Source organism: Pipistrellus hanaki (assembly GCF_964339955.1).
Source record: "Pipistrellus hanaki genome assembly, chromosome: 6".
Taxonomy (NCBI): Eukaryota; Metazoa; Chordata; class Mammalia; order Chiroptera; family Vespertilionidae; genus Pipistrellus; species Pipistrellus hanaki.
The window spans coordinates 13,892,235-13,963,197 of record NC_140508.1 but is presented as its reverse complement, the minus strand read 5'-3'; the positions used below and the strand labels follow the sequence as shown (position 1 = coordinate 13,963,197).

The window sequence follows — 70,963 nt, the reverse complement described above, 5'->3', positions numbered from 1 at the left end:
ATGTCAGAGGGAATGGCCTCCGTGTTGGGTGGAGGGAAGGAAGGGGTCTCTCAGGAGGGAATGAAGGGAGGGGACCAGGTGAGTTGTCTGGGAAGAGTTTCGGGCAGAGGGAACAGCAAGTGCAAAGGTCCTGAGGCAGGAACGCGGCCGGCCTAACCGAGGAGCAGCGAGGAGGCCAGTGTGGCTGGCTGGAACAGAGTAGGCGAGGTGGGATGGGCTCAGCGAGGGAATGGGGTGCCAAGGGAGGAGCTCACTTTTGCTCCGGGTGGGCTGGGAGCTCCCGTGGCACCCTGAGCAGAGGGGCGGCGGATGTAGTGAGACATCCGATTCCAAGGAGGTGAATTGGCCTGTCTTGGCGATGGAGTGGGTGAGGGCTGAGGAGGGGGAGGCACCAGAATAATGACCAGATTGGAGTCAGGACCTCCCACACCTCCAGCCAGACAGGCAGGAGGGCCCCCTACCTCACACGGCCTTGACGTGAGCCCGGAGCCTCAGATCAGGATCCCAGCCCACAAATTTTACACATTAAGGTCAGGCCTGACTCTGTGCTGGGCAGGGGTGGCTTCTCACTGGTCAGCCGTCCCCCAGGGAGGGCACCCGAAGTCTTTTCTCCTCCTCCTCCTCCATCACCAGAGGCTAGCTGGGGCCGGGGTCAGGCTGGGAGGTGGCTGGTGGGAGGGGCGGGTCCTTTCAGAGCCACGCTGGGGGCTGGGGGGGAGGCGGAAACCACTGTGAGGCGGGAAGCAGCCTGTGGCCAGCCCAGCACCCCGCCTCCCCCATGTGGACTGACTGTCTCATCTCTTTGGCCAAGGTCTGACCTCCCCGCACTCCACTCCCAAATGTGATCAAACTCGTGGGATTCTGTCCAGAGCCATGGCCAGTGAGTCAGCAGGAACCACCACAGACTGGAGCCAGTACCCTGGTGCCCAGACCAGAAACCACCCCTGACCTGTCCGGCCGGCCGGGAACAGGGACTGAGTGGGTGGAAAAGCCCTCAGACCAGGAGAGCTGGGCGGAGGCGGCGGGGGAAGACCCCGGTTCAAACAGCGAGGGGGCCCCCTGCCCCAGTGGTGCCTGCTGGGCTCTCGGTCACACTTTCAGGAGGGGGTTCTCGCTGTCCTGTCAGTTCCGGTGAGGCCTCGAGGGCCGAGCCGGCTTTGCTGGGCTGTGCTGGTTGTCATGGGGCATCATGTCCATTCCAGTGCACTGTTTCTGCTCTGTTGCACGTTCTGGCCTGTTCTAGAGCCTTCCATTCCTTTCTTTCCTACTGTGTATATTTATTTATTGGGCAGTTGTTTATTGAGCACCTACTATGTGCCAGGCAGTGTTCCAGGTGTTGGAGTTACAACTTTGAATAAAGCAAGCTCCCTACCCCCGGAGTTCAGCAGGAGACCAGCAACAAATGAAAACACAGCACCAGCCAAAACTGGTTTGGCTCAGTGGATAGAGCGTCGGCCTGCGGACTGAAAGGTCCCAGGTTCGATTCCGGTCAAGGGCATGTACGTTGGTTGTGGGCACATCCCAGGTGGGGGGTGTGCAGGAGGCTGATCGGTGATTCTCTCTCATCGATGTTTTTAACTCTCTATCTCCCTCTCTGTAAAAAACCAATAAAATATATTATAAAAGAAAAGGAAAGAAAAGAGAACAGCAGCAGCAAAAAGACACACTGCAGCCGGCCGGGGGTGGGGGTGGGGGTGCGGTGGGCACTTTCCGCGCAGAGATGGACAGAGGTCAGGAGTGGCCTCCTGGGCAGGTGACATTTGAGCCGAGGCCTGGAGGAGCGAAGGGAGCGAGCCGCACGCCTATCTGCAGACCAGGAAGAGCATTCCGGGCAGAGGGAATAGCAAGTGCAAAGGCCCTGAGGCTGCCATGTGCCTGGTGTGCCCAGAGACCAGCATGGCTGCCAGCGGAGAGATGGGGTGGCACATACGTCCTCTGCGCATTCTGAGCAATAAAAGGATTTATTTATTTATTCCCCATCAGACTTAGCAGCAGATTCCCTCACCCGAGACGCGTCTGTGCGTTCTGGTCCAAGACAGAACGTCGGGCCTGATCTTGCTGAACGCTCTTCCCGCAGCCGTCTTGCTGAGCTGGACCTAACGGGTCCTGGTACTGGTCCCTTCCTTCCTTCCTCCCTCCCTTCCTTCCTTCCTTCCTTCCTTCCTTCCTTCCTTCCTTCGCGCATTCATTCATTCCACCAGCGTGTACTGCGCTGGTACAGTGAGGGGCCAAACAGACGAGGTCGCTGACCCTGCGCGAGGGGAGCTAGACGGCCCAAAGGGGAAGCCTGGAGGAGGGTCCTCGAAGGCCCGGCCACAGAGCTGGAAGCCAGAGGGCGATGACACCCCCTCCCCCGCAGCAGGAAGTACCGAGGCCCTTCCCTGTCCTCAAGCCACTGTTACCGCTCTCATTGCACAGATGGGGAAATAGAGGTGCGCGGAGGCTCTGTTCCTGGGCGGCTGGTTCCAGTCCCGCTCTCTGGACCTACCGGGCCGGGACTGGCCCTGGGAGCGGAGAGAGGAGCTCAGTGTTCAGTTCAGACTGCTGTTCGGTGCTGAATTCCTTCAGTGATACGTCGTTGCCCCAGGCCAAGGTCTTCCCTCTCGGTGCCGAGGTGTCCTCATCCCTGGGCCAGGAATGAAGGTGTTAGCAGGTGCCAAGCACTTGGCTTTATACCCAAGAGTGCAGCGGTCGGCAAACTGTGGCTCTCGAGCCACATGCAGCTCTTTGGCCCCTTGAGTGTGGCTCTTCCACAAACTACCACGGCCTGGGCGAGTCTCTTTTGAAGAAGTAGCGCTAGAAGAAGTTTAAGTTTAAAAAATTTGTCTCTGGAAAGAAAGTTCAATCGTTGCCCTGTTGGTATTTGGCTCTGCTGACTAATGAGTTTGCCGACCCCTGCAGTAGTGGCAGCCACTCTTCCTCCTGCCTGGCTCACCAAAGAGAACGCTGGGCCCAGAGAGGGCGGGGCCTTTGCCCAAGACCACACAGCCAGGAAATGACAGGTCCAAGATCCGTCCCCAAAAGCACCCTGTGCCCACGAAGACGGACACACACGTCTGCAAAACGTGTGCAGGACCCACACATAGGCTGGGGAGCAGCACGGAGCCCTGCACGCACGCCCCGTAGGGAGAAGGGCCGGGGTCAGCCGAGCCCGGAAGGTCGGCGCTCATGCAAATCCCGGCGCCTCCAGGGCTGCTCGTGGGAGTCCGCATTCTTCCTCCCCTCAGCCCTGCTTGGAATCCACCCTCTGTTTTTCTTTTCCTTGCTGTAGGCAAATGCCAGACACTCCGGGGCCTGCAGGTGCCCGGCAGGAACCAGGTGTATGTCGGGCAATAGGGCTTGGGAGGGACTGTGGTGGGCGGGTTCTCTGTCCTGCAGGAAAGTGGGCCCACTGCCATGAGAGAGCTGGAGGCCTGGATCTTGTTGGAAATCTGTGGGAAGTTGTTCCAAAATGACTCCTCTGTCCCTCGGCGGCTCCGGCTCGGTGTGAGCGCCTCCCGTGTGGTCTCCGCCTGTCGGCTGAGGCCAGGCCGGGAGCCGCAGGGTGGCCTAGAGAAGCCCCAGCCTCTCTGTGTCCTGTTCCACCCCGCCCTTTCCCCCCGCAGGGCCTGGCGGGCACACTCAGGCAGAGCTGGACAGTCCTGGGAGCGCCAGCCGGACAGCAGGGGCGGCGCTGTCCCGCCTGCAGAAGTCATTTCTCACTCCCACCTCCACCCGCCCGTCTCTGCGCCTGCCAGGACCTTAATGGATAAAACATCCTGCCGGTGCCTGAGCCCTTCCCTGCATCCTGAGGTGGGAGCCGGTGCAGAGGAGGGGCGCGGGGCACCCGTGGGTGGAGGGGCCGCGTCAGAGGCGGCCCGTGGAGTCCCGGATGAGCAGGCCGTGGCAGGCCGGGCGTTATGGAAGCCTTCCTGGAGGAGGGGTGGGGCCGGAGCACGCTGTGGCTGCCGGCTGCCGGCCTGGGAGCCAGAACAACTGGGCTCTCAGACATCCCCACCAGGGCCGCGATCCTGTCATTCGGCCCCGCGGTGCCCGGCTCCGCCCTCAGACCCTGGCACACGGCTGGCACTGGCCGCGGTTCTGTGAAGTGGGGGTGCCCCCAGCGCCTCTCACCCCAGCTGCTTTCACGGGTCCAGCTCCCTCCCAGGCCTTTCTCCTCTTCCCACGGCGGCTCCTGCCTCCGTCCCAGCTCCAGCGTCCCTTCTCAGGGCCCAGCAGCCTGACTCACGCTCCGAAGTCCCCTTTCTCACCAGCCTTATCGCCGCTGAGTAATCCCGCTGGCTTCTTCCTTTGCTTGTTTATTCTCTGCCTTCCCCCTGGGAGGCCAGCCCTCCCGGGCGGGCGGCGTCTATCTCGTTCTGCTCGGTGCCCGGACCCGGCACAGGGCCTGGCAGATCCTTCTCTGCGGACGGGCTGTTTTCAATGAATGGGGACCCACTTCCATGCCCGGCGCACAGTAGGTTTTCAGCAGAGGCTCCTGGGGCGTGGATGGCCCCAGGAGAGACGAGCTAGAGGAACTGGAAAAACATGCACACGTGGTCCCCCCTTCTGCTCGCTGCGTGACCTTGGGCAAGTGCCCTGCCCTTTCTGTCTCGGGGCCTGCACGGGGACGGGGTAAGGAAGGGCCACAGGCCGCTCGGGGGATGTTGGGAAGACGGACACATTCTGTGAGAAATGGGACCCAGCCCGCCCCCAGCAGGTGCCCACATGCCCCCTGCCCCTGGGCCCCGAGGCTCCGGGCAGCTGGCGGGGGAGCGGGGAGGCTGGCGCCAACGGTGTCTGTGCCGGGACGGAACGGCTCCCTCCGCGGCAGAGCCGTGCACCTGCCCCAGGTCACAGCGCAGGCGGGGCGCGGGGAGCGGGGCCTGGGGTCTCCGAACAAACCATCCATTGTGCCGCGTGGGTGCTGGGGGCTCGCAGGGCCTGAATGGGGGTGAGGAGGCAGGGGCAGGTGTGGGAGCAGGTGTCCACTGTCATCCCTCGGCTTTGCCCGGGGCGGGGGCGGGGGGAGGCCCCGTACATGCTCCAGAACTGGCCTGGCTGGTCGGACACCTGTTCCCGCTGCTTCTTGTCAGGAGCTGTCACAGGCCTCAGCCCGACCCGGGGAGAGGGGGGTAGAGGGGAGAGGGGGCTGGGAGGGGGGGCGGGGCATGTGGGTTATAAGAGAAGATGAGAAGGCGGGTGGGCGTGGGGGGGAATGACACCGAACAAGTCACATCACTTCTCTGAGCCTCAGTTTCCTCATCCGTGAAACGGAGCTGAAACTCCCGTCGGCAGGCAGCGTCTGTGCCTGTGAATTTTCCAGGGACATCCGAGGATGGGAGCTGAGGACTCTGAGGAATGTTCTGGGGCCTCAGGCTGCTCACAGCTCATTCCCTCCAGAGACTTTATGGCTCCTTCGCTCGAGAAACCTTTATGGGGCACCTATTGTGTGCCAAATCCGTGCGAGGCTCGCTGGGGACACAGCAGTGGCGAGGCAGACGCGGTCCCGGGAAGAAGTCAGAAAACGCGCAGCAGAGAGAATGAGCAAGAAAATCCCCGTGACACGGGCAATGCAGAACTAGGTGGAAGCTGTGCTGGAGGGTGACCGGGAGGTCAGGGCCTCTCCCAGGAGGGGACACGGCGGGGCCGCGCGGCAGGAGCCGGGGCTGGGCTCCAGGGGGTCGGCAAAGGCCCCGAGGTGGGGCCGGCCCGCTCTGCATCCGCAGACAGCAGTGAGGAGGCCCCTCCGGGGGGCTCTGGCCTGGGGGAGCCTCTCCCCCGGCTCCCAGGGGTGGAGGCCAAGGGGCAGGGCAGGGGCCAGGCTGGAGGAAATGGGGCCAGGACCCCGCGGGCAGGCTCCCCGGGGGCTGCCAATATCCCGAGTGCCGCTGACGAGACGCAGCCCCGGTGGCAGGGCGGGGGCCGGGCCTCCATAAACAGCGCGGCTCGTAAAGCTGATCAAAGCGGCGGCCTGCCCAGCGCGGCCACTTCCTGCGGGGCCACAGCCCCCGGCGGGGAGGGGGCCTCGGCCGCGGGCTGGCTCCGGGGTCTCTAGGAGCAGGGCCCGAGGTGCCGGAGCCTGTCCAGACCGGTTCCCCGTGTGTCTGACGGGGCCTCCAGGCGCCCGTGTCAGGCCCGTGGACAGAGCTCAGGCCCTGGAGCCGGGGTCTGGGGGTGTGACTCAGGCAGGGACGCCCCCACTCCGTCCTCAGCCCTCGGAGGAGCTGATGGTGGAAACAAACGGGTTTTTATTTCTAGGCCTCACCGCTAGAGCTTATTACTTATCCGATAAGGACGGTGACCAGCTCCGGCACCCGGGCGGGACGCTGAGTCCCAGGCGGAGGGCGGGCAGTCTGTGGGGGAGGCGGGGCGGCGGGAGGGTCCGGCCGCACCTGCTCCTCCGGGTCTGGGCGCGAGAGGCCCCGCAGGCGAGGTTCCCAGGTCCAGTGGAGGCTTGTCCGGCCACAGCCCAAGGCCCGAGGCTCCAGTCCTCCGAGGCCAAACGGGATAAACATCTCCCTGGAGACGGTGTGAGGATGGATCCAGACCCAGGACCCCACTGCGGCCCCCTCCCTGCCACCATCCCGGGCCCGTCCTCTCCTCTCCCACCCGGACACAGCCCCATTCCCCAGAGCTGCCCGCCTCCCCCTGCGCCCCCTCCCGTCCACACCTGGCCAGAGAACTTACGTCAGACCCCTCCAGGGTTCCCCCTCACCCACCCTGCCCACAGGCCCACACGGCCAGTCCCCCTCCCTCCTCCCACCCCGCTCCCACAGGCCTCACCACCTGGAACTCGCACAGGCTGCGCTCAGGGCCCCTCTCCCCCGCCCTCCCGCCCGGCACGCGGCCAGTCCCCCGACAGTGTCCGCTCCACGAGGGCAGGGCTGCTGGTTCCTTCCGGTTTGGTTCCCAGTGGTTCCCCGGTTCCTCAGTGGCGGGCGCTCGCTAAGCATGTGTGGAATGCACGAATGGGTCTCCCCAGTTCCGGAGGCAGGCAGGCAGGCGCTATGGTTGCTTCGCTTTTACGAAGGGGAGAGTGAAGTGGAGCAGGCGGGAAGCCGGTGAGTTGCCCGAGATCTCAGACAGCCAGGGAGTGGGGAAACGAGGGTAGCGCCAAAACCGGTCTGGCTCAGTGGATAGAGCATTGGCCTGCGGACTGAAAGGTCCCCGGTTCGATTCCGGTCAAGGGCATGTACCTTGGTTGCGGGCACGTCCCCAGTGGGGGGTGTGCAAGAGGCAGCTGATCGATGATTCTCTCTCATCGATGTTTCTAACTCTCTATCCCTCTCTCTTCCTCTCTGTACAAAAATCAATAAAATATTTTTTTAAACAAGTTCTTAAAAAAAAAAAAAAAGAAGGAAAGAAATGAGGGTAGCAGTCTTCGTCATCACCATCATCGTGCGACAGCCAGGACGTACTGAGCTCCTCCCATACGCCAGCCACTGTGCTGGGCATTGGGCCAGACGTGGAAGGAAGAGCGAGGCGCACAGTGAGTGCTTTGTGCGGGATAGCGGAGTCCTCGGTGGGGCTCTGTCACACCTGTTCCACGGAGGAGGAAACCGAGGCCCAGGGGGGTTAAGGAACAGGCCTCGTACAGCCCCAGGCCCTGGTGACCGGCTGTGCTGGGGCACTGGCTGACTCCGGACCTGTCACTCTTACTGCACTTCACGCCTCACAGCACAGAGCCCCGCTTCTGAGGAGCGCAGCACCCCGGGGCCTGTTAGAGGGTGGACGCAGGAGCTTGTGCCCACCTCCAGGTTCTGCCCCGGACGGGCCTGGCACCGGAGGCGGGCAGCCTCAAACGCAGAGCCCATCGCACCTCTGCTGCCTCACAGCCCGAGGCCCCTCCCTGACCGTTAGCTTCCCGGCATCCATTAGGGTCTGAGGCCCGTGTTGTCCCCGCGCGGACCTGGTGGGCGGCCTCCTCCTCACCCACAGTGGGAGCCCTGTCTCTAGCGGGAGCTTGAAGAGGTCGTGGCCGCTCTGCTGTGCGGTGAACGGGTCCTGGCCCGGCTCCGGACCTGGGGCCGTGACGGTGCCTCTCTGAGCTGCCGGCACAACCGGCTCCGTGGAGTCACGGCTGCGGAGAGGCTTCTGGGGGCTGGAGCCGGGTCCGGGGAGGAGCGAGAACCATGCACAGCGGCCTGGCTCTGGGAACACCTGCTTCCTGCCTGGAAGGAACCGGAGGAGAGAGCAGGGCCACTCCAGGCCTGTTTCTCCTCCCACCGTGCCCCCAGGGGCACTCTGCAAGCTCCCAAGAGACAGGTGCAGTCCCATCCACCTGTCCTCCTGTCCACCTGTCCACCGGCCTCGCTCTGGCCAGCCTGTCTCACTCAGGAGGAGAGATGAATAACCAGGAGGCCGCCTTCTCCAGCCCCACTTCACTCCCCGATCCACTTCCTCTCACCTCCTCCTGCTGCCCCCGCCCCTGCCTCCCTCGGTCACTCAGTCCCTGCAGTTCCTCCCGTGTCACAGCTCTGCCTCTTTCACAGACTGGGAAACAGGTACCCAGAGTGGTCCTGCGTCCAAAAAGCAGGACCTCTTTCCCAGAGTGCCCCAGGGCTCTTTCCGAAGGCCAGCCCTCCCCATTACGCCCTGGCTTGGGGTCATGACGGCTCAGCGGATGGAGCACATGCCCTGCCTGCTGTTCCCCGTTTTACAGAAGAGAGGGCTGGGCCTCAGAGGGGGACAGGCACCTGCCTGGAGTCACACAGCCAGGAAGCGGCAGAGCTCTGTCTGACCCAGGCCTGTGACGCAGGGGGCAGTCCGAGGCGCCACGAGGGGAAGGGCTTTGCCCAAGGTCACGTAGGCCTCTTGGGGCCCAGGTCCCCGTGGAGGCCGGGCTGGTGCTGGAATCACTGGAATCCGGGGGGAGCCTTCCCACACTCTGGGCCAGGGGCCGGGGGACTGCCTGGCATTTCCTGTTTGTTCCGGCAGGACCCAGGACCCAGGACCCAGGACCCAGGACGGGACCTGAGCAGGGAGAGGCGGGGACACTTCCCACGGCCCCTTCCGGCTCTTAAGAGATAACCTGGACCGAGGGGGCGGGGCCTGCAGTGAGTGGCAGAAGCCTGGGGAGTCAAGAGTCCTGGGTTCCAGGCCTGCTCGTGTGCCCCCCGTCCCACCCTAAGTCTCTCTCTCCTTGGATGTCTCCATTCTTACCACCTAATGAACAGACTCAACACAAGTTCCGGTCCTCAGGGGCGCCCTTGGCCATGACCTTGAGCAATCACTTCCCCTCTGAGCCTCTGTCTTCTCCTTTGTCAAGTGGAGTCATTTTGAAGGTAAATGAGAAATGCCAGCTTAGCACTTTGGGGCCTTCACTGTCATAAGGGAGCGGGGAGGTAGGGAAAGAGGGAGGGAGGGAGGGAGGGAAAGGGGAGAAAGGGAGGGAGTCATCAAGTTCTGACACTGATCTGATGTTCAGTTCCCAGATGTAGACAGGAGTGAGGCCTAGAGGTCAGAACACGGCCAGCTGAGGTCTCTCCACTGCCGTTTCCTAGGAGACAGCTACCCAGGGCCAGTTAGTGTCCGGCACCCTGACTTCAAACCTCAGCCTGGCTATCCACCAGCTGTTGGCCTGGCTTAGGTCACCCACATCTCTGAGGCTCATTTTTTCTCCTGCAAAATGGGGAGAAAAGCAACCGGAAGTCAGGACCTAACGAGGCAATTAGCATGTAAACCACCGATGGTGGAACCTGGCGCCCAGCAGGCCTTCACGTCATGGTAGGCCCTCTCCCCAGAGGAGACACTGCCCGCCATTTTGGCTCCATGTGGGGGTCGGGGCAGGTTGGGAAGGGTCAGGAGTCCAGCGGGGTTTGCTGGGAGAGTGAGGAGCAGTCGTTGGCTCGTAGGACCTAGATCTCCTGCATCTTGACCTTCCTTGGGCCCTTGGGGCTGGCACCCTGGCCCCAGCCTCTGACCTGTGTGTGCTCCTGGTGTTTCCCACTCCACCCCACTGCCCTGGCACCCTAAAGCTGCTCTCCACACATGCCAGTCCCCTCCGTGTCCCCACTCCCTAAGTTTATGCCAGCCCCACAGGTCTCTCCCCAGATCACCTTTTAAAAATATATGTATTTTATTGATTTTTACAAACAGGAAGGGAGAGGGACAGAGAGTTAGAAACATCGATCAGCTGCCTCTTGCACACCACCCACTGGAGATGTGCCCGCAAGCAAGGTACATGCCCTTGACCAGAATCGAACCTGGGACCCTTGAGTCCACAGGCGGCTCTATCCACTGAGCCAAACTGGTTTTGGCGGCAGGTCACCTTTTTATTCACTTATTTTATTTTTAAATCCTCTCCCAAGGATATTTTTTCCATTGATTTTTAAAAGTATATTTTATTGATTTTTTACAGAGAGGAAGGGAGAGGGATAGAAAGCCAGAAACATCAATGAGAGAGTAACATCGATCAGTTGCCTCTTGCACACCCCCTACTGGGGACATGCCCGCAACTCAGATATATGCCCTTGACTGGAATTGAACCCGGGACCCTGGAGTCCGCAGGCCGATGCTCTATCCATTGAGCCAAACCGGTTTGGGCTCCATTGATTTTTAAAGAGAGGGAGAGAGACAGCAAGAAATATCGATATGAGAGAAACACATCGATTGGTTGCCTCCTGCACACGCCCTGACCAGGGCCAGGCCAGGGAGGAGCCTGCAACCAAGGTATGTGCCCTTGACTGGAATCAAACCTGGGACCCTTGGGTCTCCAGGCCGACAGTCTATCCACTGAGCCACACCGGCTGGGACACCAGATTGCCGTTTTTGAGTCTATCATTAGAATCTAAAGCAGTACTTAGAATATTCTAGACAATTAATAAATATTTGTCCCATGAATAAATGAGTGAGGTTAGATCTAATATGAGTCTTTGTCTTTTAATAGATCCATTTAACTCATTTACATTTATTGTTTACATGAATCTGATTATGTGCCATCCTGTATTCTGTTCCCATTGGCTGAGTGAGTGAGTGAGTGAGTGAATGAATGAATGAAGCAGGGTAAATCCCAGGTGGCCACAATGGGGCTTCTCCCAGCTGCCCTGGGCCTTCCAGGATAGAAAGGACACGAGACTGACCCCTGACCGCTCACTCTAGCAACTTTTTATTCCACAGAACTTGGTCCCCAGACGAGGACTTATCTCCAGTCTCCCCCAGCGTCCTATCCCCCCTGCCCCCAGGGAGGGCCAGATTTAAGATTCTGGGTCTGGAGCCAGGCCTGTGTCCCGCCCCCCAGTACCCTCCATTAGCTGGTGGTGTGGCCTCGACCTAGACTCACCTCCCTTGGCCTTCATTTCCTGACTTGTAAAGTGGGGGCGGTGGTATGAGCGCTCCACGTTGGTGACGGGTGGAGGATTAAGCGAAATAATTTGGGTCAGAGGACTCAGCACCGCGCTGGGCGAGCAGTAAGTGCTCAGTAAGCATTGGGTTTTTGTTGTTGGTGGCGTACCTCAGTTTCCTTCCATTGTACATGAGGCTGCTTGTCATTTCCTTCTCGGCACCTCGGGATCCTGCCTCCAAGTCCGGAGCGGGAGGACGGGCCAGTCTATACTGTCATCCCCTCCCCTCCCCTCCCCTCCCCTCCCCTCCCCTCCCCTCCCCTCCCCTCCCTCCCCAGCCCTACGGAGGGTCGTCTGGAGGACTCAGGAGCCCAGAGCGGTCGGACCCGCCATCAGAAAGTGCATAAGGGACATAGCACCAAAGTGGAAGGAGGGTTTTGTTCTCTTTCCACGGCCACACCAGTGATCTCCCCACTGCACAGATGGGGAAACTGAGGCCCGCTGGCTCGTTAAATCCCTGAGCACCTGACGTGCGCAGCTGTGCTGGGCCCTCTCCCACCGGGCCACAGCCTGGCGGGGAAGACGGGGAGACAAGCCTCCCTGCAGGACATAAACCAAAGGCCCGGCCCCTCCATGCTCGCAGAGACCCTCCCACACCCTGCCTGGCCGGGCTGCAGCTTCCTTCTCACGGAGGAGAAACTGAGGCCAGAGACGGGGCGTCCGGTGCAGAGGCAGCCGCTCCCGGGGGACACGGACGCCTTCCTGCCTCTGCCCTGGCCGTGCCTCTGCCCGGAACATTCCTCCGGCCGCGGGCTCCAGCTCGGCGTCCGGGCACCCGGGCGTCACTTCCTCAGGGTGCTTCCGGCGGGAGGCGAGGTCAGGCCGGTGCCCCCGCTGGGTCACCGGCGTTTCCTCTTCCCTAACGCGTGTCCTCACGGCCGCTGCCCTCGCTTCCCCCGGCACAGCCCGGCCGGCAGGTGGAGGCGCTCCGTGGGTGTGGGGGCCTCTCAGGGCCACCTCCGGGGGGACGCCCCTCCTCCCTGGGGGTCAGCCTCCAGGGCAGGCGGCGAGGCCCGGACACCCCTCCGCCCGTCCTGCTGCGTCTGGTGTGTGGGGTGACCGCTTTGTGGACCAGCGTCCTCTCTACAATGTCTGGGCAGAGATCCTGTTCCATTCACCACTGTGTCCCCGGCGCTGGGCACAATGCCTGGCACATAGTAGGTGCTTCGTAACCATCGCTGGAAAGAAGGAAGGGGCGGAGGGGTTGCGATTCAGGTATCCAGTTTCTCATGTGTTCACTCAAATCCTCACGGAGTGCCTGCCTCCCAGATGCTAGCTCTGGGGAGAGGGAAAACGAACTCAGGCACGACTCCTGCCTTCAAGGTGCTGGCTGTGCGGTCACTGCGGACAGCTGTGACGCCACAGCTGTGACGTCTGCGAGGAAAGGGACCGCGGGAGGGGCTGGGGAGAGGGCACCTGGGCACCTGGGGTCAGCGGGCAGCGGCAGGGGCAGGCCCAGGCCCCTCCCCGCCCCCCTCCAGCTGGCCGATGCAGGTGCTGTCGTAACTGTGGGCAGCCGGGTTGCCAAACCCCACCACAGCCACGTCACTGCGAGCCGGGCTGGCGGGAGGCTGAGGGAGAGCCTGGGGGGCGGGGGTGGGGGGGCTGAGTCGTCAGAGCTGGTCAGAGGCTTGCCCCACGTCCATGTTAGTCACTCCACGAGGCTACGTGCTGTGATGGACTACGTTGGACTCACAGGGAGAGTTGAGAAATGGTGGCTGAGTGTCTGTGCTCCCACCTCCCAGGGAGAAATGGAACGGGTGCAGAGATCCGGTGGGTCCCCCGCCGCCTCCCGGACCTTCTGTAAGTTCCCGGTTACCTTCCCGTCTGCCTGTGTGTCCCTGGCAGCGCACTGGCCCTCCGGGCCTCGGCTTGCTCAGCTGGAGGATGGAGGTGACAGAAGCCCCCACTCCCAGGCGGCAGTGGGGGTTAAACGAGCTCGTCGGTGTGGGGTGCTCAGATGAGGGCCTGCCGCACAGTGAGGTCATTGTTACCGCTCGACACCCAGAACAGGGGCAGGGACGTCCCTGTGTCAGGAAGACAAGCTTCTGGCCGAGCTGTCCTGGTGGCGCCAGGATGCACGGCCGCGGCCGGCTGGGAGCGGAGGCCCTGAGGTGCTGAGGTGGCAGTTCTAGTCCATTCCACTCCACTTCCTGTTCCGTCTGCTTCCCCCGTCAGCTCTGAGAAAGCCAGGGTCCCGCCCGGCCTGTTCTCTGCCGCCACCCCAGCGCCCAGCCCGGGGCCCGGAGACTCGCAGGAGGGGCGTGTGGAGTAAAGGAAGGGGCCTCGGTTTTCTCATCTGCATGATGGGTCTCGCAGTCCATCGGCATGAGAAAGGCCTGATGCACACTAGGTGCTCGATCAACTCTTCTTTGTTTCCTCTCTCTGCTGTATCCCCTTCCCCTACTTTCTCCGCATACCCCAGGCCTAGGCCTGGACCCCACTGCCCTCAGGACAGCCGTTATGCTCACAGACCCGGGTCTGTCCTGAGGGCAGTGGGGTCCAGGATCCCCACTCATGCATTCATTCTTTTCTTTTCTTTTTTCTTCTTTTTTAAAGATATATTTTATTGATTTTTTTTTTTACAGAGAGGAAGGGAGAGGGATAGAGAGTTAGAAACATCGATGAGAGAGAAACATCCATCAGCTGCTTCCTGCACACCTCCTACTGGGGATGTGCCTGCAACCAAGGTACATGCCTTTGACTGGAATCGAACCTGGGATCTTTCAGTCCGCAGGCCGACCCTCTATCCACTGAGCCAAACCGGTTAGGGCTACTCACGCACTCATTCTTGCATGCATGCATTCAACGAAGTTTCTTGAACACCTACTATGTCCCAGACTCCACTGTCCGCTCGAGGGAGCCTGAAGTGCATAAACGAGGCAAATATCTCTGTCTCCCTGGAGCTGACATCCGCTCAAAGGAGACAGACCTCTGACCACGTGTGATCCACGCTGAGGTCCACTGGGGCCTGGAAGCAGGGGGCCCGGAGCCCCTGCCTGACCCTGGGGCTTTGGGGAAGGCTGTGGGCTCAGACGGGAAGGATGAGGAGTTAGATGAAGGCTGGAGAGGGTGATCCTGATGGAGGGGCCGATGAGGGGTGACACGGGCACGGCAGTTTGGGGACCTGCCTGTGGCTTGGCCTAGTCCTCAGGGTGATGGGGTGAGCTGCCCTCATTTAGATTTTCCAGGCTTTGCTCCAGTTGCAAGGTGAGGCCCAAACTGAAGGTGAGGCTGGATGTGGAGAGACCTGAGGGGAGGCTGGAGCCCTGTGCACCCATCGGAGGAGACGGAGGAGGCGCAGCCCCGGGAGCTAAGACGTGCTGGGCTGGCCTGGTTACCCTGGAAACGGGCCCGGCATGTGGCTGCTGAGGAGCTTCCTCCCGCCTCCCGGGGCCTGGCTCAGGCGTCAGCAGCACCTCTGCCGCCCAGGCCAGTCAGGCGGGGGCCCTGGGCCCTCACACTGCGTGTCCTGGGCCTGGCCAGGCCCTTCTGGGAGTGGACACTCCTCTCCCCCAGTGCTGTGCGGCGTGAGGCCCATCGAGGGGCTCACAACGTGGTGGGGCTCAGCACGAGGTGGAAACCGCCCAGTGGTGCCTCTCTGAGGGCTCGCTGGAAACCCGGGATCCATCCAGACCCCAGAATGTCTGGAGCCTGGGAGAGGCCGGAGGTGCAGAGCTTTGGAGCACAGACCTGGGGGCCTGACAGCCGAGGCCCGGATCCCGGCTCTCCCTGGCACTGGCTGCTGCTGGCACTGGGGCAAGGGCCTTGCCACTCCGTGCCTCGGTTTCTCCGTCTGCAGCCTTGTGCTGCCTGAGTTGCATAACGGGGGCATGTTTCCCACAAGGCACTTGTACGTGTATTCACAACCAACCCCGCCAGAAGGCAGTTCTGCAAGAGGCTCCTCGGGGAAGGCCCCAGCTCCCCGCCCCCACCCCACCCCCGCATCCTGGCCTGTGGGTGGCCCAGCCTCGCCGCCACCGCTCGTTCTCAGAGCTCAGGCCTTGGAGCGGGTCCGAGCTGGAGTGCCCTGCGAGAAGGGGGCTCCTCGGAGACCCCCGGAGCGGCCTCGGCTCCGGGCGGGGCGGGGCGGGGGCTGGGGGTGTCCCGACCGACTGATGAGAACTCCAAACGCTCCCGGCCCGGCCGCTAATCGCTTCCAGATTGGCCGGGTCAGGGCCAGGGCCGCCGCCGCCCGGCTCCATAAACAGCCCGTCGCTCCAGATGGCGGCTGGCTCCAGCCTGGCGAGCAGGTTCACGGGGGACGGAGGGGGGGCAGCAGGTGGAGGACCCCAGCCCGCCTCGCTGGGGCAGGGAGGCCCCTGCTGCCGCTCCTCCCTGCCGGCCAGAGCCAGGAGCACGGGGCCAGGGGGGTGGGAGAGGTTGAACCCATTGCCTGGAGGAGAAACACTGAGGCCCAGAAGGGGCCAGGGACCGTTCGAGGTTAATGCCAGCAGAGGTGTGGGCAGGGGGCTCCAGAGGGCGGCGTGGTCTCTGAAACACGATAGAGACCGAGGGAGGGAAGGGAAGGAATGGGGAAGGGTTGCCTCCTGGGTTCAAATTCTGCCTCTGGCTTTTCCTCCCTGAGGGGAACACGTGATCTTCATTCCCCGGCCTCAGCTTCTTTCTTCCTTTAATTTTTATTTATGAGAGAGAGAGAGAGAGAGAGAGAGAGAGAGAGAGAGAGAGAGAGAAGGAGGAGGGGGAAGAGGAGGAGGAGGAGGAGGAGGAGGGGGAGGAGGAGGAGGAGGAGGAGGAGGGGGAGGAAGGGAGAAAGACAGACAGGCAGACTGAGAGAGAGACTGACTTGTTCCATGCATTTCTGCATCCATTAGCTGATTCTTCATGTGCCCTGACTGGAGATCAAACCCACAACCATGACGTATGGGGATCACACTCCAAGCCTGAGTCGGGCCCATGGCGAGGGGCCTCAGCGTGTTGGTCTGCGAAATGGGAAAGGCTGGAGCACAGGCTGGTCCGCCTCCTGGAGGAGTCAGCGGCGCGGCTCCTGGGAACTGCCCGGCGGCCGGCTGCAGGTGCTCAGTCTCCCTCCTCCTGCTGCTCCTCCCACCTCAGAGCACGGGCCCCTCCAGGAAGCTGCCCTGACCGCCGCTCGGCACCGTGCCCTTCCCGTGGCCTCTCCCACGGGGCCGCCCCCGCACGGTGGCACAACCGGTACCCGCGCTCCTGCCCATCCGGCAGAGGAGGAAATGGAGGGTCAGGAGACACTTGTGTGCTGTCCCCACCCGCTTGTCCCTGCAAATGACGGGAAGCAGAGGTCAGGGAAGCGTCAGGGAGGGCCCCACCCCCAGGAAAGGCAGAGCCGCCTGTGTCCTCCTGGTCACACGGCTCCTGGTCTGAAGGCAGCCATGGCTGTTCCTCTGGTCCCACCCACCCACCTGAGGGCCCACATGAGGGCCGGGTCTGCTGCCTCCAGGCTGGCCCTGGGCCGTGACCCCCGGGGGAAGGAGTATGGAGCCCTGGCCTGACCCTGCTCCCCTCCGGGCTGCCCCTGGATGTCCCTGAGTGGCCGGCAGTAGCCTTGGCCAGGGGAGCGGGCTGCAGAACAGGGGGGGCCGTCTGATCTCAGGGGTCCCCCTGCCCAGTCATCTCTTCCCACCCAGCTGGGCAAGGCCGCGTGTCCTCAATGGCTGAGCCCCGTGTTTTACCATCTTCACTCCCCTGCCCGGCACAGGACACCTCAGGACAGCTCTGTGGAACGAGTGAGTGAGTCATCGTAACACAGAGCACTTAGGGACCAGGGACTCTTCTGAACGATTAACTTACGGCAACTTCCTTAATATTTACACAACCTGCCGGGGGGGGGGGGGGGGGGGCTGTTCTAGCCGCCATTTTACAGATGGGGAAACCGAGGCTCGGGGAGGTGGGGTGCTCAAGGCCACACAGCTGGAGCTGGACTTTGAACCCAGGTCTCCTAGCTCCAGGGCACACACACTCTTCCCCACGTGTGCCCACGCCCAGGGCAGCAGGGAGCTCGTAACGAGTTCGGCGCCTGGCACACAGTAGGTGCTTTTCCAGAGCAGCCTCACCTTCGCCTGGCTCCCGGACTCAGACGTGAGCCAGCCTTGAGGTCAGCGCCCGCCCTGCCCCGTGCCAGGAGGAATGTTCGCGGTGGCCTCGGCCGGGGTCCGAGAAGAAAGGCAGCCTTGTGGGCGAAAGGTGAGCCGCTGGGTGGGCGCGGGCGTGTTTACCCAGGGCCGGGCGTGTGGCTCAGGGTGGCGCCGCTGTCAGCCGCGGCGGCTGCCCCGGGCCTGTGCTGGCCTCCAGATGTGCGCTGGCTCCAGCCGGCCGGCCCCCCCACCCCGCGCACAGAGGGGCTTTATCAAAAGCGGCTGTGAGAGGCCCGGGCGGCCGCCTGGCTCCAGCTCACTGGCTCCGAGCCCCAGGCTCGCAGAAGCCAGCGAGCTGCGCTCGGGCTTTTGTGCCCAGGTCTGCACCGACTCCGCGGCCCAGCTCCTCCACGCCCCCCGCGTCCTCCTGGCGTCCTACAAGCCGGAGCCCCGGGGCAGGGTGAGGGGTGGCAATGCAGGGAAACGTCTTTCTAATTTATTGTCCACATCCCCCAGGAGGGAAGGGAAGCCACACAGAAAAAAAAAGTGCAAGACTCTTAAATAAAATCCTGCAGATGCTGAGTAGCAAAGTGAACATGCCCGTGGGAAGGGCGATTGCAGATGCAGAACGGCGGGAGGGGGGTTAACTGCCAGGCGTCCCGGGGGCCGGCCCAGCTCGCTCTGTGATGTTTTCTTTCTTGGCGGAGGGATGTTATTCTTTACATTTTCTTGGTTGGCCTGACTCTTTTGTACCCATAAAGAATAATAACTAGAGAAAAAAGTTTAATTAAAAAACACACACAGCCAAAACCGGTTTGGCTCAGTGGATAAAGTGTCGGTCTGTGGACTGAAGGGTCCCAGGTTCGATTCCGGTCAAGGGCACGTACCTTGGTTGCAGGCACATCCCCAATAGGGGGTGTGCAAGAGGCAGCTGATCGATGTTTCTCTCTCATCGATGTTTCTAACTCTCTGTCCCTCTCTCTTCCTCTCTGTAAAAAATCAATAAAATATATAAAAAAAAAAAAAAAAAAAGAAAGAAAGAAAGAAAGAAAGAAAGGGAGCCGAAACAGGTTTGGCTCAGTGGATAGAGGGTCGGTCTGCAGACTGAAAGGTCCAGGGTTCGATTCCAGTCAAGGGCACGTACCTTGGTTGCGGGCACATCCCCAGTGGGGGGTGTGCAAGAGGCAGCTGATCGATGTTTCTCTCTCATCGATGTTTCTAACTCTCTATCTCTCTCAATTCCTCTCTGTGTAAAATCAATAAAATATATTTGAAAAAAAAAGTAAAAGAAAAAAAAGAAAAACACACACAAAACTTAAAACACACTCACACACACACACACCCACACACACTCACACTCACAGACGTCCTCTTGCTCCCGATTCTCAGCCCTGGCCCTGTGTCTCTGACACTGTCCAGGGACTGAGGCGCCACGAACAAATCCCCCGGTCCTCTTTCCCTGTGTTGTTCTTGCTTCACAAATGGCCTCAAACTAGAAGCTGTTCAGCCCCTGGCTGCTCCCACTGCACAAGGCGGCCTCGTTCTTTTCACGGCTGCGTGGTGTTCCCCGCGGACGCCGCCACGCCTCACCCTCCGGCCGGCTCGGTGCACGTTCAGCTTTCTGCCGGGTTCAGCCCCACAGACCGCGATGCGATGAACCCCCTCCGCACGTGTTTTTGGGGACCCAGGCACGTGTTTTCTGGGTGACCGACTCTTAGAAACGGAACCGCAGGGCCCACACACATGCTCTTCCGAGAGCCACGGCTGACGTGCTCTCCTGAAGTCTGTGTCCCTGTAGGGTCCCGTCGGCAATGCAGCCGCGCACAGGGAAACCGAGGCACAGACAGTCAGCCGCTCTTCGGGATGAGCGGGCACGGCTTCACATGATTCTCTCCTAGAAAACAACCCCCCACGCCCCCACCCTTTCTTTCTGATTGCAAAAGAGAAGCCTGTTCAGAAACTCTAGGAAATACAGACATCTCAGCGTTAGAGAGTAAAGCATCCCCTATCCCACCGCCACCACCAGCCTCCCCGGCTGGACGGGCACCGGCCCCTCCTCACCGGCCCCACCGTGGGGACAGGACAATGTCTGGGGACATTGCAGGGTGTCACAGGGGCGGAGGGTGTGCTGCTGGCACCGGGTGGGCAGCGGCTGGGGAGCTGCTAAACATCCCACAGGGCCCCGAGGCCCAGCACGGAGAAGGATCCGGCCCCAGCATTGTCAGCGCGGAGGCTGAGAAACGTGCTTTATTTTTTTAATTTATTTTTTTAATAAATATATTTTATTGATTTTTTTTACAGAGAGGAAAGGAGAGGGATAGAGAGTTAGAAACATCAATGGGAGAGAATCATCGATCAGCTGCCTCCTGCACACCCCACACTGGGGATGTGCCCGCAACCAAGGTACATGCCCTTGACCAGAATCGAACCCGGGACCTTTTGGCCCACAGGCCAACGCTCTATCCATTGAGCCAAACCGGTTTCGGCTGAGAAATGTGCTTCAGACCCACCTCGCCTCACAGCCGCCTGTGCTCAGACCTTCCACAGCTCACACCTCCCCCAGGGAGCAGCCCTCCCCCTCTAGCTCCAGCCACATCCTCCTCCCTCTTCGTCCGCCTCAGCCCTTTCCTCTGCTTTCCCCAAACGTTCCCAGACGTCTGACACTCCCTCCTTCCCCTCCTGACTCTGTCAGTGTCACCTCCTCCCAGAGGCCTCTGTGACCTCCTTCCTTAACACCGGCCACCCCCCGAGCGCTGCTCTCTTCCTGCTCCCTGGCGCCGGGGCTCGACGGTTACTGACGTGTCTGTGAGTAGCCTGCCCGGGACATAAGCTCCTGGAGGGAGGAACAGGGCTGGCCTCTCACTGCTGTCCAGGTTACACAGCCTCTGGCACACAGTAGGTGTTCAATAAATGCCAAGAGTTTGACTAGTGGATCCCTCATCCCCCTCCCCCTCCAAGAGGCTGATGTTAGTCAGCAGCTGGGGACAGAGGACCCAGTGGCCATCCTCACCAAGGACAGTAGCAAAGGTGGAGGGCCCCGCAGACAACGCCCCAACACTGCCAGCATGTATGGAGCACAGACTGATTGCCCCACTCAGGACTGGGCAGCCCGGAGCCTGCACCTCTGTGAACTCCTGGGGGCCAGGGTCTGTCCATAGCCACAATGTATTCAAACATTATGGGGCACCTACTGTGTGCCACTGACTCTTCTGGGTAGTGTCTATCTGCCGAGAGAAAGAACTTGCAGTCAGGGGATTTAGGGAGAGGAAAAGTCAGTGCACTTTTCTATCAATGCTTTTAAAAAAATTAATATATATATAAATATAAATATTAATATATATATATATATATATTTACTTTTTATTGATTTCAGAGAGGAAGGGAGAGAGAGAGAAAGATTGACATCAGTGTTGAGGGAGAATGATTGGTCGGCTGCCTCCTGCATGCCCCAGTGGGGATCAAGCCTGTACCCGGGCATGTGGCCCGATGGGGAATCAAACTGTGACCTCCTGGCTCATAGGTCGACGCTCAACCACTGGGCCATGCTGGCCGGGCTATTGATGCTTTTAATTAAATGTGTGTGTGTTTTTTCTGCAGAAAGCGTTATTTGTGTAAATAAATAGCCATGAGGCTGCTCTCCCTCCTGTGCCATTCCATTCCCCCTTGCCCCCACCCCCACATCCCCTAAAGATACATAAATAAATGGTTTCATAGATAGACACGAAGGATTCCCAAGTATGAAAGGACATAGCCCTACCGCCCACCGGCGCTGGGAGGACCTCAGGGGGCCTGGGAGCCAGAGGCCCTTTGGCAGGGAGCTTCCATAGGAGGGAGCTCTGAGCGGCCCAGGGCTCCGGGGCCAGGATCACGGTGGAGGGTGAGCCCTGCGAGGCCCTCCCACAGGCCTGGGGCCGCCGGCACCGATGGTCAGGCCCGCCCCGCCCAAGGCCAGCCTCCTGCCGCGTGCGTCCCACGTTTCTCGGTGGCGCTCATTGCAGCGTCGTGTCTGCAGTGGCCGTTCTGTCCCCCCAGCACCCTGAACTGGAGCTCCTGCGGGGGAGCCCACCCCGTCCTGCTCACCCTCTGGCCCCGGGCCTGGAGCACAGCAGGCGCTGGTAGTGTCCCCCCCGAAGCTCAGAACGTGACCGCTTTGTCACAGGGTCTTGGCAGATGCCATTGGTGAAGGGTCTTGAGAGGAGATCACGCTGGCTCGGGGTGACGGCGTCCTTATACGGAGAGGACACGGAGACACACGGGAGAGGCCAGAGAAGACGGAGGCCAGAGAAGACGGAGGCCAGGGGAGCACACGGAGGCCAGTGAAGACGGAGGCCAGGGAAGGACACGGAGACACACAGGAGAGGCCAGAGAAGACAGAGTCGAGACCGGGATACGCCTGCGAGCCGAGGAGCACCGAGGCTCCCGGGAGGAGGAGCCGGAGGGAGCTGGAGCCGGAGGAGGAGCCCTCCGACACCTTGGTTTCGGAATTCTCCAGAGCCGTGGGCGAACACACGTGTCTTGTCTTAAGCCTCCGAGTGGATGGCAGTTTGTTACAGCAGCCGCAGGAGGGTCATACAGACGTCACTCCTGTGGACGAGCGGAGGGAAGGAAGGAACTGACAGCAGCAGGCGCCAGGGCTGCCCGGGGCCCTGCGAGGGGACGGTGGGGGGAGACAGCCTCATCCCTTAAGCCGGGGGGTGGTCCAGACCGGGCCGGGTGTGAGGGGCTGCTGAGGTATCCAGCTGAGGTGACAAGAAATAAGTCCTGTCGATGTCACCCCCTCTCCCCCCCAGAAGCCACGTCCACAGCCAGCTTGGACACTCGGGCTCCGGGGTCTGGGGGCCTGATCCCACTGATGCTGCTGCCTCCCAGATGCCCTGCAGCCGGTGCTTGTCCCTAAGTCCTGGACGCTCCTCAGCAGGTCCACCCAGGTGACTCTCAGCGCCTTCAGCGGGGCCCAGAGCCCGGGCTGCTGGGAGGGCAGCTTTCCACCTGCCCCGCTGAGCCCCTGCAGGCAGGGAGGTGGTGGGAAGCGGGGAAAGAGCCCGAACCCGGCTCTGAGCCTCAGGTCCTCCGTCTGTGCTGGGAGGAAGGTCCCCGGCCTCGAGGAGGCTGTGGAAGGGGACGAGACGAGGCGGGTCCCCGGCGGGCGGAGCCCCGGGCCCACAGGTTTCACTGGGACAGGGGCCCGGGCCTGATCGCCACAGACAGCCCTGCATCCCACCGAGGCCGCCAGGCTTTCCCAGCCCCAGGCCCTTTCAAAGCCCTGACCCCTGTCCTGTGGCCTGTCCAGCGGCCCCACAGAGCCACCCACCGCCAAGCTCAGTACCTTCAGAGGCACCGAGGCTTAGATTTCATGCCCATAAATGTCCAAAATCAAAGCAGGGCTCCAAACATGAAGGGTTTTGAAGTTGCTCGGGGCAGGAGGGGCCGTGAAATTCCCCTCGGTCTCGGCCCCGCTCTGGGACCATCACACACGGGGTGCGGGGCCCGGCCAGGGGGGAGCGGCCAGGTCTGGGGGCACCTGCCATTCTACCAACGACCTGAATCCCCCCAAAGACGTAATCGTCTCAAGTGCGAGAGAAGGCAACTGGGAAAACTCAACCGGAAACCCTTTTCCTCGATGTCGGAGGCAGGGAGCAAAGAGGAAGGGGCCCAGCGCTTGGACAGGGAGGACTCGGGCCCTGGAGCGAGGGCTCCAGTCCCTGCTCTGCCACTGACTCACTGTGTGACATCGGGCAAGTTGCCTGACCTCTCTGTGTCTCAACTTCCTCCTTTGCCCAAGGAGAAATAGTAAGCTTCTCTCAGAGGACTGTAGGGAAGGTGACCAGTGACTTCCTGTGGCTGGAGCTCGGCTGCGGACACGGTCACTGCTATTTTCCCCAAGGACATTCACTAAATACTCGTTGAACGCATGAGTCTGGAAGTGTGGGTGCCGCTGTGTCCCGGGGTCAGCCGGGGGGCTCGGGGCCCTGGGACCCGGGCCACCTGGTGACTGTCGAGGGCTGTGCTCATCGACACGGCGGCTGAGTCAGCGTGTTCTCCCCGGAGTCTGTGGGAAACGGGCCGCGGAGGGCCCGGGTGTTTACAGGCGGATTCCAGAGCTGGGCGCTGACCGGGAGCCAGGGCAGGGGGCTTCTGGCTCCGGCGCTAAGCCTCTGACCACAGTGTCAAGTTTGTGGAGCCAAGGGTCAGGAAGGCAGCGCGGCCGGAAGTGGCTGGCCCAGCCTTCTGGCCTGAATTATCTGGGAAGAAAAATAATCACATTCCACGGCTTGGGCACTGAAGCCACTGCAGGGGTGGCGGGGAGGGGGGAGAGGGGTGGAGGGGGGAGGGGTGGAGGTGGGGGAGGAGCAGGCTGGCCTGGGCAGGTGGCGGCCCCCCTGAGGTTCAGCACCCACCAGGTGCTACCAAGTTCAGGGCACATCTCCTTCGGGGGTGTGGGTAGGGGGAGCCACTGCTCCAGGCTGGGGGGCAGCTCAGGGCCCTGGAGCTGGTGCAGCTGCCAATATGCCAGGCAGTGTCCATCCCCATCCCCAGACCCTCTTGGGGGCCATGGAGTCGATCCAGGGGCTGCTGACGGTGCCAGCCAGAGACAGAGCCTGAAAGGACCGATGGCCCTTCCTGGGATGGCGCTGAGGCGTGCCCTCTCTCTGTGACCTCGGCCCCTTCGGGACAGAGCCCATCCCCTCCAGGCTGGATTCCAGTGCAGGCCAAGGGAGGGGAGGGGCTTCAGTACCCCCGCATCGCTGCCTTCCTCCGAGGAAAAGCCTGGTGTTTCTGAGACCCACGGCCCAGCCTGGCCCCGGGGAACCCGCTCTGCTCAGCTCCCCTCCACCCGCACCGCTGCACGGCCACGGGGCCTCCGACCGGGTTTCCAGGCCATTGACGAGGGGCTCAGGCCAGATTGGCGGGGTGTCTGGGCCTGTGCGAGGCTCTTCCAGCCAGAGGTGGCCCTGGAAAGCCATTCCCAACCGGCTGTGGCTGAGGCCAGAACATGTGTGGGAGAGCCAGCGATCACGTTAATGAAACAGCAACATCTGGACTCTGTCAAATCCTGGATTCATTCACTCACTCACTCATTCATTCATCAGCTATTGCCCTCCCCATCTTGGCCTGGCATAGCACACCCATGTTCCTTTGTCCACCTGTTCGCAGAGTGTCTCCAGTGCGCTCTGCATTGTGGGCTTTTCATGTGACATGTGGCCTGCGCCTCAGAGCCTCTGCTCTTGCTGGTCCCTTCACCGGGTGTACTGGTTAATAATGCGGATTTTGTAATCCAAGAAAACAGGATGATTTCAAGAGAAACATCAAAAGCGCTTTATTCTAAGCAATGTCCATCGCTAGCTACACATTTCCCCCATCTTTCAGGGAATTTGTGGATACTGTTCCAATAAAACTTTTCTTGTTTTGAGGCAAACCATTCAGAGACCCAATTTTCCACTTCTCTGTACGTTTTGAAGTGCTGCTCAGAAAGTGCGTGTGCCATCGATCAGAACAAGTGGGAATCTGAAGGAGCAAGATCTGGTGAATACAGCGGGTGGGTTAATACTTCCCAGACCAGATCTTTTAATGTGTCTTTAACTTGTTCTGAAGTGTGTGATGGTGCGTCATCATGAAGCAAAATTACTTTGCTGTGTCTTCTGGCCCATTCTGGTCATTTCACGATTAAAGCATGGTTCAAATTCATTACTTGTTGTCGGTAGCGATCAGTAGCAAAGGTTTCACTTGGTTTTAGAAGCTCATAATAATACCACGCATTCCAGATCCCACCAAAAGTAGAGCATTGTCTTCTTTCCAAAGCGATTTGGCCTTGTAGTCGATGTTGATGGTTGACCTGGATCAACCCATGATTTTGTGGGATTCTCAAAATAAATCCACTTTTCATTGCCAGTCACAATTCTATGCAAAAAAGACTTTCTTTTGTGCCATTAAAGTAAAATTTTACTGATGACTTTTTAGTTTTTCATTTGTCTTTCGTTCAGTTGATGTGGCACCCATTTTCCTTCCTTTAAAATCTTTCCCATTGCTTGTAAATGATTGGAAATTGTTTGCTGAGAAACATTTAATCTTTCTGCAAGTTGTTTTTGAGTTTGACATGCATATTCATCCAGTAATGCTTGTAATTGTTGGTCTTCAAGTTTCTTCGGTTGACCTGGATGTTATTTGTCTTTCACATAGAAATCATCACTTTTAAAGCGTTTAAGCCAGCGTTCACAAGTATCTTGAGATGGAGCATGTTCACCATAAGCTTTCTGATGTATTCCGCAGCACTTTTCTTCAAAATAAAGTAATGAATTAAAACTTCCTTCAAATGCTCTTTTTTGGCATGAAATTTGACATTTTTAAGTGTAAAAATATCTATGATGTTAACACCTTCAGAAAATTGACATATGAAGTTTTGAAGCTTGCTGTCAATACAACAAAATAGCATACATATCAAATCGCATATATATATATCAACATATGTGTAACTCCATCTATTGAAAAAATCTGCACTATTAACTGGTACACCTGGCACCTGGAACTGTCTACTGGAACTCCCTACCCAGAGCTGCCCTCCCATACTCTTCCTTTGGGAATATGCGTAATGCTCCAAAAATCACTTTGTCTATTGTCCATGCAGAGAGCAGCGGCACAGTCCTGGCAGGTGTGGCTCTGAAAGGTTGCCGGTTTGATTCCTGGTCAGAGCATATGCCTGGGCTGACAGTTCAATCCCCAGAGCAGGGGGGGGGGGGGGGGGGGGGGAGTAAGGGGAAAAGAGTATGTGGGAGATAGCTTATCAATGTTTTGCTTTCACATCGATGTTTCTCTCTCTCCCTTCCCTTTCCACTCTCTAAAAATCAATGAAAAATCTTTTAAAAATATTTTTATTGATTTCAGAGAGGAAGGAAGAGGGAGAGAGATGGAAACATCAATGAGTAGAGAGATCATTGATCTGCTGCCTCCTGCACGCCCCCTACTGGGGATGGAGCCCGAAATCCAGACATGTGCCCTTGACTGGAATTGAACCCAGGACCCTTCAGTCCGCAGGCTGATGCTCCATTACTGGACCAAACCAGTGAGGGCAATAAAAAGTCTTAAGAAATAAATAATAAAAAGAACAGCTCTGTTTTGTTCCCAGCACCAGGGTCAGCACACAGCGCTCCATAAATACTTGTTGAATGAATGAGTGAATGGATGACCTGGCTGAGTTAGGACCTGGAGATGACCTGGCTCCTAACCCAGCTGGAGATGAACTGAGGCCTGAAGACGGATGACTGGGCAGGCAAGTGAAGAGAGCGGGGGAGATGGTTTTGTCTCAAAATGCTTTACTCCAAGGGAACATTAAAAGAGGCTGAAGGGTGTCAATTGGTGATTAAAACTTTTTTTTTAAAGCCTTTACTCCATTGCCACTGTAGAAATTGCGATTTTTTTTTTAATTTTTTTTTTTTTTTTTTTTAACTAAATTCTGATGTCAGGCTTCTCTCGAAAAATCGAAGCGTTAGGCCATCCCAAGCCAGCATTCCAGAGACAAATATGGTGAGTTCAGTTCACAGCGGCCCTCCTGAGGACCCTGAGGCTTTGGCTTTCCTCCCTGCAGCCAGAGGCAGCGCGGGAGTCTGGGCATGATCCTCTCCCGCAGGCGCACCGGGCTGGGTGACCTCAGTCACGCCCTCTCTGGACCTCGGCTCGACCTCAGTAAAGAACGGGCGGGTAGCACGGTGCACTCGGTAGGGGGAGAGCTCCTCCGGACATGAGGGTGGGAGGGTGCGCACCCCGTCCCTGCATCTGCTGCAGGGTCCCCTGCGCCAAATGCACAGGGCAAGAAGCGAGAGAGCCCAGCTCAGAGCTGGCGTTTCCCAGCCTGGAGGCCACAGCTAACGCCTCCTCCACGCCCAGCCCTGGGGGCCGCGTTAGGAGCAGACTTGGCCGCAGCTGAGCCGGGCGGATCCGCAGCGCGCGGGCGCCCTCTGCTGGCTAGAGCCTGAGCCGGAGCCCTGGGGAGTTTCATTTTTCTCTTCCTAGAATGGGGGTGTACCAGTGGCTAGTGTTTACTGAAGGTCTGTTTGTATGGGGGACTGCGAGAATCCCATCACGTGTAAAACCTCACATCATCCTTTTTTTATTTATTTAATTTTAGTCTTTTTTTTAAAATATATTTTTTTATTGATTTTTTACAGAGAGGAAGAGAGAGGGATAGAGAGAAACATTGATGAAAGAGAATCATCGATCAGCTGCCTCTTGCACACCCCTTGGTGGCCGCAACCAAGGTACATGCCCTTGACCAGAATCGAACCCGGGACCTTTCAGTCCGCAGGCCGACGCTCTATCCATTGAGCCAAACCGGTTTTGGCCTCACATTATCCTTACAGCAACCCTGGAGAGTGGATACCGAAAGGCACAGAGGGGTTAAGGACCTGCCCCAACAAGTGGACTCCAGGTCCCACGCTGGATCCAGTGAAGCAGAGAGATTACCCAAGGCCTCACCTCTGCTCACTCACTCATGCATCTCTTCCATCCACTCGCCCATTCAGGCTTCACCTGGAACTGTCAAACTTCTCAGCCGACCCTTCTGTTTGTCCCCCCACCAGCCAACCATCTGCCCTACTGTCCACCCATCACTGAATGAGCACGAGGCAGCGGGAGGCCTCATGGGCCACCACACCCTTTCCTTGTCACTCACTACCCAGGCCCGGCAGGCCCCAGCTGAGAGGAAAAAACCATGTTGAGAAGGCACCCAGTCTCACACATAAGAAATGCGTAGGAGCCCTAGCTGGTTTGGCTCAGTGGGTAGAGCGCAGGCCTGCAGACGGAAGCCAGGTTTGATTCCGGTCAAGGGCATCTTTGTCAGTTGCAGGCTCCTCCCTGGCCCTGAGCCCTGGTCAGGGCTTGTGCAGGAGGCAACCAAATCGATCAGTCAATGTGTTTCTTTCACATCAATATTTCTGTCTTTCCTTCTCCCTCTCTCTGTAAAACAACAACAAACAAACAAAAAAAATCAATGGAAAAATATCCTCAGGTGAGGATTTAATAAAGCAAAACAAAACCCCAACAACAGCAACACAACAAAAATAAATGTGTAGGAAAGCTAGAATAAGCATGTTCAGCTCCAGGGAAGGATGCTCCCAGAGAGAGGGGGAGGAACCTGTCCTCCTGTTGGCGGGAGGGACAGTCACCACTTTGTAGGCAACTTCAAAATGACCAAAAAAAGAGAGAGGAAAACGAGAAAATTAAAAACGCCCCTGTCCCTGGATAAATTCACTTCTAGGACTTTATTCCATGGATGCAACCCCCTCCCCTGCCCCCCTCAGGCTGGAGAGCAAAACCACTTCGGAGTCTGTCAGTCAGGCCTGGTCACCTGGGTGATGGGGCATCCAGTTACCGGCACCCCGGGGGGTCTGGTGAGGGAAGAGCCAAGTGGAGGTCACACCCAATGATATTAATGTTTCTAAAAGTGGGTGGGAGAAGAGTTGGGGAGAGCTTGGAAAGGTTGGGGCCATAAGCAGGAGGGAACTCCATCCTATTCCTGTTCTGCTGTCTGACGCTCTCTCTGGGTTCGTGGATTCTCTATTTAGTGAGAATGAAGACGGCTCTGCAGCTCAGATTTGCCCACTGGAGTGTCAGGGGCTGTGATGTGGTCTCTGTTCTTCACCACCGGTGTGGCCGCCACCTCTGCTCTTATCCCCACGGACAAATACACCTGCTTCTCCCAAACTCTTAATCCAGAATCGGGATGTTTCTTAAAATCACGTTTTGCCTGGCTGGTGTAGCTCGGTGGTTGAGCATCGACCTATGAATCAGGAGGTCAAGGTTCAATTCCCAAGGTTCAAACCTGGGCACATGCCAAAGTTTGCAGGAGGCAACTGACCAAGGATTTCCTCACATCATTGATGTTTCGATCTCCCTCTCCCTCTCTCTCTGAAATCAATTTAAAAAAACTCATGTCTCACACTTATAACTGGCAGCATTTTTTCCTGGTGGCACATAAAGGCACGTCCCTGTGCAGAGCGTCTGGGACCACAGGCCTCCGAGAGGCCGGGGGCTGCCAGGATGGTCTCAGCTGTGGCCTGCAGGCAGCGACCGCACTTTGTCCTGCACAGCGAATGAAGAGCTGTGTCCCATAGCTGTGTGGCTTGCCCTTAATTGTTGACACACTGAGTAGCGCCTTCCTGCCACCTGGCATCAGTCACACACAGAACCTCAGAGATGTGGCCCACGATCCGGGCGACAGGACCAGCAGCAGCAGTGACCTTGACTCTAGCACCAAGATCCTCCTTCCAAGGTCACTGCAGCCCAAGTGCAGCAGCTGGAAGAACAGCAGGTCTTGCTCGCACAGCCGTCACTCGGCTCAGAACCATGCAAGCTGCCCGTCCTCAGAATTCCTTCTGCGGAACGAGGAAGAGGAAACCTGACGCCGTGTCCTGAGTCCCTCAGCTGGGCTCTGTGGTGAGGGAATAACATGGAGCGGGCACACCGAAGGGAACATGGCCGAGGGGCCACTTACTCCCCCAGGGGGAGGGCAAAGGGGCAGCTGGAGGAGCCCTCAGGGCAGGTCCATGCCAGGGTGGGGCCCGCCTGACCCTCAGGCTATATAAGGCCCGTGAAATCATCTGGTCCGGCCCTGCCAAGCATGAGGAGTGTTAATTAAATGTTTGACCAAATATAGCAGGCTAATTTTTAGGTTGATAACTTCTATGGCCTGTGGATGCTGCTATAAATACCCAAGTGGCCCTTGGCAGGAAAAAGGTTCCCCACCCCTGCTCGACACCGTCCACAACTGGGGAAGCCGTGCGTCCCCCCACACCCAAAGAGCCAGGTGCTTTCTGGGCAGACATAGCTCAAAGGCCCTGTCCTCACCCCAAGGTTGTGGTCAGAGGTCATGGGAGACCCATCCCTGGTTTCAGGAGCAGAAGGCCTGGCATGAGCAGGGAACCGGAGTGTGATCCAGGGAGGCCTGTTCCGTCTCTGTCCTAAGTTTAGGCCTAAACTCCGGCCGTAAATGTGACCACCTGTGAACCCACCGGCCACAACAAAGAGCGAGTCACACGACCGTGGGCACCACCATCACAGCTTGAGGGTTCGATTCATTGTCACGGAAGGTCTAGTTGTGCTCCTGAGGCGGAGCCGTTCCCTGGAGCCTGCGAAGGTGGCGAAGGGACACACCAGGACTTCAGACGGGCCTTGTTCCCTCGCTGGGGGTCACTCTTTAGATTTAGTCCTGAACTTGCTTTGGGGTTTTCCAGCAGCGATTTGAAATCCTTCAGAACCTGTCCTTTCTCCCTGTAGAGCTGACTGAGGGTATGGAACCCAGTGTCCCCGGACCAGTCCTTTTCGGGGAAGCTGAGGCAGCCGTTCACTCCAGAGCGGACAGGGGGCCGATGGGCAGAATGTGGGGTGCTTTCGGGAGGGCGGCCCTGGGAAACAAGGTGGCTCTTTCCGGACGGCCAGACATCTGAGCTGAGCCCGCGCCACAGGGAGCGGCCTGGCTCCACCACAGGACCCCGAGGGCGTGCCTGCTGGCGGCCGGTACCACAGCAGGAAGTTCAGATCCTGGGTCAGAACAGCCACAGATGTTCCCACTCCCCTCAGTGAATGGTTAAAAATTGTCAATCACCAGACCAAAAATCCCTTTTCATAGGCTAGAAAAATCCTTCCTCAAATCCTCCCCCATGCCCGCCTCCAAAGACTAAATGCAGTCAATACACAGCTTCTGGGGGAGAACAGCTAGTCCCACAAAGCTACTTAACTCAAAGGAAGCCACTCCCTTTGTCCTGGCTGGTGTGGCTACATGGTTGGAGCATCAGGCTACATATGGGTCTTGGGTTCGATTCCCGGTCAAAGGCATGTACCTGGTTTTTGCGTTCATGCCCACCCGCAGTTGGGGTGCATGTGGGAGGCAACAAATCAATGTTTCTCTCTTCCCCTCCTTCCTTCCCTCCCACTCTCTCTCTGAAAAAGCAATGAACTATCCTTGGGTGAGGATGAACAACAAAAACAAACAGTAAGAATGCCACCCCATTTGTTTACTACCATCTTTCAGGACAAGGGCTGGCGGACTGTGGCCCACAGGACAAACGGATCCACTGCCTGCATCTGTATGATCCCCTGGAGTGAAGAATGTTTTACGATGAACATTTGCAACTGATTTGATAATAAAGAATACAAACTTTATATTCCAACTAAGCAAAATGCCCTCCTCTAAAAAAAGAATTCCCACTACAGCCAAAGCCAGTTCGGCTCGGTGGCTAGAGTGTCGGCCTGCAGACCAAAGGGTCCTGGGTTTGATTCCGGTCAAGGGCATGTGCCTTGATTTCGGGCACATTCCCAGTGGGAGGCGTGCAGGAGGCAGCTGATCAATGTTTCTGTCTCATCGATGTTTCTCTCCCTCTCCCTCTCTCTGCCCCTTCCTCTCTAAAAAAATCAATAAAATATATAAAAGAAAAAGAATTCCCACTACAAAAAAATTATACTCAATTATTATATTTTTAATTTCATCAATTAAAAAATTTGTGGAAATTTGTTTTCTCTCATGATATAAATACATATTTTCTATCTTGCCTCTTGGCCAACGAAGCCTAAATACTGACTTAGCCCCTTTGTAGAAAAAGTTTGCCAGCCCCAGCACTAGGAAGTCTCCTAGAGCCCACAGCATCTAACACATTACTAGGAAATGCTGATCCTGTTAAATGCCAAGAGGAAGAAGAGCAGAGCTTCTTAAATATTAACGCACACTTTTCTTTTTTATTATATTAAAATCAGGCAATGGTCTGACAATAAAAAGGCTGCTTATGGAATACTGTTATGTTAAACTTTACTTATAGGATATTAAATCCTTACAACTAAGGTTTTCCCCAGAAAAAGATTAATGAAAACATCAATTGCTTTTCAGACTTGATAGTTGCTGCTTCGAAAGGTGGTTTTACACAAATACTAACTTAAAAAAAATCCTTTATAACACAATGAATCACTTTATTTCGGTTTGCATCCACATCCCAGCAATTAGTGGTCCTGAACAGAGAAGTGGGAAAACGCAGCCATTCGCCAGGAAGCCGAGCCCGCCAACCGTGGGGTTCTGCCGTGCACATCGAGTTCTTTCCGAATCCACGCCGAGGACCATGAGAAGCTGCAGCACCAAAACCAAAGTATGCACCGAATTCAGGGTTCTTTCTGTTCCATTTGTCAAGATTCCGAACTAGACCCAAATGGATTGCAAAGATGACCAAACGAGATCTCGGTTTAAAACTTCAATTTGTAAAAGCAAAAGCAATGATAGGAACAACAACACAATTCATTCAGAGGGATCCTATGTGCTTACAAGTGTCTTCTGTGGCCTTCCTGAGCTTAAAAACAAACGTATCAGCTGACGACGACAGCAGAGTGGCAGGGCTGCGGACCCAATTTCATTTCCGGGCTGCTGGACAGTAAATGGATGTAGTTCCAAACTAAATGCGGGCGGTCAGAGACTCTTTCCAACCTTACCGATGGCTTCTGGCCAAAGCAAGGGAGTGTCACGGAAAGTGTTGGGCGGTGATGGTGCAGAAAGGGACGTGAGGAGGGGGGGAAGCAGCACCCCTCGATACAAAGGTGGTGGGGGAAGTACGGGGAAAGCCCTGAATTCCTCACCAAAGGCCAGTTTCGGAGGGGAGCCGAGGGGGTACAATCTATGCTTCGGCCAAGGGCGGTGGGAGAGCGGGGAGAGGATGGTGGCTTGGGAGGGGGAGGGGCATCATTTAAGACTTAAAAAAAAGAAACCAGGGGTGCAAAGGAAGCACCCACACACACCCAGCAGTAGTCCCACAGGCTGTGACCTGAAACCTTCACATCTACTCTAACAAGCCACCCCGAGCTGGAGGGCTGTTGCAGGGGGGGGAGGGGGAGGGGGGGAGAAGGCAGAGCCCCCAGGCCATGTAATCAGCAGCAAGGTGATTGTGATGTGTCTTTTCACAGTTGAGTTAGATGTGCCCCACCAGTTACGATGGGAATCAATTTAAATATGCTTTCTTGATCCCAGAAGTTCAACTATGTGGACAGTGGTTACACTTGACAGGATGATTTGTTATAGCACAACTTATATATTTCAAATGGACAAAAAATTAGTATCATTTACAGTATCTTAAGATAAACTGCCTTTGAACGGGAGCTTCCTTTCCAGTACTTTGAGGTCTACAAGACGTATCTAGAAAATTCACTACTGTGGAAAATGAAGACTGCTTAAATCGAATGGGGGAGGGGTGGGCCTGTGGTTTCTTTTTAATTAGTTGCTGTAACACTGTCCTTCAGGTGGCTGGGGGAGTTTCATGTTTTCTTTAGACATCATTAGGCGCCGAAGCTCCTGCAGGACAACTTTGATACTATATGAATTCTGCCATTTCGCTAGCACTGATATGGCTCTTGGGTCCACCTATAAAAAAGCAAATAAAAACAAATTACTGCTGGGCTCTCAAACAAAAGAGCTGTTGTACCCCGTAGTTAACCTACAGTATAAATTTGAGTAAAGTGCATTTTTTAAAGTTGAACATGCTGATCATACAATATCTGACATGCAGAATACCTGCAAGATCCCCACACCAGTCTGTTTTTCCCTTTTTATGTCCCAAACCCTCACTGCCTGAGAGAAGGAACTTATGGGTAAGTAAAGCCACCCTTAGAGAAATGACCTGATACTTGGCGAGACTCAACCCAACCAGCTCTGAACACCTGCTTCTGGGCGGGCTGTCCTTCGTCGCCTCTGCACCCAGGTGGTGGATGACAAAGATGTGTGGGGCAGTCGGAAGAGCAGAGACAACGGGGGCCTGGACCCAAGCTCTAGTGACAGGGCCTGCCTCAAAGTCATAACCTCTCAAGCTAACGCAGCAATCCCTAAAAGAATTTCCCAAAGCTTGGGCCAAGTTCTGGTTCTGGGCTTCAGGTGGAACTTGGATACAACATTAAACACTGAACACACAGTACAAGGCTCACATCTTTTCACACAACCCTTTAAATCTTTGGAACACCTCAAAATGAAGGCTTAGCTCAAGTGAAGTTAACTTATGCCACACCCTCCAACACCTGCTGATCTCCCCTTTGAACAGGAGAGCAGGCCTCAAAGGCTCCAAGCCCTTGGCAAAGAACATAAGGAGGAAAAATTTATTAACTTTGCTTCGGTTTTGTAATATTTCTTATTGCCATTACTGCCTTATGGCAAGTGTGACTGGTTTTCATTTATGGCAGTAAAAATAAGTTAAAGAAAGCAAGGACATTAAAATAAAATTTATATACCAGCGGTCCACAAATTAGGCCACAAGGTAAAAGTGTGACCCTGGGCGAGATCTTTCGCCTCAGTGCCTGTGTCCTCATTTCTACCCCTCGGGGTATAACACGAGGACTGGTGAGCTCATATATCAAACTGACAAGCACAGTGCCAGCCCACCCCAAATGTCCATACTACAATATATGTCATCATATAACCAAGGAACACGTGGGCTCAGGCCTAAAAGTACAAGGCATTTCTCAATCCCGGGGAACAAGCAGGGGCAGAAAAAACAACTTACCACTCCATTAGAACTATTAACTCCATTCATATTAATTTTTGTTACAAATCTTACAAAGGGGGGTGCTTCTGGGTATTTAGGTCCACATTCTATTTTAAGGCTGTATATTCGGTTTTCATAAATTGTCTGGAAAAGAAGGGCAGAGATATCAGGCAATTACAGAGAATTCAACAAAAAGGCAGACCTTCTGGAGCCCAATACCCCGACTGCAGAACGGGTGCACCTGCTTCCATTACGCATCTACCTGCTATTTGGTAAGGCAGTAGTAACTAGTCCCTATACCAGTGCCTGTGTATTATAAAAGTTAGCATCAGTAAATTTTTTTTTTTAAGTCCTCACCCAAGGACATGGTTAGAGAATGGGAGGGAGGGAGAGAGGGAGACAAGGAGAGAGGGAGGGAGGGAAGAGGGGAGGGAAAAACATTGATCAGGTGCCCTGAGTGAGGGGTTGAACTTGCAATCCAGGTATGTGCCTGACCAGGAACTGAACTGGCAGCCTTTTGATGCATAGGACAGACTCAAGTAACTGAGCCGTTCCAGCCAGGCGCTAAAGCCTTAGGTTAGTATTAGTAAGTCCAATCAGGTGGACTGTTTTTATGTTAATTTTTCTACTTTGCAGAGCTGCCCTCCACTGTGGGGATGGTGTGCTAAGAGGTATTCTCTATTCTGGGAAGCCACACTGTGTGTCTATTCACTCCAGGATCAGAGCCAATGCATTGTGTCAATATGTCCAAAGCACAGAATAGGCATCTCCTCTTTACAGAACTTCAAAATTAAGCAGAAGGCAGGGGTGGGGTGCAGAAGGTTACAGATATGAGAGCTGCTTTCCCACTTCATCATCACTCTGGGGCTGTGCACTGCACAAGGGATCTAGCGGGCAGGTACCAACCCTCCCTTGCTATTTTTACAACTGCCCAAGAGATTGCCAGTCTTTAGCACGCGTGTGCGCGCGTGTGTGTGTGTGTGTGTGGTGTCCAAGGTCATCAGGCCTGCATAAAAAATATTCCTTCTTCAAACACCAGCCGTGCTTTTGTTGGGAAAACACTGGAAAAATCCAAAGCCCACGTCAATGAACTTTCCACTGCAATGTCTACCCAATAAGCAGTCAAACGTGCTGCCTTTGCCAGGCCGTTCCTTCTGCCTACAGTACCCTGCCCTCACCTGAGCTACCTACCTGTAAGACCTGTTCAAACATTACCTAGTCAAACACCCCCAGTTCAATTATTATACAGGACAGAAGGCTAATCCACAGCTTTCTGTCTTGTATTAAATCGCATTGTTATCACTTGTGCCTGAAGACCACACTGTGTGGCGTCTCCCCATCAGGAGGTCCCTCCTATGTTCCCTTCTCAGGCACCTGTGCCCTTCCCTCACTGCATGCTGCACAAATAACTGTTCTTGTGTAAACAGCGACATCTAGCGGTCCTTGGAAAAATAAAATTAGAAGATGTGATTTAAATCCCTGAAAAGGATGTGTCTAAACCAGCAAGTCAAACTTGTAGCCCAAAACAAATATTTTTGCGGCCCAGCCAATATAATGGTAGGTAAGAAACGTTTTAATAAAAAAAAATTAGTAACTTAATTTTTACAATATCCTGTTATACATCATTATTAATAACAAACTACAACATTCGCTAATTACTATAATCACGTTGCATTCATTTCCCTTATGTGCAGGCGTACCATATCTCTCCACTAATATTAGCAGCGAATATTTTAGCAGTCAATTGCCACATCATTAGTCTTAGATTGACTTGTTTGGTGTGTGCAATTCGGAGAACAAGAAAAATAGGTTTATTTGAGTTACGCATATTAATTTGTGCAGTTACTAAATAATAGAACATTTTAATAAAAATTAATATTTTTTCTTGAACGTTAGCTTACAAGTGCCTGGTAAACTAATGTTCAAGAAAAAATATTAATTTTTATTAAAATGTTCTATTATTTTATGTTAACGATTACTCATTTATTTCAGCCCTTTGTATTCAGCATGTCTCTATCGAAAATAAACCTGTTTCGATGAAAATTGAAGCTTTTATTTTTTTGCAGCCCACCTAAGCTTTTAAAAAAATATATTATTTCAGAGAGGAAGGAAGAGGGAGAGAGAGATGGAAACATCAATGATTGACCAGCTGCCTCCTGCATGCCCCCTACCGGGGACACAGCCCTCAACCCAGGCATGTTCCCTTGATCAGAATTGAACCCAGGACCCTTCAGTCCCTAGGCCTACTCTCTATTCACTGAGCCAAACCAACCAGGGCAGCTCACAGAAACTTAAACCTTGTTTATTTGGCCTGTGGTAACCTTAGAGTTTGAGATGTTTGGTTTAGATACTGGCCTGTTCTAAAAAACAAACAAACAAAAAAAACACCTAAAACAAACAAACAATTGAAACATATTTTAAGATTCAGAAGGTATTGATAATATACCTGTAGAAACCCTTCACATCCACTTACAGAGACTATATACTATAACAAAACCAAAACTCAAATCTGCATTTCCACCCACCCTCAACCTGCTCCACCATCTGGCAGTTAGTTAAAGCAAAAACCTAGCAGCCATCCATGATTCCCTCTTCCGGAACCCCTACCTTCTAATCATCAAAAAGTCTCACATCCATCCACTTTCCTCCACCACCTCATCTGAATCTTCCAAGTTTGGTTTTCCTCCAGCTCCCTCCAACTTGTTCCTCACACAGCAACCTCACTGACCTTTCAAATCTGGAAACCGTCCTTTCAGGCTGAGCCTTTCCACTGGCTCCTAGTTACCTGAGAAGGAAACCAAAGCTTCTGAATCGGACCCTCTGCACCCTTGCCTTCCTCTCTTTTTATTTTCTGCCTCCCCGTCCAGGCCCGCTGGCCTCCTTACTCACCAAACACGCCAAGATCTATCTTGGGGCCCTTATGCCAGCCCCTCCTCTGCATCCTGCAGCTCCCAGGCTCAAGAGAACTCTCCTCTCACAAGTCCCACTGACCCTGAGCATCCCGCCCGCCCCCCCACCCGCCATCTGGAGACTCACAGCCAGGCTGGTGTCAGACCTCCCTCACCAAACACAGAACAAGGAGAGCAGGACCCCAACAGAATTAGTATTCAGATGTTCGCTGCATGAATGAAAGTTGCCCTTCATATTAATGTAAAATGAGCAGCTTGCTGCCATTAAGGAGTGTCCTCAGAGGAAAAAAACCCCACTCAGTAAACATAACAAGTAGCAAGTAAACGGGGACTTGATTTCCACACAGATTTATGGAAAATGTAAAAGGTCTACCCTAGCACATCTATCAGCAGCTACACACTAAGTATCTGTTCACTACATGGGTCCCAAATCTATCCCTGTGTGTGTCCTGCATTCATGCTCACTGGTTTGTCTGTCATAAAACTCAAAGACAGAATTTCTTACATAAAAAGCCCTTAGGGGTATGGGCACAAGGTAATTGCCAAAGTCACAAAGTCCTTTGAAATATTTGATACCACATTTTGAAGGCTCTGATGCACTAATATATTAAACTACTGGTATGTTTGTGGCTTATCTGTATCGCCACTGATATCTATTAACAATAATATAAAAATGGTTAAAAAGGTGGGCAGTTTATTAATAGGATTCTGATTATTACACAGATGAAATATTAATACTACTTTTGACACTATGAAGTCTAATTTTAAAACATCCATGCTATGACTAATTTCTTAGAAAGAAAAAAAAGAAACACTAAGTTCTGACCACTGATGTTCAACTGGAAATTTCATTGGAACACAGTATAAAATGGCTCAACTCAGGTGAACATAGAGATCCCTGAAGGGTCATTAAAAAGCCCAAAGTATGATTTTTAATAAACAATATATTTTATTGATTTTTCACAGAGGAAGAGAGAGGGATAGAGTTAGAAACATCGATGAGAGAGAAACATCGATCAGCTGCCTCCTGCACTACCCCCACTGGGGATGTGCCCACAACCAAGGTACATGTCCTTAACCGGAATCGAACCCGGGACCCTTCAGTCAGCAGGCCGATGCTCTATCCACTGAGCCAAACCGGTTTTGGCCCAAAGTATGATTTTTTTTTAATAAAAACAGGGTTTTTTTCCCTGTAATTTGGATATGAGTTAGAATATTAACCTTGTGTTTGTGCCCTATCCAGGGGACTCCCCAGATTCTGAACTTGAGCTAGACGAAGAGGAATCCATGAGGTGCTATTTGGTCAGACTTAAGTGGGTTCTATATCCTTGGTTCTCCCTCTGCCTAGAACCTCTTATTTTATTGCCCCCTCTTTTAGATAAATTCTTTGATTTGGATATATTGAGGTTTGTTGATAAAGGATTTTGTGGAGTAGATTAACAAAGTTCCAAGAGTGAAACTACAGTGTGTTATGTGTGTGTGTGAAAATTCATCTTATTTTTTCTCTACATGGGATCCAAGACTGTGAAATTCAGTCTTCAACTGATGGCCTTCCAGTACTCCTAAAACATAGATCTTTGTTTCTTTCTTTAACAAAATTTAAGCCAGTATTAATAAATTAAAAAGATAAACTGCTGCCAAAACCGGTATGGCTCAGTGGACAGACTGTCGGTCTGTGGACTGAAAGGTCCCAGGTTCGATTCCGGACAAGGGCATGTACCTTGGTTGCAGGCACATCCCCAGTAGGGGGTGTGCAGGAGGCAGCTGGTCGATGTTTCTTCTCTCTCATCAACGTTTCTAAGCTCTCTATCCCTCTCCCTTCCTCTCTGTGGAAAACCAATAAAAAAATAAAATAAAATAACTGTAAATAATCTAAATGTCTACATGCAAGGGACTGACTAAATGTGGCATATTCATATAATCGGGTACTTTGTAGCCTCTTTAAAGGCTGAGGCAGAGCACGCACGCACACAGCCAAGGCAGAGCTGGTGGTATAGCCAGCAAGTTGCAGAATATGTACAATCTATAAAAGCAAACAGATGCCTCCCTCCAACTTTGGGTATATTTATGTGCACACAGGCTATTTCTCCATTAGGCACAACAGGTCCATAGCCTAGAGATTACAAGCTTTTCCTAGACACAAATATTATATATATATATATATATATATATATATATATATATATATATGTATGTATATATGTATATATGTATACACACACACACACACACACACACACACACACACACACACGATCCAGCCCAACCATAAGGAAAAAAACATCAGGCAAATTCCAACAGAGAGAAATTCTATAAAATACTTGACCAGTACCCCTCAATATTAACAAGGGCAAGAAAAACCTGAAATTGTCACAGTCTCAAGGAGCCCAGGATATGACGACAAAATATAATGTAGTATCTTGGGTAGAATTCTGAAACGGAAAATAGACATAGGGTAAAGACTAAGAATACCTGAATAAATTATGGACTTTAGTTAATAATAATGTATCAATATTTGTTCATTGGTTCTTACAAATGTACCACACTAGAACACTAATATATTAACAATGAGGAAAACAGGAGGGAAAGTGTATGGGAACTTTCTGTACTACTTTTGCAACTTTTCTGTTAGACAATTATAAATTAAAATTTATTTGAAAAATGTATGATATGAATAAATGGAAACAGTATTGACTTAAAAAATGCAAAGAAAATTATAAAATCTAAATTAACATATAATAAAATGGTGATACTAGGTCATCTAAACATTACCCACTACTCAATTCAAAACTTATAGTTAAATGTGGCAGTAAGGGGTATACCAGGAGAAAAGACATGGCACTAGGTATTTTAACAGAGAATTTAATATAGGGAGTCAGTTACATCAGTGTCATTGGACTAAAAGAACTTTGAAAAGGGAACATGAGCCCTAGCCAGTTTGACTCAGTTGATAGAGTGTCGGTCTGGGGACTGAAGGGTCCTAGGTTCAGTTCGGTCAAGGGCATGTACCTTGGTTGTGGACATATCCCTAGTGTGGAGTGTGCAAGAGGCAGCTGATCGATGTTTCTAACTCTCTATCCCTTTCCCTTTCTGTCTGTAAAAAATATATATAAATATATATATATATAAAGAGAACATGAGCTAACACAGGGCCAATAACTGCAGGGAGCAGGTAGTAACCTTAAGGTTGGGGAACACAGGGAACAGGCTGCAGTTGATCAGACCTAGAGGCTTACAGGAGTGGTTTCTGAGCTGAACAAAGAACTCTGAGGAGGGGTGCTGTGAGGCCGGGCTGGGGAGTGTTTCCCAAAGCCGAGCTGAACCGCAGGTGATGCCTGAACGAAGGGCTGCTACCAGAGTGGAGAGACAGAACAGTCCCTTCTCCCTGCCATTCAGGCCCTCTCCTATGTCCTCAACAGACAAAGCCAACAGGAAGCCAGAGGACAAAGGAAAGACGTAGTTTGTAGTACTACAAGAAGAGCAGAGAAAGGTGGGCTTGGAGCTTACTAACCAGCACCTGCACACGCCCTCCAGGCAGTGACAAGACACCATTTTCCTTTGTACACAAACTTGCCCTGCCCACCAGTCAGAGTATCCTTCTGAGTGAGCCACAGGACCCATCTAGAGGCCATAGTAATTATTCATTTCTCTATTCAATCCTAGTGCTACAGGAATATCCTACAACCTAAAGACTAAACTGTCAAGCTCACCACACAATACTAATAAAATACAAAGGAAAAGAGACACTTGCCCCTTCCCACTCACTCTCTGTTTTTGTCGGCGGTCACCCCAGCATGAGCCCCTCCTCTTGGCAGGAAGAGCTGCTCTGGCCGCTAGCGCTCTCCTAACCGGTCCCTCTGGCCTCCGCCCCTGCCCTCCCAGCCCGAGAGTGGCTGTTTTCTATAGTGTCATCTTTGCGTTCCTACAGTGTACCTTTTATGCTTTTTTTCAGTCCAACATTTATTTGATTAAGTTCCTATATTAAATTATCTTTGTTGATAAATCTAGTATGGTTTTTCTTTTCCTGACACAAAGCGTTAAGGGGAAAAGTGAACTTCTTACTCCATACTGTTTTGTTTTTTAAAAATTTGAGAATATATTCATCCATCAGATATGTAACTTGAAGCTATTAAAATAGACAGGTCAATATGCACTGATGTGGAATGACATCCATCATTTGTTGAGTGAAAGAAAGTGTTGCAAAATGTTATACTGAGCAAGGCCTCACTCGTATCAAAAAGGATATGTATTTGGCTCCTCTCTCTCCAGGGAGCACCCATGCCATTCCCTTCCCCTTTCCTTGCTCCACAGGCAGGTAGCCCTACCCTCTAGGGACCTCATGAGACTCAACCAGAGCAAAGGGCGGCAGCAGCCTGTCCCAGGCTAATGCCCTAACCCTGTCTCTAAGGCCCCCTATCATTTGACTTTCCAGTGAGCCAAAGCAAACTCAGCCTCGGCTCTCCTGTTCCTCCTCCTATGCCCTTCCTTTTTTACTCTCCTATATATAGTTTTGCTACAGTCAATAAACTCTTGCTTGCTTTTCTACATTTTGCCTCGATTGAAATCTTTCCCTCAAGACAAAAAAAAGAAAAAAGAAAAAAAGGATATGTATTTGTGTACCCACAAAAACAACCAGTTTTTGTCACAACTGGGGGAGGGAGGTACTACTGGCATATGGTGTGCAGAGACCACACTAAACATCCCACAATGTACAGGCCAGCTCCCCAACAACGAAGAATGATCCAGCCCAGTACATCGCTGCTGAGGTGGAGAAACCTGCTCTGGGACCTGGCTACTGCGGGCACCTCTGTGCTCAGAACTGCACATCTAATGCTGGGAACAGCCGGACATTTGCCTGAATTTTACAAGGGGCACTTGACTCGGATGGATTTAGGATTGGAGAACTGGCTTTCCTTAAAAAAAAAAAAAGAAGCATTCAAATAGCTAACATACACATATAAATAAAGCATACTCGGAGTACTCAAAGATACTTGGTAAAAAATAAGTCTCCTTTCCACCCTGGCTCCAGCCAGCCAGATCCCTTTGGAAGAAGGCAAATCACAGTCACCAATGTCTTCTATGTACTCCCCAAAGTACTGGAAGCACACAAGAGCACAAGTATTAATGTATGACCTTTTCCTCTGCCACCATGGCCCCATCCCCACCATGGCCCCCTCCCATATTCTGTACACTGCTTTGCACCTCCTTTCTTTTCTTTCCTTTTATTAGTATTTATTTTATGCTGAATTTACTCTGGGACCGTGTTTGTTTCTTCAGCTTTTTCTTCTGTGCAACCCCCTCTTCTGGTTTATGAACAATGTGCTCTTTTTCAGTGAGGGTCATCTCACTGGGCAGGGAGAGCTCATGCATGGGAACCCGCCCAGGAGCTCTGTGGGACCTGTGTTGCTTCTTCGGAGCCTTTTTCACCTGGATGTGTTCAATGACTAGAGAATCTACATCTAAACCCTTAAGTTCAGCATTGCTGTCTGCATTTTTTTAAGCTTATGCAGCCAAAATTTAGCACTCTTTTGGGCCACCAACCCTGCGTTGAGCCCCTGTTCTGCCTGGGCACACCTACCAACTCCACCATTTTAACGACGGAATGGCACACACTGCTGCTGTAAAATGACATCCTTCAGATACTTGGTGGCTTTTCAAATATGCATAACCTTGATTGTCTGGGCAATCTCATGAGTGTTTTTAAAGTGAACAGGAAGATTTGAGCCTTGATTGCAAGATTTTGTGGGTTTTTCTGGGTCAAGTGAATAGAAAACAATTTTCATAAGTCACCTCTGGCCACTGCGGGGAAGAGGAAGAGGAAGAGCAGTGCACCTCACTTTTTTTCACTTAAATATCATAGCGATTGTCCCATTTGCAGCACATAAATTTGTTTCATTCATTTCAACAGTTGAACAGTACATAATATAGTCAATTGAATGACTCATAGGCAGTTTTTAATATTTTGCTACTGTTGAAAATGCTGCATGAAAAAACTTTGTTTATGTAGGCTTTTGGCCAATACATTCAAGATAACTGAGTTATTTCCCAGCAGAATTGCTGGATCATATGGCATACTTAAAAAAAAAAATTTTTTTTAATCCTCACCCGAAGATATTTTTTTCCATTGATTTTTAAAGAGAGAGGAAGTGAGGGAGAGATACAGAGAAAGAAACATCAACGTGAGACACAACGTGCTCCCACACGCGCCCTGACCATGGTCAGGAATCGAGCCTGCAACTAAGGCATGTGCCCTTGACCAGAGTCAAACCCGCAACCCTTCAGTCCATGGGCCAACACTCTAACCATGAGCCAACCTGGCTAGGGCTACTTCTTTTAAATTTTAATGGATTTTCTTTTTAATAATACAACAGTAAAAATTTAGTAGGGGAATTATTTACTCAAGTGCTCTATTAGATGCTTTAAAAACTGCATTTTATCTTGCCAAAACCGGTTTGGCTCAGTGGATAGAGCGTGGGCCTGTGGACTTAAAGGTCCCGGGTTAGATTCCGGTCAAGGACATGTATCTTGGTTACGGGCACATCCCCAGTAGGGGGTGTGCAGGAGGCGGCTGGTAGATGTTTCTCTCTCATCGATGTTTCTAGCTCTCTATCTCTCTCTCTTCCTCTCTGTAAAAAAAAATCAATAAAATACATTAAAAAACAACAACTGCATATATCTTGTATTCTAATTATAAAACATACTCGTCATAGGAACCACCTAGAAGCAAATAGTTCCTTTTATGACTCTGTTTTCAACTTTGCAAAGTCAGGGCAATCAAAATTATAGGAGTAAAAAGACAGACAATGACAAGTACTTGTGAGGTTGCAGAGAAATGGAAACTCTGCTGCGTTGCTGGTGGAAATGTAAAATGGGGCAGCCACTTTGAAAACAGTTTGGGCAGTTCTTTAACATCTCAAACACGGAATTACCGTATGACCCAACAATTCCATCCTAGACATAATGAGAATCAAAAACATTAGGCCACACAAAAACCTGTGCACAAATGTTCATAGCAGCATTTTTCATGATTGGAAAAATGCAAATATCCATCAACTAATTTATGGGTAAACAAATATGGTATATCTACATAATGGAATATTATTCAGTCATAAAAATGCACATGCTATTACATGGAAGAACCTTGAAAACATTATACTAAGTAAAAGTCAGTCATAAAAGACCATATGTTATATAATTCCATTTATATGAAATGTCTACAACAGATAAATTCAGAAAGATAGAAAGTAAATTAGTGACTGTCAAGGGTGAGGAGTGGGGGGCAGAATGGCAGTGACTGCCAATAGGGATGAGGCTTATTTCTGGGATAATTAAAATGTTTTGAAATTAGTGATAGTTGCACTAATTCGATTCCTCTCTGAAATCAATAAAGAAATATATTTTTTTTTAAAAAGAAATGAATAAAAACATTTTTTTTAAACCTCTAAAACAAAACTATAGTGTTACAAAAATGACTCAAGAGGTAACATTAAGTGGCAAAGTTAGTCACTTGTCATGAGTGTGTGACAGCCTAAGATCAACATTAAATTGTCCTAACACGTCTCCGTAGTCTAGTGGTGATCACGTTAAATTGTCCTAACATTTTATGAGCAGGCCACTTTCTTTTTGGTTGGGGCCACATCCCATGTGACTCTCAATCTCCTACAGAGGTGGTGCACAGCCTTACATGCAGAGAAAAGAATGAACATAATCATCCTTAAGCACAAGCAGACACAGGAAAGGCCCAGCTGCATTCAGGCAGAATCTCCTACTGCTTGTCTGAAAAATGTATCACATTTTTCTATTTCTTCACTCCTACATCACATTACTAGACTGGATAATACTAGAATGGGAACAGAGGAAAACTCAAATTATAAACCGGAGGGACACAATGTAACAGGAATGGTTAAGAGAGCAGGCTCTGGAGTTAGACCTGTTTTGGAAATTACCAGCCACATGACTTTGGGCAAATAACATCTGTGAGTCTGTTTCTTCATCTATAGAACAGAATGCAAGCCCATAATAGTAGCACCTAACAACAGGTTCTAATGATAATGAAATGAAATTCCTGGTGGGCTTACTATGTGTCGTTAAAAAAAAAAGGTTAGCTGATTTTATGAAGACTGGGAACTCTCAAATCACAAAGCTTGAAAACAGAGGTCATTTTCCACTGTGTCTTCTTTGCAAAGGCCTCTGGGCCTAACAGTGCCTCAAACAGATCAGAGCGGACCAGGCAGGCAAGATCCTTAATTGAATGGTCCCCAAAACTAGGATACAGACGCTTATTAGACTGGGAAACAATGAATAAAAACCACAGCTGTGAAGGCTTTCCAAGGTTCATCTGGACACTGTCTTCAGGAATGTTGGCTTTGTTATCTGATAAACCCAAGAATTTGTTCTAAACTACATCTGAGGGTACAATTACCTCAAACCTCACTGTCTACATTGTCATGTAAATTCACACTACGAGTCTAAACAGGTTTTTGCTTACCATTTAGAGGGATTAAACAGCATCAGAGGAGGTTCAAATATATAAACTGAAACTGGTCAAAAAAGAATAGCCACATTTCAGAAAATATACCATTGGTGAGCTTTTTCCGTGATAAGACTAATATTTTTTAAAAGGAGGCACAGTGAATTTAAGACATTGACATTTATAGCCGTAGCTCGACGCTTACTCTTGGAGGCCCAATTATCATCCCTGTCCATCTTGTAAGTGTCATGTCTTCGTCATCTTCTAGACCCCAGCTAACTGTGCCATCTCCTACTCCTTTCTGGCCTTCTTCGAGTTCTTCCAACAGTCGAAAATTGCGAGGGACTTTTACTCCTAAAATAAATGGAAAGAAATTCAAGATACTAGCAACTCCAGGGGAACTTGTAAACCTAGAGTTAGTTGCTCATTATCACTACCTGGGAATGATGCTAACATGCAAATAATGCTGAAAGTTGTTCCACCTCAAATCTGCTGCTTTCCGATCTATTTGTAATTGACCAGCAAACCAGAAGGAAGGGGCTTATGGTTTTGTTATAGTTGAAGTAACAACTGAACCAAGGAAGACACTCAAAACTAGAAAGACACCCCACCCCATTTCCGTGGCTTTGACGAACTTCATAAAGGGCTTACATGATTCATTTGGGTCCATTAGTTAGATGAAAACCATCAATATCAATGCTAACAAAAGTGCCTTGAAGACAAGAAGCGATTTCTTTTGTTTTGATCTTATTACACATTTCTGTGCTCATTTGTTAGAATGACTCTCAAACTACCTTAGGAGGAAGAGTTGTCCTGACTGCATCAAATAGCAACTATGTCCTCTTGATCAGTAAGAGTCAACCAAAGGCACCAAGGATAACATTTTCAATTGTTTAAGCCATACGTTTCTTAAAAGAGAAAGCTAAAAGAAGGTAGTCAGTTCTCTGATTCACTTGTTTCTAAAAACCCAAAGCCTGCCAAGGAAGTACACAAACACACCTCACAGGTTCCAGCCACTACTCCCGAGTTCAGACTGAGGCCTGAGCCGTTGTTTCTGGGTGTCTTCCAGAACAGAGCCCAGGTACGGGGGCCAGAGAGGGAATGAGGCGGTGGGAGGGCACAGAGCAACTCTCCTAGGGTTGCTCTCCAACCAGTCCTGGCTATCTCTCCTTCCTCCCACCTCTTTCCCTGGAATTTGGACTATTCCTCTGGCTAGACTCTCAGAGATAAGTTACTCAGCATAGGACTATGAACAAAGACCCATTGAAGGGACTTAAAATGGTGGACGATAGATATCTGTGCATTGACTATATATCAGACACTTTCTAGGCACTGGGGAATAAGTAGTGAACAAAACAAAAATGCCTGCCCTCATGGTGCTTACACTCTAGTGTAGGGGTGTCGAACTCAATCAGAGAAGGGGCCAAAATCTAAAATCCAGCCTAAATCGCGGGCCGAATGGTTTACTGAACAGTCATAAACTGACAATGTCATAAACTGACAGCGGAGTGCAGTGATGACAGCGCGGTGCAGGCCACATTGCAAGGCCTGGCGGGCTGGATTTGGCCCGCGGGCCTTGTGTTTGACACATGTGCTCTAGTGGGACACATATAATTGATAAGATAAACATGCAGATTATGTAGTATGAGAGACAGTGGTGTTCTAGCGCACAAAGTAACGAAAGGAGGAGTTGCAATTTTAAATAGGGTGAAAGTCTTACTGCAATCAGGAGTCATGACTACAGACCTGAAAATGAGGGAGCCTGACTTATGGAGGGAGAGTGGGAGGGAGTCTTCCAGGCAGAGGAAATAGGAAGTGCAAAGGCCCTGAAGGAGGGCCTTGCCCACAGCGTCAAAGAAGAGCAACCATGCCAAGTCAGCTGCAGCAGAAAATTAGGGACTTCAACTATTATTGAGTGACATAAAAAAGCCACTGGAGTTCTAAACAGAAGAGTAACAGAATCTGACTTGTTTCAACAGGATCCCTCTGAGTACTGTGTGAACACAGTGAAGGGAGCTAGGGCAGAAACAGCTAGGAGGCTATTCCAAGAATCCTGCAAAAGATAATACTGGCTTGGACCAGGTAATGGCAGTGAAGGTGGTGAGAAGTAGCACAATTCTAGATATTTAGAAATCTGAACTGATAAGATTCGTTGTCAGATTGCCTATGACACATGAGAGAAAGGAGTAAACTATGGCTCCCAGGCTTTTGGTTTGAGCAAAACATAGATGATTTTAGGTGCACATGAATGAACTTGCTTTTACAGTCATGTATTTAAGAATAAGTTATTTAGGGCACATAATCTTATACTAACTTCTCATTTATGCTGATGGTAAAATTTTCCTTTTAAAATAAATGTAAGTGCCCTTGCTGATTTGGCTCAGTGGATAGAGTGTCTTCCTGCAGACTAAAGGGTCCCAGATTCCATTCCTGATCAAGGATACATGTCCAGGTTGTGGGCCCAATCCTCAGTAGGGGATGTGCATCAGGCAGCCGAGCAATGATTCTCTCTCACCACTGATGTTTCTACCTCTCTCCCCATCTCTGAAATCAATAAAAATATATTAAAAAAATAAAATAAATGTAAGCAAAAACCGAAAGCATACTTGAATGGCTTGTCTGGGAAACACTGCCATTTTTCATCCATAGAACAGCCATTAAGTCTCCTCCAGCAAACACAAAACTGAAGGATGTCTGTGACATTATAAGCAAAGAGTCAGAGAATACATATTTTGTTCAAAGTGTTAAATATAAATCTTTAATAATCCTAATTAATTTGGATTAGGGGGTAAAAAATCACTGTGCATTACTAACTGGTTAATTTATAAACCTAAACTAATACAAATGAATGGTCCATAAAGACAATAGAATCATACTTATAGGAAGACTGATAAATATCTGAATACCTGATCATAGATGGTGCAATGGGCTGAATTGTGTCCTCTTAAATTCATGTTGAAGCCCTAACTCCCAGCACCTCAGAATGTGACCATATTTTGAAACAGTGCTTTTACAGAATGGATTAAATTAAAGTGAGACTATTAGGATGGGTGCTAATCCAATGTAATTGATGACCTTAGAACAGTGTTTCCCAATCTTTTGACATATGTGCACCCCTTCTATAATTTCCGTAACGCTGAGTACCCCTCGCACTCATGAGAACGTAGAATTAGGCGCAGTTAAGCACGGTGCAGTGCATATCCCCACCAAACTCCGGTGCAACGCGTACCCCCACCAAACTCTTTCCGTACCCCTGGGGGTAGGCGTACCACACTTTGGGAAACACTGCCTTGGAAGAAGAAACTTCGACACCCACAGAGACAGTAAGGATGCACCTTTGCATGAAGTATAGACCATGTGATGAGGACACAGTGAGAAGGCAGCCATTTGCAAGCCAATGGGAGAGGCTTCAGAAGCAACCAAACCTGCTGACACTGATTTTTTTTACTTCTAGGCTCTAGACCTTGAGCAAATAAATTCAGTTGTTTACACCACCCAATATGGTATTTTGTTATGCAGCCCTAGTAAACTAATACAAATGCTAAGTGACATGTTAAATTTAAATTGGAAACAGACCAAGATAGCAAGTGATTATCTTTGGGTATAAAGATTATGGGTGATTTCTTTCTCCTTTTCTTATTTCCTGACTTCTTTTATCTCTCTTATTATTTGCACTAGAGGCCCAATGCATGAAATTCATGCACGGGGGCGGGGATGTGTGTGTCCCTCAGCCCAGCCTGCACCCTCTCCAATCTGGGATCCTCTCACAATCCAGGACTGCTGGCTCCCAACTGCTCACCCGCCTGCCTTCCTGATTGCCCCTAATCGCTTCTGCCTGCCAGCCTGATCACCCCCTAACCACTCCCATGCCAGCCTGATTGATGTCTAACTGCTCCCCTACCAGCCTGTTTGCCCCCAACTTACCTCCTCTGCAGCCTGGTCACCCCTAACTTCCCTCCCTTGCAGGCCTGGTCCCTCTCAACTGCCCTCCCTTGCAGGCCTGGTGCCTCCCAATTGCCCTCCCCTGCTGGCCATTTTGTGGTGGCCATCTTGTGTCCACATAGGGGCAGAATCTTTGACCACATGGGGGCAGCCATATTGTGCTGGAGTGATGGTCACTATGCATAATACTCTTTTATTAGATAGGATAGAGGCCTGGTGCACAGGTGGGGGCCAGATGGTTTGCCCTCAAAGGTGTCCCGGATCAGGATGGTGGTTCCCTTGGGATATGGGGTGGCCTAAGCGAGGGGCCTGTAGTGGTTTGCAGGCCAGTCATACACCCTGGCGACCCAAGTGGAGACCCTGGTATCTGGAATTTATTTACCTTCTATGATTGAAAACTTTGTAGCCTGGAGCGGAGCCAAACCTTGCCACCATTTCTGTTTGGATTTGTTTACCTTCTATAATCGAAACTTTGTAGCCTTGAGTGGAGGCTTAGGCTGGCAAGGGCAGGTGGAAAGCTTGGCTTCCTCCATTGCCTGGGAAACTCAAGCCTCCCTCCTGGTTGCTGTGTTGGGTTTATTTGCATACTCACTCTGATTGGTTGGTGGGTGTGGCTTGTGGATATAGCAGAGTGATGGTTAATTTGCATATTACTCTTTTATTAGGTAGTACAGCAAAACAAAAACAATAATAATATACCCAGGGCCCACACCAACCACACTGTAGGCAAGGGTCCTACTTTTGGGCCTTTGTACTTGCTATTCCCTCTGCTTGAAACACCCTTCCCCCAGACAGCCACCAATCACACTTCACCTTCTTCAGGGCTTCAGTTGTATGACACCTGATTACACTATGTATTACAGAATCTCTGAAAGTGGGACGCTCACTTAATGGTATTCCCTAAGTGACCAATAACTGTGTTTGCATTTTTTTAATATTACCAAACTTGTTCAAGTCAAATGAACAATGGCAAAGTACAATAAATCCAAAGCTAAGTCCTTCATTGAATGAAGATGCTTTTTTTTGGCAAGATAAATGTGCTGCTTTCTTGTGTCAGATAAAATTTAAGTCAAGCTAGATTAGCTACTTCTGGTATGACTATTTCTCTTGTAAACTTTGGCAAAGAACATCCTGTGGCTAGAAATGTTATCTCTTCATCTAACAACCAGATATCACAAGCTATTGTTATTAGTTTCAAAACAGGTGATGAATTCAAGGTATACTTTTCTAATGTTTGAGTCCTCCTTGTGAAGTATGAGAAAATATATTAGTAATGAATCCTATACTTCCAACATACATTACCATGGGGTTAGACATTCAAATACTTTTTAAAAAGTGTGCAAAGCCCATATACACAATTGAACAACAACAGTAAGAGTCAGTTAAACAAACTTATTTTAAGTTAGCCTTTGGAACAGTAACTGAGCACCACAGAGGGCAAAGTCAGCTTTTTATTACAGCAGCACTGACATCACAGGATAATTTAATTTGAGTTAATTATAAAAAAGTCACCAGAAATCCACACTAATAAAAGAGAAAGATGCAAATTGACCATACCTCTGTGATGCCTACTAGCCAATCAGGAGTGAAAATGCAAATCAACCCAACAAAATGGTGGGTTAATTTGTATACAAAGGCACGAAGCAAAACTGAAGACTCTGCCTGAGCGAAGACTGAAGACTGAAGGCTCCACTGCGGCCGAAGCCAAGCCTGAAGGCTGAAGGTTTGGCTCTGCTGAAGGCTGATGGTTTGGCTCTGCTGTAGCCCAGGTCCTGGGTGCCGGAGGAAAACCAGTGCCAGCAGCCATAGGAAGGAAGGCCTATTGCATCTAGTCCTATCTAATAAAGAGGAGATATTCTAATTGACCCTCACGCCATCACAAAAATGGTGGCGCCCAAAGCCAAAGAGGGAATATGCTAATTGACTGCCCCATCCTCAAAGATGGCAGTGCCCACAGCAATAAGGAGGGAATATGTTAATTGACTGTCATGCCCTCAAAGATGGCAGTGCTCACAGCCACAAGATGGCGGTGCTCAGTTCCCTCAGCCCAGCCACCCAGGGCCGGCCTGAGGTGCAGGGAAGCCTCAGATAGTGGTTTCCCAGTCGCCCAAGGCTCAGGTAACCAGCGCTGGCCGAGGCTTATGCTGCAGGCAGTGGCAGCAGCAGAGGTGTGATGGGGCTTCACCTTCCCCTGATTGCCGGGTCACCTCCACGCCTGAGGGCTCCTGGATTGTGAGAGGGGGCAGGCCAGGCTGAGGGACACCCCCAACCCCTGCCCAGTGCATGCATTTTCATGCACTGAGCCTCTAGTAGTTTAATAAATGAAAAACTTTGGATTGGCTAATATCTATTAGGCATTCTTAAAATATTCCAAGCTGGAGTTGGAATATATATATATTCCAATTGACCCTATATATATATATATCAGAATAATTGTACTTTATACTGATTAATGATAATAAGCATTTATTTCATATGAACAGTAATTCTCAAATTTTTTTGGTCTCAAGACCCCTTTATACTTTTAAAAGTTACTGAGGACTTCAAAGAGCCTTTGTTAATGTGGGTTATAGCTATTGATATACATTGAACTAAAAATTAAGTGATTTAAAAAAATATTTACTTCATTTAAAATTAATCACAATAAACTACTGCATGTTAAGATAACATATCTTATGAAATAATTATATTTTTCAAAGAACAAAATAAGTGAGAAGAGTGGTATGACTTTGCAAATTTATTTAACATCTGACTCAAACAGGTTTAAGAACTGAGATGAGCTGGAGAATACACATTCTGTCCAAAGGGGACAGTCACTCCTTTGCTCTGGCCAAATGTCTGTGGGTCATATTCTATTTAAGGTCCAATACTTTGCAACATCCCTGGGGTCACCTAATTGTCCTCAAAAATCCCTTTGACACTCAACATCCTAGGGTTATCTCAACAGATATTTAAAACCCTTTCTTTTGTCAGAACGATAAATAAAAATGTCGTGCTAGTTAGGCATCAGGGAGTTAAGTAGTCTAACTTTATTAACCTTTATTTAGCTAAACCTTGAATGTAAGCCCACAAACTGGATAGCATTTAAAGGATACTTTTTTTTTTTTTTTTTTTTTAAATCTTCACCTAAGGTTATTTTTCTATTGATTTTTTGGAGAGCGTGGAAGAGAGAGGGAAAGACAGAGAAGTATCTATGTAAGAGAAACACATTGATTGGTTGCCTCCTGCACGAACCCAGGCCAGGGTCCGGGCCGGGGAAGAACCTGCAACTGAGGTATGTGCCCTTGACTGGAATCGAACCTGGGACCTTCTGGTCTGCAGGCCAAATCTCTATCCACTGAGCCAAACCGGCTAAGGCTAAAGGAGACTTTCTTTTTAATTCATTTTTTTCTAAGCCATAAAGTTTTATTTTCATTCAAAATTCATTAGAAGCAAAGTTTGGGAAATAAACTCCAGGCAGAAATCAGGAATTTAAAAGTATTTAAATTATGAGGCAATTCATTCAGTCTTTTCTGATATTTAAATAGAAGTGACTAACTAGCACCAGGTTAGCTGGTATACTGAACTGGTATACTGAACTCTACTTGATAAAGAACTACTTGGGAGCTCACCGTGTCTAATGTATGAGCTCACTTCACACGAGTAAAAAAGGCCACACATTTCAGGACTGACATTTAAAAAAAAGTTTGCTAGGCTTTTTAACCTAGGCTTTTCCCCCCTTTACATAAATTTGTCAGTAACTTGCATACACAGACCTTTTTCAATGCAATAATTACCTAACACCATGCTAGACCTTATAGGGACTATGAAAGAAAAAACAAAAACAAAAAACAGGCCTCCTAATCAGAGTATAAAACTTCACTATTGAAGCAAGATATAAACATACCAAGTTCAACCAAATAAAACAGTATTAAAATATATGAGAAATACAATCTATCACAGGGCAATGTTTCTTAACTTTTGATGGGGGGAGGGGGGTGCTCATAGAACCCTTTGAATTTGATGAAAGCTAAGGAGGTGGGTTCATGTTACTAGGAGGGACTGGACTTTATCCTGAGGATAATTAGTGGAGAGCTGCAAAAGGCTCTGAGTAGGACAGGAGATAAGGCAAATCTCCAGGGTAATGTTCAGGATGGGCTGGAAGGCTTAGAGGCCAGGTTAGGGAAGTGCTACTACTAACAGTCTCTAGAGCCAGAGGCATTTGCTTAGAGCAGGAACCTTTGTTCTGACATGGGTTACTTAGATATTTATAACATCATTCGAGGGCCATACAAAATTATCAACTTAAAAATTACGTTGCTATTTAAAAAGCTCCTAGATTTATTGAATTTCAAGTCCTTTTTGCAGTTGCCTTGGCAGAGCCAGACCAAATTATATGGCCCATGAGCAAATACTGTGACAGGATATGTTATCAAACTTCTTACGGGCCTAGATAGGAATATTAAGAGATTTAAGGCAGGGCATATTAATTTGCTTGACTGTCCTGATAGTTGCCATTTTTACAATGTGACATAAAAAACAACTGGTCTTCACACCTTAGGCTTCAGATAAATATTTATTTGGGGGGCGGGGAGGATGTGAATGAGTAAAGGATAAAGAGGTATGCACACTCCATTTATAAAAGATGGAGTCTTTTATACAAAAATTACATAAAGTCAATCCAGGCTTCCCCATATGTATATACTCATATATTTAGATACTTTCTATGATCACAAATAAGATATTTGATCTACCACTCCATTTCAAAAAGACTGGTCAGGGTAATGGCTATGTTACCTTTTACAAATAAGAATCAGAATACAGTATACGTTAGGTAAACTTCTTTAATCTCTTAGCAGAGAATTAAGAGCACATGCTTAGATTCAAGATCCCACTCCAGAACTTTCTAGCTGTGTGACTCCAAGTTACCTTGAGCCTCAGCAAAACAATATTCCCTGCCTCTATAGGTGACAGGATGAATGAATGAAATAAAAGCAATAAAGTACCTTCTGTAATACATGAATCACCTTTATCAGCCCTGAATTATTTATCATTAAAGAAACCCTCCCTTGACCCCACATCCCATTTTAGCTGCCATCTCATTTCTTTGTTCCTTCTTAGCAAACAAACAAACAAAAACACCTCAAAGGGCTGTCTAAATTCCTTGTCTACAATTCTTCACCTTACTTGTACCTACTCCAATCAATCACCCCTTTCTATCCAGTCAATCACCAAAACTGCTTGTCAGGGGCACCAAGCAGCACCCTCCAGCCAAATCCTAGTAAATTCTCAGTCCCCACTCCAAGTTCCTGGAGATCTGAGTAGCATCTAATTACTCCCTTCTTTATGCCTTTCTTCCCTTAGCCACAGGTTCTCTCCTTACCTCACAGAGAGCCTGGCTCCACCTCCCTGACCTCCAAACACTGGCTGCTGGGCCTCAGGGCACAGCCCAGACCTCTGTTCCTCTGTCTACTCTACTACCCAAGTTATTTTACCTAGAAGACCAAGGAAGCTGATGACTCTTCAATTTATATTTTCAACTAACCGCCAGCTAGACACCTCCATTTACTAGTAGGTGCCTAACAGGCCTAACTCAAAACACTTCCAAACAGAACTCTTACACTTCTCAATGTACTCTAAAAACTACCCATTCCTCAATTTCAAAAATATAGCACATTTACCAGATTGCTCTGGCCCATTGGAGTCATTAATAAAAAATCTTTCTTTTACATCCCATACCCAACCTATTTCCAAATAGATCCCAAATATGATCATTTTCACAATCTCCACTGTGATGATCACTGTAGTCCTCAGTTTCCTACCTGGTTTCTAGTTGATTTGGTCTCTACTTACAGCCTATTCTCCACAGTAAGCCTTTAAAAAAGTAGGACATCACTCCCCTTAGATCCATCAGCCCCCTCCCCACTGGTGTCTCCTTGCAACCAACATACATCTAAACTCCTTACCTCACCTACAAAGATGCACCTGCTTCTCCAACATCATTTCCCACCACCCTTCCCCTTATTCTCACTCTCCTTCAGCCATACCATCTATCCTTAAGTTTCTGAATGAGCAAATTGACTTTCTTCCTTTGTATTATACTTGCTGTTCCCTCACCCTAGAATTCTCTGTCCCAGAGCTATAAATAGTTGGCTGGCTCCCTCAATCCTCATTGGAGTCTAACTTCCCATTACCTTATCTTGCTTTATTTCTCTTCACCTAACCACTTGACATTAGTTTACTGTCTGTCCCATCTGAACATAAACTCCATGAGGGTAAATCTGTTTTGTATACTGCTGACTTTCAATTTAAAGAGTGCTTTGCTGAGTATGCACTCAAATGCTGGGTGTTAGCTTGCTGTATTATTTCAGAATGAATGATGTTCAATGTCACAAAATTCTAATTCTTTATTTCTAAAAATACAGTAGGGAAACATTCAGAATACTATTAAAAGTAAGTCTAACATTATAAATATCACCAGAGGGGCTTAGTATGGAATTTAAATAGCCCGAGAAAAGTTAGTTATCCATTAAATCTTGAATTTAATGATCTCAAAAAGAAACACAAATCTTAAGTTAGAAACCAGGCAGTCTGCAGAGGTCCTCTCAGAGCCCTCCCTACTCCATATACCTTTAAATATATATATATATATATATATATATATATATATATATAATTATTGATTTTTTACAGAGAGGAAGGGAGAGGGAAGAGAGCTAGAAACATCGATGAGGGAGAAACATCGACCAGCTGCCTCCTGTACACCCTCTACTGGGGATGTGCCCGCAACCAAGGTATTATAAATGCTCTTGACCGGAATTGAACCTAGGACCTTTCAGTCCGCAGGCTAATGCTCTATCCACTGAGCCAAACCAGTTTCGGCTCCCATATACCTTTACCTAATGTCTATGCTGTACTCTTTCTTTTATGTTTTATTTTCTTTCTTTTTTATTGTCTGACTCACTCTCTGAGCTTCTTAAGTTAGAGCTGTGACTCATTCAATCCTGCCTCCCCAGAATCTGGTATGCTGCCTGGCATATAATGGTACTCAATAAATGTTTTCCTGATTAAACAGTATCTCTTCCGTTCCTACTGTAAACTCTAATATGGTCTATTGTGGACAACATGTTGGACTCTGATACTGTTTTCTATTTTGAGATAACTATTACTCGATAACTAGTTTTCTTGTAATTTTTTTAGTTTTCAGTTTTATTTTTTTTACTGAAGTGTGCTTGAGACTTTTAGGGAAACAAACTATAAAACAAACATCTTCACTATAAAATAAATTTGTTTAATAGGATACATATGCTAGTATGCTACTGATATCCCAAGCCATTTAGAAACTGCATATAAGAGCATTTTATTCCAACAGCCCAACCACATCCTAGGTCTAGAATTTTAGAGGTACTCCAGGGACAGAAATCAAATATTAGATCCTGTAGACCTTTTGAGTACTAGCATATTAGTCACAAGAGAAGACTTCATCTTATCTCAAATGTAGAGTATAAGCTCAAAATTATAATATGTTTAACAAAAGATTTTAGTGACTATATTAAAAAATTAAACCCACATATGCAAAAGAAAAAACAAAACCCAGAAGCTTATCACATCGAAATCTCAAGAATACTCTAACCTATTTTCCTTCCCACAGCTCTTTAATCCATTGAATCAGCCTAAATTTTAAGATTCCTAACATTAATGAACCTGATTCCTAAAAGGCAGCTGGAGAAATAGCTTCAAGTACAACACAGAGGATGTAAACATGGACTGTTGTCAATCTTAACTATTAAAAAGTTAATCATGAAGATGTTAAGATAACTTCACCAAGGTGCTATACAATAGTAATCCACGATTTTTTTTTTTTTTAAGCAAACATTTGTTCCTGTTACTTCAGAATTCTTCTTTCAAGAAGGATTTTTCCTGGATCTGTGTCAGTATCAAAAGTCAGCCAGTTATTCTCTTGGCTAAATATAAACTGAAAAGTCAGCAGCTGCAGGATATTACAAAGAAAATATGACAACTAGGTTGAAAAAGCATGAATATTTGATAGGGTCTTATACCATGTCATAGTAAAACATTTAATGCAGCAATTTGAAACACACAACATATTAAAATATTTCTGGTACAATGAACAACATAAACTGATGAACAAAAATAGATCCAGAGACATAGAAGCATCGAACAGACCATCCAACCTCAGAGGAAAGGCAGGGGAGGGACAGGGAGGTAAGAGAGCAACCAAAGGACTTGTATGCATACATATAAGCATAACCCATGGACGCAGACAGTAGGAGGGAGAGGGAGGGTATGTGCTGGGGATGGGAAGGGCCAGGGAGAGGTCAATGAGGGAAAAAGGAGACATATGTAATATTTTAAACAATAAAGAATTTTTAAGTATATAAGTACCAAGTGAAAAAAAAATATTTCTGGCACAAAAAGGATTTAGAAACATCTTTTAGGAAAAGTATGATCACAAAGCAGTAGCTATTGCAGCATACCAATATCAGAAAAAACCTTGGCCTGGCTTGGGTCTTGATTTAAAATGGCAGAGCCTCAGAGGTTTCTTCTGAAAAGACAGCTGTTAATTAAAACTGGTTTGGTTGCCCAGTCAGGAAGACAGTGCATTGAGCTAGGAGTCTGGTTGGAAAATAAGGAGGCCTGGAAGGTGTACATAGTTTCAATGTTACTGAAGTTAGATATAAAGTTAGGGAAGTTAACTTTTCTTCTGAGTAACTGGCAAATGCAGTCTAGCTGCCTAGTTAGTGCCTGCCCAGAAGCATACTTTTTCTCTCCTTCTCTATAGCATCACCTAGGAACTTGCTAGAAATGCAAAATTTCAGGCCACACACCAGACCACTATACTACACCACAGAATTATTAAATGTGATACTCAGAGGGTGGGGCTCAGCAAGCTGATCAACTCTCTCGAGCTGATTCCGATGCACACTAGTTTGAGAACCAATGGCCTAGGAGGAAGGAATAGTGGCAATCATTCTTTACAATCAAGACAATGTGACACCAATCGGCTGATGACAAACCCTGTGGTTTTTTTGCTGCTAGGGAGACCAAGGCCAAAGATTAGATTTTCTCTAATAGGGTGGAGACAAAGAATTAGACATGGGAAGCATCAGAACAGTAAGGGAAGGACAGGACAGAGACAATTCTATGCTCAAGTTGCTTTATAAATACCAACTAATCAAGACAAGAGCCGTGTGCTTTTTGAAAGGCTGAACAGCCACATTTGCTTCTGCCCTATCAGACATATTGTTTCTTCAAATATGTCAAGTTTATATATTAAGGTAAGACCTGGATTAATTTACTGTAACTTCAATATTTATGAAGGACCTACTAAATGTCAGGGACAATGCTGAATGCCAGGGACTAGCAGAGAACAAGGCAGAATCTCACCCTAGCAGAGGCACAGAAAATATTCAAGAAAAACAAATGAAACTTCAGATAAAGTTAAGCACTTTGAAAGAGAACAGAACAGAGATGTGATAATGACCAAGACTACTGAATGAGGAGGTCAGAGATGGTCTTTCTAAAAAACTAAGACCTGAAGAGTAAGAAGCAGTTAGTCATGTGAAGATAGGCTGGCAGAACATTCATTCCCAAAAGAAGAGCAAAAGCAGAGGTGGGTAACATGAGGTCAGGGAGCAGGCAAGACCAAGACCACAGAGGGCTTGTGGGCCTTGGAGAAAAAATTGATTTTATTCTCAGTGCAGTGGGAAAAGCTTTCTGCAAGGGCGTGGCAGTTTTTGTTTTATGGATCATTCTGCCTTCTCTATGAAGAATGTACTACTGGAAAAGGGCAAGACTGGAAACCGGAGGCTTTTGCAGTCTTCTAAGCAAATTCTATGAAAGATGGTTCTGGTTTAGACAAGAATGACAATAATGGAGATGGAGAAGAGGAGGATTTGGCATCCGTTGTCTGGTCACACCTAGTAGGCTTGTGATGGAGAGAATGTGAGGATCGAACAGACCATCCAACCTCAGAGGTTGTCACAAAGAATCCTGTGTGACAGTCACTACCTATCCATGAAAACCTTATCAGCCAAGGCAGAAATGTCAACAAGCGTGCCCATGGCTGAAGGAACTTGAGATGCCTAGCTGAAGAACAGGCAATGGGAACTAGAATAATGATAATACAGCCAAGAGCATGTGTCTTGGTTCTATACCCTGGCTCTGCAAGTCATTGGCTCTGAGCTCAGTTTCCTCACCTTCACAATAGTTACCTGCCTCAAAGGCTTGCTCTGAGAAATGAGATAATGTATTTAATACAGTATCCAGCACATAGTAAGCCTTAGAAGTGCAGCTTAAAGAGAAGTCTGGCAGAAACCGGTTTGGCTCAGTGGATAGAGCGTTGGCCTGCGGACTGAAGGGTCCCGGGTTCGATTCCGGTCAAGGGCATGTACCTTGATTGCGGGCACATCCCTGCTGAGGGGTGTGTAGGAGGCAGCTGATCAATGTTTCTCTCTATAGATCTTTCTAGCTCTCCATCCCTCTCTCTCCCTCCCTGTAAAAAATCAATAAAATGTATTTTTTTAAAAAGAGAGAAGTCTGAAGAGTTTGCATGTAAATGAAGGCTAGAACCTACTTTATACAACGAGTATAAATTATTGAGTATAAGGTATTAATCAAAAGCTTCTTTAGAAATAAACTTCATATTCCTCAGAATGGGATTAAAAAAGGGTTCCTGCTACTGGTGGCAAATGCTTCTCATGAAAGCTGTAACCCTGTTCACCAAGCTTAACCATTCCAAAACCTGGGAAGAGGACATGCCCAAACCCAAGCATTTCTGCTTCCTTCCTAAGGTACTGAAGCAGGGTGGGGAGGGAGCTGAAGTCAAAACTCCGAGGCTCTAGTCCGAGTATCACACTGCTCCCTCAGCCAGCCACCAATCTCCCTCAGTTAATGCTGTGGGGCCAGAACCTCCCTTGGTTAGCTTACTGGGTTGTGGAGAGTTGGATGAGATGACACAGCAGGTAAATCAAAGTGCTTGGAAAACTCTAAAGCAGTATACAAAATATAGAAGTGTTAAAATATGGGGGTGGGGCAATATTAAAATATGTACACAGATAATAATTTAATAAAAAAATATTTTAAAAAATAAAAAAATAAAATATTTACTCCATCAATGTCCTGTACTTCACTGGGGTTTTTCAAAATTAAACAGAGGATTCCTGACCTCACATTTTATATTCCACTTTTATCAAATTACTGTAGAGCAACATTCAGGTGAAAGAAAGAAAACGTGGCGATGGAGGGATAGGGTGGTTCTAAAGTTACTGTGAAGGGGAAATTAATGATCATCAGAATTAACCTTGGCAATCCCTAAGGAGAGCAATAGGTTGTACTGGCCCAGCAAAGCGTTTCCCCCTCCACAGCTGCAACAGATCGCTGTCTCTTCAGCTGAGTAATATATGAAGCAGCGCCCTTGAATGCAAGGCCCATGTTGTACAAAAGGCGCTTAGCTACAATAGACACAACAAAATGCTCACACAATGAGACACTCCGGAACAAGACCAACTAAGAGCCTACAGGTTTTCATCTCCACCTCTCTCTGGGGAACACCCTTGAATGGAATGGAAGATTACTTAACTTCCAAGGCCTATATGGTTAAATTTTCATAAGCTGAGTGGGTGTATGAGGCCATGTCAATGTATGCAAATGTAAAGTCATGCCAGCCAGGGCTTACCCTTCTGGCATCCAGTCTCTGGTTATCTGTCAGGGAGGCCTGTGGGGTACTGGGTGAGAAAAAGGACCTGGCAGCCCAGAGCTACTGTATAAGGTCCTGCAATCCTGGACAAGGCACCTGTCATAACTAAGGCATTTGGAGGGATTCTAGTGGGCTTTTCCCAATCCCACCCTCTAGCATCTATGCAGAAACCACACCCTGCAAAACCAAGGGAGGTGGGAAGGTACTGTAGTCAAGTGTGAAAGCAGTGACCATAAAAACTAAGTTCAGCCCCACAGGAACTCAAAGGTTTCACAGCTGTTTCCTGGCAACCAGGAGCAGCTTAATGGAGAGGCCTGTTTTAAACCTGACTAAGGAAGGCCTCAGACCCCTTGACCACACCTCAAAGACTTCTCAGGATCGGAAAGCAGAGAGGTCAGTACACTCATTAGTTAACTCAATTAAAATCTTTCTGCTTCCACTCTTAGCACTCTGCACTCCTTCATTGCCTAGGGGCACAGATCAGATCCTGCCATCCTTCTTTTTCAGATCTTTACTCATTCATTCATTCATTCAACAAATATTTACTGAATGCCTACTTCACACCAGGCACTTTTTCAATGGTTTCTCTTTACAATGAATAAAATCCAAAGCTACAGTTCTCCAACTCACCATCCTAAATATCTTCCCTTGCACACTAAGGCATTTATTTATTTGTTTATCTCAACATACCAAGCTTGGTCCCGCCACAGTGCCTTTGTACTCACTGTCTCCTCCTCCTGCCTGGGACACATGCTGTAGGGTTGGCTCCTGCCACCATCTGTCTCAGTTCAAAAACCTTCTCTCAGAGAAGTCTTCCCTGATCACCTCTCCAGACACCCTTTATCACTTGTACATCCTCCTCCTTGGTATTTACTGCTCTCTGAAATTCTTTATTATTTACTCCTTAATGGCCTTCTCCCAGCCTAGACTAGAAGCTCCTCAAGGACACGGGCTGTGCCTATCTTGTTCTCTATTCACAATGGACATAGCAGGCTTGTTGTATTAACAGGCAAAGGAGTTTGGGAAAACTCTAAGGCACCTCTGTCCATGTTATCTAACCCAGCAGTGGCCAACCTTTCAGACCTCACAGACCACCAGTTGGCAATGGCTGATCTAAACCATGCCAAGTGCTCCTGTAATTCCTGTACACAGCAGCTGACATTGCTTTATCTGACCACCACTGCATTTACAAACCACTCCTCACTGGCAGGGCATCAAGAAGTTAGAATTAAGTAGCTGTTAAAAATTGCAGGTAGCCCAAGTGGCTAACAATAGGGCCGAGATGCAATACCTCCACAATGCTGGCTGCTACAGGTAGCCCCCTTTGCCCCAGTTCATAGAACCTGGCAGGGGTGTTATACGCTGGTAAGAAGTTTTCCACAGGAGTCTGGCCTGACTCAGCCTCTCTCTCCTGACAGTGTCTGTGGCAGTATCTTGGTAAATGAATTGACTCAGCACTGTTCCAACTGAAACCAAAATCTATGAAGACTGTACGGTCTCCTCTATCCTCTACGAAGACCCTGCTACTTAAGTATAAATGGTAACTTGTGGCAGGTCACTTTAGTCAGATCCCCTACGTCCATTTCCTTCTTTCTCACCCAACAATCAGACAAAGATGACACCGTGGGTTACCAGAGGAACAACATCCTGGAAAGATTAATCCCCTCACCCTGTGCATTTTGTTAAAAAATTTATTTTTTTATTGATTTCAGAGAGGGAGGGGGAGGGAGAGAGACAGAAACATCAATGATGAGAGAGAATCATTGATTGGCTGCCTTCTGCACACCCATTGGGGATAGAGCCTGCAACCCAGACTTGTGCCCCAGACCAGAATCGAACCTGGCACCCTCCAGTCTGAAGGCCAACGCTCTACCCACTGAGCCAAACCAGATAGGGTACCCTATGCATTTAGGTCATCAACCCTCTTCTAACAGTGCTGCTGCTGTGTGGCCTGAAATAGCCAGAGGATTTCAGTACCCAGGCTAGTAGACTGTTTACTTCCTCCATCAGAGCTCACCCTTACCTGGGAGGACCTCCTTGGCCAACTTCACTGGCCGGCACTTCAGGGTACACTTCACTGTCACCCCCAAACACTGCACTTCCAAGAATCTGATTCTCTTGTCTTATCAACCCTTCTGGTGCTTCACCAACCAATCCTCACTCCTGCTCCTCAGGAAGGCCAGCCTGGGTCAATCCCCTGAGGTCCAGCTGTGGAATGCTAGGTCTGAGATCTTCAGGATTTTCATTCTCAGGCCCACATCAGGTGTGTAGAGCAGGGAATCCAGTCTCAGAATAAGTGCTGCTTGGCTTAACCTACTAGGGACTGGAGGGACGCCCCTCCCCCAAGGTGGAGCCCCCTCACTCCCTGTTGCCCAGCTTCCTTCCCTGAGCAGTCACCCAATAATCCTCGTCTCATCGGACCCCCCCCCTCTCTCCATGGCCATCTGGCATACGGGGAACTTCTGACCTGACCTGAACCCACACATCCGCTACCAATGTCCACGGGAGTGGAAAGGGGTGCCAGGCTCCACGAAACAGGCACTTCTAGGGGATGCTTCCCTCTCGCAATTAAAGGAGGACATGCTTTCTCTCTCAAAGAAACAACTCTGAAACCTGGCCGTTCCCCACTCTTCCCCACTCTGCATAGCCCCCCCCCCCCCCCGGCCACACCCGTCGACCCCTCCACCCCCACCCAACCAGACGCCTCGGGGGCTCCCAGTTCACCTATGTTCCACCCAATATCGCAAGTGTCCAGCTAGTGCCCCGTCGCAGCGCCATGTGTATGTCCTTCCCAGCACCAGCCTGCCTCCTAAAACCTCATATCCGTGTCCCCAAGCCCGGGGCTGGCAATGACGGAGTCCTTTCCCCGTCGGCCGCCCCAACCAGCACCCCCAGGAACCTGAGATCTCCCCCCTCCCTTACCGCCCTCAATGCCCGCAGGAGCAGCCAGCCCCAGGCTCCCCTTTCCTAACTAAAGTAGAGGTTTCCTCCGCTAACCCCATCCCAGAAACTCACCCCGGAGCCGTCCCCCTGGCCGAAGGGAGATCCTTTCAATTCCCCCTCCGGCTCCCGTTTCCTCCGCCCATCCATCCAGACCTTCCCACCCAGCCCCAGCCAAACGGACATCCCAAGGCTCCCCTTTCCCCCGGACCCACGGCACCCCAGAAGGGACTCCCATCCGCTTTGGGGAGCCTCTCCTCCTTTAAGGAACCCTTCGATCTCCCCCAAAGAGCCGCCGGCCCAGCTCTTCTGGAGCGGCTCAGGGCTCCCCCCGATTCGTCCGCTCCGGCCGCGCAGCAGCGCCCCCGGGCCCGGCCCTTCCTCGCCGCGGGGCCCTCACGCCGCCCCGGGGAGCTTCTGGGCCTCACCGCGCCGCCCACAGGCCCCTCGGGCCCCCGCCCGTGCTTCCGGCCGCCGCCTGCTCCTCCTCCCCACGCAGGCCGGCCGGGTCGCCGCCGCGGAGCCCGGCGGACAGACTCGGCGCGGAGGCCCCGGCCACGCTGCAATGGCCTTTGCGGGCCCCCGGACCCCGGTCGGGCCCGCGGTCCCTCCGCCGGCCGGGCCCGGCGCCCCTGCTCACCCGAGCCCGTGGTGGCTGCCATCTTGCGTCGCTGTCGCTCGAAGGCCGGCCCCTTCTTCACCCCCCGCCCGCTCCCGGGCGCGTCTGCGCAGGCGCGAGCGAGCGCGCAGCCGCCGCCGCTGACGCCGCTCCGCGGGCCACGCGCCGGCGCGGGAAGTCCCCGCCGCCCGGGAGGGAGGACGTGGTGTGCGTGCGCGGCCGCCCCGCAGCTTGCCAGTCCCTCCGGGCTCGGTGCGGAGCAGGCGTGGAGGTGCTCCGGGAGAAAGGCAGGGCGATGGGAAAAGGAAAAGAAGAAACGAAAGATGTAAAAAAAAAAAAAAGCTCCTTTTCGCTCCGGGCACTTTGCTCTGTGGTTGCATCCTCACAACATCTCTACCGGGTGGGGATGAATGTGAAAAATGAAGCTGAGAGGGGCTAAGCGATTTATCTACCCTCGGCTGTTTCGTAAATGAGTCAGAGTTTGAACCCAGGCAAGATCGTCTTGCTTCCGAAGTAGGTGCCCCCGCTTGTAGGGTGTGCAGCTAAATGATTTAAGGCCGTTAGGTGACAGGGAAAGCATTCATTCATTCATTCATCCATCCATCCATCCATTCATTCATCCATTCATCCAAACAAATAATTAAATAAATATCTACCACTGTGCTTGGTGCTGGGGTTGGATATACATCCCTGAAGAAGCAAGTCCCTGCTCTTACAGAGTTACATTCTAGACGGAAACAAAGTAAATAGGGAAGAACATAATTATGTTAGGATAGAGAGTAAACCAGGGAAGGGGCAAGCAGGGTGGCCAGACGCCTAAAGTGGTCACATTTCAAGGGAACTTGAATGATGAAAAGTAGGTCTGAAGAATGAGGAGGCAGAAAAAAACGGTTTGTTTGCAGGCCCTGGTGACAGAGCGCCACCATTACTGTAAATGTTCTGAGAAGCCTTGTGTGGTTGTGAAAACAGGATGTGAGAAGTGAAGGGACTGCTTCAAGGTCATACAGCTAAACCCTGGCAGCGGAAGCACAGAGGAACAAGAAAGCCGTAAGTCCTTACTCAGCACATCGAATTCATCACCTTGTTCTGACAGCAATGCTTCCCGAGCATTTCTCAACCCCATCCACTTTTCCTGCTTAGGGTACATTGCCCTTGTCCTCCACTTGGGTGACCTCAGCAGTTTTTATTCCTGCCGCTGTGGTCCCTTCTCCGCATCACACCAGAGTTTGCTCAGAAACCCTTCTGCTAAAACTTTCAGTGATTCACCACTCCCTTGGGATAAAAATACAGACCCTACGGATTGAGTGACCATAGAATAATCATCCAACAAGGACAGTCATCAGAATGAAAGGGGGCCTAGTGTAATCTTGTCAGGACAAGAATAAACCAGGATTCTCCAGGGCAAACTAGGAGGGATGGCTACCCTATCCACAGCCCCACACATAGGACCAGGATGGGCCAATGAGGTGTCGAAGGCCCCACATTTAAGGAAGCTTTCACTCTGAGGTCCTAGCTCTGAACTTGCATGACCCTGTGAGTGAGTGCCTTCCTAACATTGGTACCCCAGGAACCTCACTTTCCCCCCTACCTGGCACTGCCTGCACCTCTGAGACTTGCTGTGTCTCTCCTGTTACACTGGCCCTTTTCAAGGCCTCTGGAACACATGTCCTCTCCCTCCTCAGGGCCTTGGATATGCTGTTCCCACTCTTCAGGTCTCACAGCCAGCATTGCCCTGTGAATTTGATTCTCAGAGTGCCATGTGTATGTCCTTCCCAGCACTGGCCACACACAATTATCTAGACACTAGAGGCCCAGTGAATGAAATTTGTGCACAGGTAGGGTTCCTAGCAACTGCCGGCCACCAGATGGGGCCTTCCTTCATTCCTGGTGGTCAGCGCACATCATAACAGGCAATCAAACTCCTGGTGGGTCAAACTCCCGAGGGGACACTTTGCATATTAGGTGTGTGTGTGTGTGTGTGTGTGTATGGCCCAGTGCATGAATTCATGCAATGAGTGGGGGCCAGCCAGCCTGGCAAGGGGGAGGAGACATAGGCAGTTGGCTGGCTTGCCTGTTGGTTGAACTCCTGGTCGAGAGGACAACTTGCATATTAGCCTTTTATTATATAGGACTAGAGACTCGAAATTTGTGCATGGGGTGTGTGTGTGTGTGTGTCCCTCAGCCCAGCCTGCACCCTCTCCAATATGGGACCCCTTGAGGGATGTCCAACTGCCCGTTTAGGCCCAATCCTACTGGATTGCTGGCTTTCAACTGCCTGCCTTGCTGATTGCCCCTAACTGCTTCTGCCTGCTAGCCTGATCACCCTATAACCACTCCCCTGCCAGCCTGATTGATGCCTAACTGGTCCCTTGCCAGCCTGATTGTCCCTAACTGCCCTCCCCTGCAGGCCTGGTTCCCCCCAACTGCTCTCCCCTGAAGGCCTGGGTTCCCCCCAATTGCCCTTCCCTGCAGGCCTGTTCATCCCAAACTGCCCTCCCTTGTAGGCCTGGTCCCTCCCAACTGCTTTCCCCTGCTGGCCATCTTGTGGCTGTCATCTTTGACCACATGGGGGCAGCCATCTTGTGTGTTGGAGTGACAGTCAATTTGCATATTACTCTTTTATTAGATAGGATAGAGGCCTGGTGCACAAGTGGGTGCTGGCTGGTTTGCCCTGAAGGGTGTCTGGATCAGGGTGGGGGTTCCCATGGGGAATGGTGCAGCCTGAGCGAGGGGCCTGTGCTGGTTTGCAGGCCTGCCACACCTCCCCGTGACCCAAGCATAGGCCAGGGCTGGTTGGAAGCAAGTATCTGGGAATTTATTTATCTTCTCTAATTGAAACTTTGTAGCCTTAAGAAGAGGCCAGGGCAGGCAGGAAGCTTGGCTTCCTCCATTGCTGTGGGCAACCCAAGCCTCCTGTTTGCTCCAGCTCCATGGCTGCTGCCATCTTGGTTGTGTTAATTTGTGCACTTGCTCCTGATTGGCTGGTGGGCGTGGCTTGTGGGCATGGCAGAGATATGGTCAATTTGCATGTTTCTCTTTTATTAGATAGGATATATAATACATTGAGTGGCCAGATTATTATGCGTTCAGAGATCATAATAATCTGGCCACTCAGTATATAATTCCATGTATCACATGATTCAGGTTTACCTTGAGGAGAGGAGAAAATATTTGCCCTGGATTTTGGGTCTCTCTAAAGCACCAGGTAGCAAGGGGGAAGCATTTGGGCTCCTAACGTGGACTCAACTCTTCAGTGTCATTTTCTGGGTTGGGGTCCTCCTTCACTACTCTCTTTGCTGTATGACTTTAGGCAAGAGACCGGAACCTCTCCTGGTATTAGTTTCCCCTTCTGAAAAGGATTAACCTAACCTCATAGGGTAGCTATGGAGATAAAATGCTTTGATAAAACCCTTTGGCATAAGGGGAGGAGGAGATACTAGAAGAACTGACATTTACCATTATATATCAAGCTTTTAATCCTCACAACTGAATGCTCCAACTCCTAGGAATACAGTATCCCCATTTTAGAGATGAGGACACTGAATCTTCAAGTTATCAGATGGAGAATCAAGGATCAAAACACAGCTTATCCATGATGCTCAAAAATATTTACTTGCATAGGTCTCTTGGTTTTTATAGGGAATTTCTGGCAAACAAAATTGACACTAAAGCATATTCCTATGCAAAGCACCTTGCCAGGAGAAATAGGTTAAGCAGGATGGCCTTGGGGCATACTTGTTATTGTAGTCCAATGGTGGCACAGAGCCTGCTGGGAGTTGTAGTCCCCCTTGCTTACACTCAAAGAGGCTTTGCCCCCTCAACATAGGTCACAGCCAATCCCCAGTGCACAATTCTTCTAGGGTGCCTAAGCCAGGTCTTAGCTCTCAGGCAGTAGCTTCAGTTGATAAGAATAAGAGAATCCAGAGTATCAGATTGTTGGAAAGATTAAAATAGTTGATAGAACTAAAAAATTTAGAAAAGGGCTTGGTGCAGAGTGAATGTTATGTAAGTACTAGAGGCCCGGTGCACGGAATTCGTGCACGAGTATGGTCCCTAGGCCTGGCCTGTGATCAGGGCCATCTTCCCTGGCTGCTGACAGCTGGCCCTGCCCCCCATCACCACCCACTCCCAGTTCCCCATTTGCCATTGGGTGATCAGAGCCTGCCAGCTAGGCGGAGGGACCAAGAGGTTGGCTGTTCCATCCACTCGCCAGCTCCGCCCCCTGTCACGGGTCACTCTCTGTGTGCGGGGTGACCGATGGGGTGGGGAACCTTGGCCTGGTGCGACCTGCGTATGTCACCACCCACCCTGGTTCCCCACTCCCCATTGGATGATCAGAGCCTGTCTGCCAGGGGAAGGGGCTGAGAGGTTGGCCGGCAATTCCTGCATTGAGTGTCTGCCTCCTGGTGGTCAGTGTGTGTCATAGCAACTGGTTGTTCTACCGTTTGGTCAGTTTGCATATTACCCTTTTATTATATAGGACTAATAACCTGGTGCACGAAACTCGTGCACATTAAAAGGGACTAATTAGAGGACATATTTTAATATTATTATTTGCCCTTTCTCTATAATAGAAGTGTCAGAAATGAAAGAAAATTAGTAAAATGTATATGAAAATAACATAAATTTATTGCCTGCGGGGACACACAGCGTCAAGTTTTGCCAGCGCCTTGAGACTCAGAGTCAAGTCCTGAGTGTGGTATTGGCTGCCTCCTCCCTCCTGTCAGAGTCTGGGCCAGTGCCCACAGGGATGCAGGCAGCATCAAGTCCAGCTGGTGCTGCCAGACCCAGCCAAGTCCCCACCCACCCGCGTGCACCTTGCCAGCATTGAACCAGATCCGCCGGTGCCCGCAGGGACGCAGCGTCAAGCCCCCGCTGGCCCCTACAGGACTCCCTTGAGTCCTGGAGTCCCACCCTGTGGGGCTGATGCCAGGAGGGACTCCCCTGAGTCCCGCCTCTCAGCTGGCGCTGCAGGTCTCCCCTGATGCATCTCCTGGTCAAGTTCCTGCCGGTGCCCGCAGGGACACAGCGTCCAGTCCCTGCCCATCCATATGTGCCTCGCTGTGCACACAGCCCTGTCCACACAGCCTCCTGATGGGTCACTACAGCGTGAGGGCGTCGTGACCACAGGCTTTTTATAATATAGGATTAGCTGCCATTTTTATTTAACATGTTAAGCTCCTAGTCAGTCACCGGTGACTGACGCTATACTTTCTGCCCAGAAGACAAAACAGGCGGGGCGCTTAACGTGTTTAACCTCAGTGATTCTTGAAAAATAGCTATTATCATCTCCATTTTTCAGATGAGGAAAAATGAGGCTCAGAGGAGTTGGATGGCTTTCCGGAGTCACACAACAAGGAAGGAGCGAAGTCAGATGTGGAATCCAGTTCTCTTAATCCTGGGGCACCTGTCTCTGTGGTGGGAGAGCTGGATGGTACCTGGGAGGCGTTAAGCAACACGTGCAGCTGGGTTGAATTGAGTGAAGAATCTGCAGAGGT

The 70,963-nt window shown here is 50.6% G+C and overlaps 1 protein-coding gene and 1 pseudogene across 3 annotated transcripts; both read right to left on the bottom strand.

Moving 5' to 3' along the window:
- Positions 1-32,169: 32,169 nt before the first annotated feature.
- UBE2V1 (ubiquitin conjugating enzyme E2 V1) lies at positions 32,170-65,614 on the bottom strand. 2 transcript variants are annotated; one of them, XM_084887133.1, is made up of 4 exons: positions 65,487-65,614; positions 46,472-46,620; positions 34,906-35,031; positions 32,170-33,776 (listed from the first exon to the last, which is right to left on the bottom strand). In XM_084887133.1, the coding sequence occupies exons 1-4, from the start codon at positions 65,506-65,508 to the stop codon at positions 33,630-33,632; spliced, it is 444 nt and encodes a 147-aa protein (XP_084743259.1). In that variant the 5' UTR covers positions 65,509-65,614; the 3' UTR covers positions 32,170-33,629. The 2 variants fall into 2 exon arrangements, with proteins under 2 accessions (XP_084743259.1, XP_084743260.1); XM_084887134.1 differs by lacking the exons at positions 46,472-46,620; positions 65,487-65,614 and adding an exon at positions 46,285-46,425.
- Positions 40,016-46,274, bottom strand: LOC311624219 (large ribosomal subunit protein uL22-like; annotated as a pseudogene). Its single transcript, XR_014797057.1, has 2 exons — positions 40,993-46,274; positions 40,016-40,866 (listed from the first exon to the last, which is right to left on the bottom strand). The product of XR_014797057.1 is annotated as a large ribosomal subunit protein uL22-like (transcript).
- Positions 65,615-70,963: the final 5,349 nt, after the last annotated feature.

Bases quoted from the DNA above. Each gene is read 5' to 3' on its own strand.
- UBE2V1 (XM_084887133.1), bottom strand. From the start codon at position 65,508: ATGGCAGCCACCACGGGCTCGG. The intron at 46,621-65,486 runs GTGAGCAGGGGC...CATTTATTTTAG, and splicing joins GGCAGCCACCACGGGCTCGG to GAGTAAAAGTCCCTCGCAAT. The intron at 35,032-46,471 runs GTAAGCGTCGAG...CTTCTTTTCCAG, and splicing joins TGATAATTGGGCCTCCAAGA to ACAATTTATGAAAACCGAAT.